The 72,089-nt window shown below is 37.8% G+C and overlaps 1 long non-coding RNA gene across 1 annotated transcript; it reads left to right on the top strand.

Annotated features, from left to right (window-relative positions):
- Positions 1-36,613: 36,613 nt before the first annotated feature.
- LOC138848694 (uncharacterized) lies at positions 36,614-54,854 on the top strand. Its single transcript, XR_011386791.1, has 4 exons — positions 36,614-36,807; positions 52,811-52,946; positions 53,506-53,623; positions 54,462-54,854. It is a non-coding gene; the product is annotated as an uncharacterized lncRNA (long non-coding RNA).
- The last annotated feature ends 17,235 nt before the right edge of the window (positions 54,855-72,089 follow it).

The raw sequence follows: 72,089 nt of genomic DNA, 5'->3' as shown, positions 1-72,089 counted from the left end.
GACTAGCGCTGTGGCGTAGTATGCTAAGCCTGAGCCTGTGATGCCGGCATCTCATTATAAGTGCTGGTCAGTGTTCTGGCTGCTCTTCTTCTGATCCAGCTTTCTGCTTGTGGCTTGGGAAAGCAGTAGATGATGGCCCAAGTACTTGGGGCCCTGCACCTGTTAGAAGCTCCTGGCTCCTGACTTCGAATTGGCTCAGCTCTGGCCATTGCAGCCATTTGGGGAGTGAACAAGGAGATAGAAGACCTTTCTCTGTCTCTCCCTCTCTGTAACTCTACCTCTCAAATAAACATTTAAAAATATATGAAATTAAATCATATAAGGGAACATTTGTATCAGTTTTATTGTCAAACTTTGTTTTAAATTGTTGTCAAATTGTTAAGAATTTTATACTACTATAATTTTAATGATGTCTATTTTTAAAATCACTTCATATGTGTGAAGCTGAACATCTTTTCATTTGATTGCTGTTTTTAGCCCTTGAATATATTCCTGTTGAACTTTAGTCTTTTTGCTTTTTGTTTGTTGAACTCTTTATTTAGTGGAGCACTAAGCCTTTGTCTGTAATGTAAATTAAAAATATGTTATCTTGGGGCCGGCACAGTGGTGCAGCAAGTTAACGCCTTGGCCTGAAGCATCAGCATCCCATATGGGCGCCGGTTCGAGTCCTGGCTGCTCCTCTTCCGATCCAGTTCTCTGCTATAGCCTGGGAGAGCAGTAGAAGATGGCCCAAGTCCTTGGGCCCCTGCACCCACATGGGAGACCCGGAAGAAGCTCCTGGCTCCTGGCTTCAGATCACTCCATCTGGGGAGTGAACCAGTGCATGGAAGACCTCTCTCTCTGTCTCTACCTTTCTCTGTAACTCTGACTTTCAAATACATAAATAAATCTAAAAAATGTTATCTCAAAAATTTAAAGAAAGAGAATAAAATCATTTAGTGATATCAGAGAAGACCTATATTAAAGATGTATCCTAGGGAGAATAGAAAATCTTCCTTCTGCCAGACATACCTATTAATTGCTATTCTAGCTTATTTTATTTTTTGAAAACACATCTTGCTAAATAAATAAAACATCAGAATGCAAAAAATAATGAAAGCTGATAAAAGCATACATCAGGCATAAATATGATCTAAATATTTTTTTATAATTTGCAACTGTGCCTTGCAGATGTTCCTGTACTCACACACCTCTACACCCTTACAGGGATAGCTAGGGAATCACTGTGTCACGTTTTCTCATCATCTCAACTTACAGCTTTTCTTGGATGTCATGAAATATTCGAGTTTCAAATATACTTGAATTTAACCTGTTTTCAGGTTATGTTCTATTATGTTAAAAGAATACCTCAATGGCAGCCCTGCCAACTTTACATGTGTTCCTCAGGTTAGGAGTAACTATAGTACTTTATGAGAATAAGACAATACCCATGATGGTGTGGGAAAGCTCAGATAGACAATTTTAAGTTCATGAGCTGGAAGCTGCACCTCTTTTGCACTGTGTTGCCATATTCACCTACCTGTCAGTCAGATGACCCCCCTACCACCACCAAATGAAGTACTTCCTGTTACCTTAGACATGGGGGTGGTATCAGATAAACACTTCCATTTTTCTAAGCTATTAAAAAAGCTAGGAAGAACGCAAGTGCTTGCTCTCCCCCTCGTGGACTTAGGACAAGAAGAGCAGGGTATGATAATTCCTTTCCTTTGGCTCACTCAATCTTAATAAAGCCCTAATGGGCCTGTGCATTTTTCTCATTTTGTAAATAAAGTTTATCATACATCATATCGTGTTGGTATGTACTTCGAATTCTTCTCTAAGTAAAAGACAAGAGTCTGGAAAATTAATTTAGGCTTTATCTAGCCTATAACAATGTCTTATAAGACACCATTCCATTAATGGAGATAGCATCCAGAAGATTCTAAGGTTCAGTTTCACAAGGTACTGTTCTTATTACTCAAGGAACAGGGTTTACTGCTCAGCAGGTTGGTGAAGGAAAAATGTGTGTCATTAAACACATGAAAATGTAAGCATTCATTCCTCAAGTAAAGGGCACTTGTGGAGGGTTAGTAACACATCGCACGCGGTACAAAGTTTTACTATAGTGAGTCCTAAAGACAGGTGAGAGAGACAGTTGGAATGCCAATAGGAAATAGTATTTTAAAATAAATATAGGGCGCAAATAGGACACAGACCTAGAAAAATTAACCTGTCTCATTTCTCCTCCAGGAACAGTTTATTGTAAAGCTGGAAGTTCCTATGATGGAAAGCAGAGGTGTTGTTTAGCAGAAAAATCCTGCAGAATCTTTCTCCTTGTTAACAGAATTGGAAACGTAGTGTCACTTTAGACCAAACTGGAAACTTTTAGGCAACGATAGGTGTTCAGTCTATTAGTAATAACTGCTTCAAAGCTGTCGCTCCCCATTTTCGTGGAGGAGCGACACAGGACCCTGCGCTGTTCTTTCTGTCTGCTCGGCCCTCCCCGGGTTTGCTGCTGGTTCTTCCCGGGTTGGCTACTATCCCTTCCACCTCCGTGGAAGGGCAGTTCCCCCTGGCCACATTCCCCACTTCCGCAGGGGAGCGGCACACCGCCGGCCGGCTTTCTCGGGGGCTGCACGGGTGTTCCTTCAGCTAGATGTTCCCCTTAGATGTTCCCCATAGATGTTCCTGGTGCATGCCGTCTCTCTCCTCCTTTATAGTCCTCCTCCGCCAATCCTAACTCGGCTGCCCACACGCCGAGTACGCTGCTCTCCTCCAATCAGGAGCAAGTCCTACAGTTTATTGGTTGAACTGGAGGCAGCTGTGCGGAAGCTGTTTACTTCTCTCCCAGCGCCATATTGTGGGAGAGCAGATGCATAGAATAAGTCTTAATTCCAGTAACTCAGTCCAGTCCGGTTTGCTCCCCACAGATCCCCCTTTCTTTTTATTTTTGGCGTTGATACGCGCCTGTCTTCGGTGTCCCGCGGCACACACTTTGCTCTACTTGCTAGAGTTGCCACAGGTTCTTACAAGTCCTATCAATCAGGCAAACCGAATCCGGGTCCTCTCTTCGCCATGTTGTGAGGAGGTTTTTAGGCGCTGATGCGTGCCTGTGTTCGGTGCCCTGCAGCGCATGCTCTGCTCTGCCTGCAGGGGCTTACAAGCCCTATCAGGCAAACCGAATCCAAGCCTTCTCATTGCCTTTTTGTGGGGAGGCCTTACTGATGTTAATTCGTGCCTGTCTTCGGTGACCTGCGGCGCATAAGCTGCTAGCCGCCGCAGGTGCTCATCGTGCTCATCGCCTCACTTAATCAGGCAGACCGAATCCAAGCTCTCACATTGCAGTGTTGTAGGGAGGCCTTTCTATTTCTCTATTTCTCTATCTCCGGGCATTCCTATTTCTCCCATTTTACTTCTATCTTCCAGCATTCCTATTTCTCTCACTTTACTTCTAAACTTCTGTTTCTCTTATCCCCGCGGCTTTCCGGCGCCCACCCCGAGGCTGCTTCTCGGCGGCTTTCCGGCTCTGAGCCGCTTCAGCCCGCTTCTCTCATCTGTGCGGCTTCGCGGTTTTGCGCGCACACTCCGCGGTCTCCGCGCCCTTCGCGTCTGCACCACGGCCTCGCACCAGCCCCGTTCCCTATCTATTCACGCCCCGTGCTCTCTCTGCACGCAGCGGCTTCCGCGAGTAACACAGCGTAGCTTACGTGTCCGCCACTAGCATTCAATCTAAGTTCCCCGGGCTAGCCTGGCGAATTCAACCCAGCATACGTTTCCGCCCCACGGTTTGGCTTCCCGTCCTTTGCTCCCCGGGCTAATCAGACGGATCCCAATCTGGCTTACGTTTCAGCTTCTGGTTTCAACTTTTCGCCCCCTATTCCCGGGCTAACTTGAGAATCCCAAAGTGGCTTTCGTATCCGCCTTGGCCTGCCCCCCGCGGCTTCAATTTCCCTAACATTTTTCTCTACCCGGTATGTTTCCCCAAGCTTTCCTCCAACAATACTCCTCCCTCATTTCTCCTGGCCTCTCCCCACAGTCCGCATCCGAGTCTGTTTGTTCTAGCTTTCACTTTCGCCTTCGACCTTAGAGATTTCTCCCAGCTTCCCCCCGTAGTCCGTATCTGAGTCTATGCCTAGGCTTTCAATAGCTTCTTCCGGCACCTTTTTTGTCCGGCTTTTCCCTAGGCTGTTTGCTAGTCTCTCTCTGGTATTTTCCCAGCTCTTCCCGTTTCTTCCCTCCTAAGTTTCATATCCGTCCTAAGTTTCCTATCCGAGCTAGGTTTCCTATCCGTCCTAGGTTTTCTATCCGAGTCACGGCACCATTATGTCGCTCCCCCTCTTCATGGAGGAACGACACTAAGCCCTGCCTAGGCTTCATATCCGAATCATGGCACCATTATGTCGCTCCCCCTCTTCGTGGAGGAACGACACCAACCCTGCCTAGGCTTCATATCCGAGTCACGGCACCATTATGTCGCTCCCCGTTTTCGTGGAGGAGCGACAAAGGACCCTGCGCTGTTCTTTCTGTCTGCTCGGCCCTCCCCGGGTTTGCTGCTGGTTCTTCCCGGGTTGGCTACTATCCCTTCCACCTCCGTGGAAGGGCAGTTCCCCCTGGCCACATTCCCCACTTCCGCAGGGGAGCGGCACACCGCCGGCCGGCTTTCTCGGGGGCTGCACGGGTGTTCCTTCAGCTAGATGTTCCCCTTAGATGTTCCCCATAGATGTTCCCCATAGATGTTCCTGGTGCATGCCGTCTCTCTCCTCCTTTATAGTCCTCCTCCGCCAATCCTAACTCGGCTGCCCACACGCCGAGTACGCTGCTCTCCTCCAATCAGGAGCAAGTCCTACAGTTTATTGGTTGAACTGGAGGCAGCTGTGCGGAAGCTGTTTACTTCTCTCCCAGCGCCATATTGTGGGAGAGCAGATGCATAGAATAAGTCTTAATTCCAGTAACTCAGTCCAGTCCGGTTTGCTCCCCACAAAAGCTAATGAAGTATGCAAAGCGTCAACTGTTACCATTCTAACATGTTTGTACTACCAAAATTAAATCCTTTTCACATTTATTTAAAAAAATTTCACTCTTTTATTATTATCCTGAAGCATCCTATATCATTTGTGTAGGGAACTCTCCAAATATTCTTTGATGCATTGATATATTTACTATATTTACACCACCACTTTTTATATTATCTATACTATCTGGAGTGTCTCAATAACTTATCAAGCTTATATTATTTTGTACATTGGTGTAAATATATACTTGAATACAACTTTAATTCTCTTTCTGTTATCTTTCTCAGACTCTGATTATTTTTCATTTGCATGCTGTAATACTAATGACTTTCTTTGGAAATTTTGTTTTCCTATTTTTTTCTCTTCAAACTTCCAGCATTTATTAAATTATTTGAAGACATTCTTTCACATTTCATTGAACAGATAAATTCATCAGATGAAAATAATTTCTTATCTCAATAATCAAATATTTATAATTGTAACTGTATCCATACACAATCTATTTCCTCTACGTTGGTGAGTGAATTCTTTCCCTCATCTACCTAAGGACAACCGACAACCTCTCAATTTGTTTATCAAACCACATGTCCTATCCTTTAAACCCACAATATTCTCCGGATCATTCATGTCATGATATTACCCTATACCGTGTATACTGTGTCATCTTTATCAACATATGAACATCTTTTATTAATTTATTTTATGACCTACTCACAGAAAAGTGTGTTTGGCCTGGTGGTTAAGACATGCACATGCCATATCAGAGTACAGTTCAACTCCTGGATCCATTTTCAATTCCAGATGGATTTAGATGGACCCCTGCCATTGATATCAGAGACCTGGATCTGAGATTTGGCCTGGTCTGGCTTTAGCTGATGCAGGCATCTGAAGAGTGACAAATAGAGGGGGAGCTCTGTATGTCTGTTTGACTCTCTCGGTGTCTCTGTCTTTCAGATAAATAAAATACACTAAAACACACTGACAAGAAACAAAATTCTTCCTTGACTAAAATATGGACATAAAGGACATCTTGTTGATTTTAAGTTTTGGTATTACATGGTTTTGCCAGCACCATTTATTGATGAGATTATCCTGTTCCAGTTTATGGTCTGAGCATGTCTGTCAAAAATCAGTCTGCTGTAGGTACATGGATTATTTTCAGTGCTCAACCTTCTATTCCACTGGTCTTTCTTTGTGTCAGTTTTTATAGCTGTACCCTGCTGTTTCAATTACAATGGCTTTGTAGTATGCTTTGAAGTCAGATATTGTGATGGCTCCTACTTGATTTCCACCACCACTCCCTTATTATTATTCATTAAATAATATTTTGAATAAAGCTGCTATAAACATAGGTGTACATATTTTCAATGGACATGGTTTTCAATTCATTTGCATAACTTCCAAGGGGGCACAAATGCTGGATGATATGGCAAGATGTTTAGTTCTGTAATAGATGGCCAAACTGTCTTCCAAAGTGCATTCTCACCAGCAGTAAATGAGAATTCTTGCTTTTCCACATCCTTATCAGCATTTATTGTTCTCTGTGTTTTGAATTTTAGTTGTTCCAGAGTGTGTGATGGCATGTCACTGTTGTTCTCATTTTCACTTCCCTCATGACATATGATGTTGTACATATTTTCTTGTGTAGCTTTTCTGGTGAAGTGTCTGTTAAGACCTTAGGCCCATTTCAGAGTGCTGATTTTCTTATTATTGAATTTTTAAGTTTTCTCTGTATATTTTGGATAACAGCCCTTTATCAAATGTGTTTTTGCAAATATTTCTAACCTGTGCTTTGTCTTCTTTTTCTGTTATATTTATCTTTTTCAGATAAGATGTTTTAAAGATAGTCTTGATTTTCAATTAATTTGTTCATGGATTATATCTTTGGTGTTATAATGAAAATTCCATTACCATGCCCAACATAACCTAGATTTTTCTCCTATAATATCTTCTGAGATCTTTACTGTGTAGCTCCCCCATTCGCGGAGGAACGACACAGGACCCTGTGCTGTTCTTTTGTCTGCTCGGCCCTCCCTGGGTTTTCTGCTGGTCCTTCCCGGGTTGGCTGCCGATCCTTCCACCTCCGTGGAAGGGCGGTTCCCCCTGCCACTTTCCCCACTTCCACGGGGGAGTGGCACACCGCTGGCCGGCTCTCTTGGGGGCTGCTCAGATGTTATCCGGATGTTCCCCTTAGATGTTCCCGGTGCATGTTGTCTCTCTCCTCCTTTATAGTCCTCTTCCACCAATCCCAACTCTGCTACCCACACGCCGAGTACGCTGCTCTCCTCCAATCAGGAGCAGGATCAGCTCCTGCAGGTTATTGGTTAAACTGGAGGCAGCTGTGTAGAAGTTGTTTACTCCTCTCCCAGCACCATATTGTGGGAGAGCAGATGCATAGAATAAGTCTTAATTCCAGTAACTTAGTCTAGTCCGAGTTGCTCCCCACATACTGTTTTGTACAATACCTTTGGATCTTGAATTCAACTTGAGATAGGTTCTTATGAAGGGTATAAGTTCTGTGTCTGCATTCTTTTTTTATTATAAAGATTTATTTACTCATTTGAAAGAGTTACAGAGAGAGAGAGAGAGAGAGAAAGAGAAACAGAGAGAGAGAGAAGGAGAGACAGAGATACCATCCATCCACTGGTTCACTCCCCAAATGGCCTTAACAATTAGGGCTGGACCAGGCCAAAGCCAGGAGTCAGGAACTCCTTCTGGGTCTCTGACATGGGTTCAGGGGCCCAAGGACTTGGGCCATCTTCTGCTGCTTTCCTAGGTATATTAGCAGGGAGCTGGATTGGAAGTGGAGCAGCTGGGTCATGAACCAGGGCCTGTATGGGATGCTGGCACTGTAGTCAACAGCTTAACCATCTGTGCCACAGAGCTACCCTCTCCCATTTTTTTGCATTTGTATCTATAATGGTTTCAGAATCATTTATGGAAAAGACTAATTTTGTTCTACAACATTGCCTGGGAGTCTTTGTCAAAGATCAAATGAGTAAACTCATGTGCATCCATTTCTGGACTTTCTGTTTTGCTTCATTGAACCATTTGTCTATTATTTCATCAATTCTATAGCAACTTATTATCAGATTTATAGTATGTATTGAAGTCTGGTAATGTCATCCCTAGAATCATTTTAGGTTTCTTCAGTGATGAATTGGCTAATCTGAGTTTTTGTATCTCTATAAACTTTAAAATCAAATTTTCAATATCCAAAACATAACTTTCTGGTTTTTGGTGGAAATTGATTGATTCTATTGATCAAAGGGAAGAAAATATCTTGGCAATACTGAATTTTTCTATCCATTTCATTTTGTTGCTCTTGGACATTTTTCATTCAAGCTTTGCCGTCTTCCACATATACATTCTTTATACTTAAGTATTTCATTTTGGAGATGACTATTACTAAACTTAATAGATAATATTGAGCCACTTTAATTATCTGATTAAAAGAACTTCTAATGGCCTCTCTAATGTTTGACCAAATCAAATCTACATGTCTTATTTCTTAGGGAAACATTACCTGACTGACTACATTAGCATAAACACAAACATTCCAATTTGAAATTTCAAAAACAATATTTTCTTCTTCAAAGGTTTTCCCATAATTGCAGTTGTATATGTGTGGATAGTGGCTAGGGAATTAGATCCAAGATACAGAGAAAAAATATAACATCTAAATCTGCATAGTAAATAGGAACAGAGAGAAAAAATGGTCTCTCTCCCTCCCTCCCTCCCTCTCTCTGCCTTTGCCTCTTGATAACTCTGTTTTTCAAATAATAAACAAATAAATAAATCTTAAAAAAATAAATGGAGAAGTGTTACAATCAAAATTATGGTCCTACATATTAATAAAGACTGTTTTGTTGATGAAAATCTGAGTATGAGAGACTAATTAACAAAAAAAAAGTTGCTTTTAATTGTATAATAAGGGCCCAGAAACCACATTGTTTGGTTTGGTTTGGCTTTTCACCATACTTTTGAACACTCATCTGGCATATTATAATGTTCATGTAAATATTAAGACTGTAGAGTTTGAAAGATGATAAATCTGTGTTGACTCTCAACTTTCTAACCAAAATAAGGTTGCAGGGTATAAGAAAGGAAAAAGTAAACAGGCTATATTACTAAAAAGTGAAATAATGCTAATTAAATTAAATATTGCTTCCTTCCAGTGAAACCAAACCACAGTAAAATTTACTTACTTCTTTAAGTGGTTTTTAGAGTGCATTGGAATTTTTTTGTATTATTTTATAAGATACAAACATAGAATGCAAGATGAGTTTGTACATGTCACTGTTTTCTTATATGTAACATTTTACCCACGAGAAACATTTTAATTGCAGTCAGAATTGGAATTTTCATGATTTAAATTCTCAATTAGAGCTTGGAAGGTTAAATAAAGACAGGGAAACCTTCTTACTACAGTGGAATAACAAACAATACAGTTTCCTCCCCTTGACATAGATTCTTTCATGCCCTCATAGGATGATGTCTCTACAGTATTTGTTAATCATCTATCTCTTCAAAGCATTGTACTTTATACTATTTTTCTTCATTTCTGAAAAGTATTTCTAATTTTATTAACATCTTGTGAAGAGACTCATTTGCATGTAATTAGTTTCTTCATAAAATGATTTCTCTTTGTAAAATTATGTGCTAGCACATTACAGAACAATCAAATTATCAGCCTCTCTTCCAAGGATCAATTCCGCACTCAGAAATTATGAGTAGTGGGGTTCTCCATCATTAAAACTGCATACAAATTCTTTGAGGCTGTCAAAGCAACATCGATGGTTGTTATTTAATATGTTTATGACTACCAGGAGTTAATGGCATTTTGTCACAAGATAGAATTTTTCTAAGAAATTAATCTTTCCGTGAGCAGAATATGTGGTTGATGGCCTAAAAAATTCAAATGAACAATCAACTATTTGCTTTGCTTCCTAACATAGGAAATCTACCACTTTTCAAATTTTAATAAAAACACTCTATGAGTTATAATTGAAAGCTTATCAATTTAAAAAAATGGATTTTTATCTTATGAAACATTGAGTTGTACCAAAAAATCATAATATGAAGGGAGCAGTAATTTAGTTATTTTTCTCTTTTGTCTTACACATTTTTATAGAATGTTCTGTTATTGAAAAACATATTCTTTTTTGAATATAAAGGTAGATGAACTAAATATTTTTATCCACTCAGATTGATAACCTTAAAGTTTCAGAAATAAAACATGTTGCCTTTAAATAAATACAAACACAAATCACATACTAAGACAACATATTTTCTAGATCAGAAGCAGACTATATAGATGTAGTTGTTCTGTTGTTTCAACCTGCTCAGTGTTTCTGACTCTAATGGATTATCTAGCGAGTGTAGTGAAATGCAATTTGGACTCAGTAAGATATATGCGGGACTTGAGATTGTGCATTTTCAACATGCTTTCTGCGGAACAGATGCTACTGGTTTTTTGACCCAGCGTTACTTTTAGCAGCAAAACTTCATACTAAACATTTCTTGCAAGAAAATGGTTCCAAATGTTTGTAGTGGCTCCTATTCCTGGGTTATTTTTGGAATCCATCAGACTTGTTTTCTATACCTTATATACTATGACATAACCCGTATACAAGAGATAAAGACAGACAGACACATGTAGATTTCCTATCTGTTTGTAAACTCCCCAAATATTTGTAACAGCTGAAATGCCTATAACACTGGAGTTGGGCCAGGCTGAAGCCATTAGTTGAGAACTTTATCTGTGTTTCCCATGTGAGTCACAGAAATTGAATTACTTGAGCCATCACATGTAGGTATGATGATATACATGTCAGCCCACACTCTAGCATTTCTACACTAACGTGGAGTATTTTCTCATCTTCTTAAACTTTTCATTGAATTAAATCAGCTTAGTAACTGGATATATGGTCCTACACTAAGATCTTACCTGGTCAGAGTGACTGCTAGTGCAGGTGGTTCTTACACTCTCAGCCTGTGTCAGTTGTATTAAAATACATTATTTGGAATATATTTCCCAGTTAATTTATAATAAGTGATGTTATTCACTATGAGAAAATAAAGATACAATTATAATTCCTAATCTTATTTCAAGTACATATTTATAAAATAAGTTCCCAGGAGTTAAGATGTCTGGTTCCCGTACCAGAAACCAAGAGTTCAACCCCTATCTCTGCTCCAAATTCCAGCTTCCTGCTAATGTCTATTCTGGGAGACAACAGGTGTGGACTCCAGTAGTCAGATTCCTGCCACCCACGTGAGAGGTCTGTATTGAGTTCCAGCTTCTCAGCTCCTCCCTTTGTCTTGGTCCCATGTGAGCTGTTATGGGCATTTGGGAAGAGAACAAGTGAGCGGAGGATCTATCTCTTTAAATCTCTCTCACAGGTAAAATAAGTGAACAAAAATGTTTAAAATATTTTTCAAAAAGAAAGTAAATTTCTAGTAAGGTATATCTTTTCAAATTAAGCCTCGTCATCATAATACAGCATTTCTTGAATGTTTGCTATGTGCCAGACCTCAATTGTACAGCATTTCATAGATTATATCATTTTTACAACTTTTTTAAAAAGATTTATTTATTTATTTGAAAGTCAGAGTTACACAGAGAGAAGGAGAGGCAGAAAGAGAGAGAGAGGTCTTCTATTTGCTGATTCACTCCTCAATTGGCTGCAACGGCTGGAGCTGAGCCAATCTGAAGCCAGGAGCCAGGAACTTCTTCCAGGTCTCCCACGTGAATGCAGGGGCCGAAGGACTTGGGTCATCTTCCACTACTTTCCTAGGCCGTAGCAGAGAGCTGCTTGGGAAGTGGAGCAGCTAGGACTAGAACCGGCACCCATGTAGGATTCTGGCACTGCAGGCGGTGCTGGCCCTTACAACAGCTTAGAAAAGCACATTATTGTCATTACCATTTAATAGATGAAGATATTTAGCTACAAACTAGTTAGATAATTTACCTGATGCTATCATCTGAGTAATTTGTTGCCCTCAAAATTCATATGCTGAAAACCTGTTTATCAATGTGGTATATTAGGTAGAGCCTTTGGGAGATGATGAGGTCATGAACAACCTTCATGAATGGGATCAGTGACCTTGTAAAACAGGCTCCAAATCTTTGTCCCGCTCACAGTGTGAACACTGAGAGAAGGTGCCAGGAAACAAGAACTTACCAGACACCAAATGGACACCAATAGGCTTCCCAGCCTCCAGAACTATGAGAAATGTATGTTTGTTCCATGAAAGTCATCCAGATCATGATTCTTTGTTATGGTTGCCTGAATGGGCTAACAAAAAAAAAAAAATGGTACCAAGAAAAGAGGTAACTGTTGTCACAAATACCTAACAATGTGCAAACAACTTCAGAACAGGATAATGGATCGAAGCTGGAAGAAGTTTGAAGTGTATGCTCTTAAAAGCTTGCATTGCCCTGAATGGACTACTGGAGAATTTTGGTGAGAGCCCAAGGTGAAAAGAGGAGAGATGAGGAGAAAGCGTCAATCTTCTTGGAGAATATCTATGTAGTCCTAAAGAGAATGTTGATGGGGGAGTAAGCATTTAAGCTTATGGTTAATACACTCTCTTTCTCACATCAGAGTAGTTGAGTTCAACTCCTAGCTCTGGCTCCTAACTCCAACTTGCTTTTTTTAAATAAAGATTTATTTATTTTATTTGAAAGTCAGAGTTACACTGAGAGAGGAGAGGCAGAGGGAGAGAGACAGAGGTCCTCCATCTGATGGTTCACTCTCCAATTGGCTGCAAAGGCCGGAGCTGTGCTGATCTGAAGCCAGGAGCCAGGAGCTTCCTCTGGGTCTCCCCCGAGGATGCAGAGGTCCAAGGACTTGGGCAGTGGAGGATGGCCACAAAATTGAGAGGATCATGTCTTGTGGCTTGGTGTGCCTACCTATTCTGCCAATGGAGACTCAGAGCTCCCAGCATGCTGGGGCGTGATCTCATGGAAGCGTCAGGGGGCACTGTGGAGTGAGTTGGTACTCTGTGTGGTGTGCAGTGTGCAGGCACCATGAGCTTACTCTAGGCTGTGAATCAGCTGGTTCACCATGGCACACAGAAGAGCAGAGATTGTGAAATATATCAGCTGTCTCCTACATCTCCCACATCCCCTAACTTTTCTGACTATAGCCAGAGGTACTCCACCACCTCCAACTTGGGTGTCTCCCACATGGGTAGCATAGACCCAACAATTTGTTCCATCACATGCTGCCTCCCAGGGTGCACATTAGTAGGAATGCTGGAATCAGGAGAGAAGCCAGGACTTAAATCCAGGCACTCTCATATGAGATGCGACAATCTGGCATCTTAACTACTAGGCTGAACACTCACCACATAATTTCACATTTTCCTTTAAAGGTTTATTCATTTGTTTGAAAGTAAGAGTTACAGAGGAAGGGAGAGACAGAGAGATGTTTCGTCCACTGGTTTACTCCTCATATACCCACAACTGATGGGGCTGGGCCAGGACTGACAAGGAGCCAAGAGCTTCCTCCAGGTCTCCCACACAGGTACAAGGGCCCAAGCACTTGGGCCATCTTCAGTCGCTTTTCCTAGGCCGTTAGCAGAGAGCTGGGGCATGATCTGGCCCCCCCAATGTGTGATACCAGCATCACAGGCTGCAGCTTTACCTGCTACCCAACAATGCCATCCCCTAATTTCACATTCTTGATGGGGAAGATTCTTAGATGTTAAAAAGACTAAAAACAGGGGCCAACACTGTGGCTTAGTGGGTAAAGCCACCTCCTGCCGTGCTGGCATCTCATATGGGCACTGGTTCAAGTCCCGGCTATGCCAATCCCGATCCAGCTCTCTGCTATGGCCTAGGAAAACAGTAGAAGGTGGCCCAAGTCCTTGGGCCCTTGTACCTTTGTAGGAGACCCAGAAGAAGCTCCAGGGGGCTTTGGATGGGCCCAGCTCCAGACATTGTGGCTATTTGGAGAGGGAAACAGGAGATGGAAGGCATCTCTCTCTCTCTCTCTCTCTCTCTCTCTCTCTGCCTCTCTGTATCTCTGACTTTCAAGTAAAATAAATAAAAATAAAACAATACTAAAAATGACAAGAAAATTTAAAAATGTCAACTGAGAGATGGAATATAATCACAAAAATTGCTGTTCTTTTAATACAATATCTATTAAATCAAGTAGCATGTTTATTTTCCGAATAAACTATTTTTAAAAAGCAGTCCTTAAGCTTGTATGTAAACATGCATTACTTAGTGAGAATTACAAAATTAGAGTTAAGAAGTTTCTATGTTGTGAACTTATTTGAGAAGCCAAGATTATTGCAGAGTGATTCTTTTAATATTGGTTTCTTTTTTTCTCAATGTTACGATAAAATTAATTTTAAAGTTTCAGTATCAAGTAATATAATTTTTACATGTATGCTTTCATTGAGAAAGTTATATACTAAGAAAAAAATAATTGTTAATCAGTTTTGCTTTTGGTTTTAGCTTTAAACTTCTCAATTTTTGATTAGTTCAGACATTTCACTAAGTTAAAAACAATTCATAGATGATTGCATTTTGGAAGTTACTGTATTTGAACAAACCACATATTTGATCAAGGAATACATTCATAATGAGTCAAAGCTGAAGTTTTGTGATTTCAATATGTAGCATATATTAGAATCTCTAAAAAGTCATTTTGCCAATTATAAGATAATTTCTTCTTTAATAAAGAAAAATGCAATGTCACTTAGGACTGTAAGTTTTTGTTAAAACAATGCTCAGTGATTAGTTTTTTCATTTAAAACTGTTACATTATGAGATATTTCATCACTAATATTATAATTTCTTAAACTGAATTGTGAACCAACTGCTAATTTGGAAAAATGAGCAAGAAAGAAGTTTCTGTCTTATAAAGAACATCTCATTTAATGCAAGCTCTCCCAGTGAGAAGCCAAAAACACTGCTTCTTCTCCTAATTGCAACTCTCTCGGACATTGGGCTTTCCATAAGTGAAGGGGCTACTCTAATCATGACAGTGAGTACCTCATCCACTGGAGCGTCCGAGGGAAGAGTCTCTTTTCCTCTACTCATTATCACTGTCACCTCTCATTTAACTCACAGGCTTTCCAATTCTCTAAATATCAGTTACAAAACAGAATTTATTTCCTTCAAAGTCACCTTCCTCCTCCCTGAGACAAACTATTTCAGATGACTTTAGATGAGCTTATTAAATTTTTAATTAGTCTTGAAAGTATGTTTCAAATTATTTCAGATTCTTCATGCTATACACTTAAATATAGTAAATGCATATAGGGAATTAATAAAGAAATTGCAGAAACTAAGATCAGCTTACTCCAATTTTCTACTTCATGGATTTGAGACATTTTAAGATTGTCGCATCCTTCCACATAGACTCAATATGTTTTCCAGAAAAGTGCACAAATTCACCCTTTAAAGCTAAAGATTAGGGGTGGGCATTGGGTCTAGTGGTTAAGATCCTGATTTAGATGCCTAAATATCATGCCAAAGTTACTATCTGGCTCTGGCTCCTGACTTTAGCTTCCTGCTATCGTAGACCCTGGAAGGCAGCAGATAATGACTCAATGGTTCTTTTCACTCATGTCACTCAAGCAGGAGAGACCTAGTTTGAATTTTTGGGTGCCAACTTCAGCTTGGCTCAGTCCCAGTCATTGCAGGCATTTGAATAGTAAACTGTTGAAGGAAACACACACACACACACTCTCTCTCTCCATATATATATATATATATATATATATATTATAACATATATTATATACTTATTACATATAATATATATTCCTGATTATTAAATAAATAAATAAATTTTAAAACTCTATTATAGTTATCGTTTAACTATGGTAAACCTAGCCATGGAGAGTTGAACTTACTTTGTAACAATAGCTACAACGATTTACAAAGACTGAGTTCCTACTAGTACTTTCCCTCAGTGCTGGAAATTATCATTTTTTCTCAAATGTGTTATGGCAAAAGTAAAGAACAAAATTCACTCTCAGACCTTTTTAGTAAAGAATTATTATAGTTAAATTATGATGCCTTCAATTTTCATTTCAATTAGAGCAAAAATTATTATAACTATAGGAAAAAAAACTGTCTCCAGTAGTTTTCAATGATACAAAGATTTCATTGATTCATTAGAAGCTACTTTAATATAAGACAACAAATTTCTTGTAGTCTTAGAACCTAAAAAGAATTTGGAACATATTGATATGTAAAATAAAATTATATTGATTCATAAACCCTAACATAATTAATGTAATTTTCTCTTCTAACTTAATCACTCTCATTCTTTTACTCTGAATGAAAGATAAATATAATAACGATTAAATCTCTCAACTTCAGTGGATATGTTTTTCACCCATTTGGAATATAATTCAAGATATATTTCATGCCTGGCTTAAGTATTTTAGATAAATATACAGTAATCTTTATCAAAACATTAAGAAAACTCGAACAAAGGACAAAACTTCCTTCTTTATTTTAAATGTATATTCAGATTAAATTCAGAGGGAGGGATCATTTTTTACACATGAAATTGACAAAATAAAACATCATAGTTCCTGTGTCAGCTTCAACTTGAACACAAGCTTATAAATCGTCACTCTTATCATTACAAGAAAGGAACTGCAAAAACTGAAAATCAGCACTACATTTTGGACATGCCTGAGAACTGAGCTTCCAGAACAAATGTAAAACTCCTTTCTGAAATTTGGAAAGACATGTGAATGCAGAGACACAATGAAGACCTGCTTGCATGAATCCAAAGCCCCTGGAGCCATGCTTACAGAAAAAAACTAAATGGTCATTTTACAAATGCTATAAATTAAGTATGGATTTCCTCATGGTAAGAGTTTCTGGCCTTCAGTCTGAGAGATGACTTCAGACTTTTGTCTATTTTTTTTTTCTATTTTTCTTAAATTTCTTTTTCCTGAGAATGGTCCCTCTTTTTTCTGGTGATTCGGGAATAATGAGCATTCTTGTGAAATATGTTTAGGGTGTTCTCTTTAGCAGCGACCTACTATGCAGGCAGAAAGATTTTACCAAAACCTTTCCTTAGAGCCTGGAGGCTTATGAGAAGAAACCATATTTTAGCTTCCTTTACACTTCTAGGACCATGTAATTCTGAGGAGAGAGAATCCACACAAAAGGACATATGGATGACATTCCTAGGCTAGAAACATAGGCCCTGAATGCAGAAATGTGATTATGAGATCACAGAATTCACTATCTCCTCCATGCCTTATCACCGCAGTGGTGGGTCCCCAGAATAATAATGAGTTCCAGCTAGAAGATACAGACTCTGTCTGTGAGGACTATTTAAGGGAGCCCAACATTAAGAGCAGAGCCACATGTGAGTCTTTAAAAAAGCAATTTGAATGTTTGAATCTATAGATAGAGCAAAGAATAAATATAGCCTAAACTTTTAGTCAGATTAAATGCTGACACTAGAGGCCCATTTAGCTAATCCTAATACCTAGTAATACATATCTAGTTTTCAACAAAAAATATAAAATCTGCCAAAAGGCAAGAAAAAAAATTGCAGTTAGAAAACATCAAAACTAGACTCATCAAAGCTATGCATTTTAGAATTACAAGACTTTAAAATGATTATTATCAGCATGTTCAAGCCTTTAATGGAAAAAAAAAACACTTGTAGACAAAATGCAAAAATAGGTGGTAAATGGGGAGAGTTCTGTGGCTCAGTGTGTTAAGCCATTGGAGGGAGGAATAGGAAATATTCCAAAGACTCCATAATATTTCTAATAATAAAACATGACAAACTGTTGAAATCTTTACTTAATGTATGCTAAACTGATCTTCTGTATATAAAGAGAATTGAAAATGAATCCTCATGTGAATGGAAGGGGAGAGGGAGTGGGAAAGGGGAGGGTTGCAGGTGGGAGGGACGTTATGGGGGGGAAGCCATTGTAATCCATAAGCTGTACTTTGGAAATTTATATTCATTAAATAAAAGTTAAAAAAAAAAAACATGCCAGAAGAACTATTTTACTGATTTTGAGTCTAGTCCTCACAACACCTTCTATACCTATTATCTCTCTTTCTCTCTCTCTCTCTCTCTCTCTCTCTCTCTCTCTCAGATCCAGGCTAACGTTCCCTGTAAACAGCCTGACTAGCTGCTACAGAGGCAGGGCTCCAGCCTGATCTGTAAACTCCTGTTACCAAATTCAGCCAGCTCATCTGCCTGAAACAGTATAGATATTTTATCCTGCAGCTGACCATAGACACATGATGAAGCCCAGTGATATCAGACAAGCACGACACAGATTCACATAACCAATCAATAGAACCCAGACGGGGCCGGCACTGTGGCATAGCAGGTAGGCCACTACCTTTGGTGCTGGCATCTCATATGGGGGCCGGTTTGAGACCCGACTGCTCCAGTTCTGATCCAGCTCTCTGCTATGGCCTGGGAAAGCAGTAGAAGATGGCCCAAGTCCTTTGGCCCCTGTACCCACATGGGAGACCTGGAGGAAGCTCTTGGCTTCTGGCTTTGTATAGGCGCAGCTCTGGCCGTTGCAGCACTCTGGAGTGTGAACCATTGGATGGAAGACCTCTCTCTCTCTGTCTCTCTCTCTCTCACTCTCTCTTTGCCTCTCCTCTCTCTGTGTGACTGTGACTTTCAAGTAAAGTAAATAAATCTTATTAAAAAAAAAAAACAAAAAAACAAAAACAGAACTCAGCCCCAGTTTTCCACCATTAAGATGTATCACTATGGGGCAGCCATTGTGGCATAGCAGGTAAGCTAGTGCCTGCAGTGCTGGCATGCCACTTGGGTGCCCATTTGTGCCTTTCCTGCTCCACTTCTGATCCAGCTCTTTGCTAATGGCCTGGGAAAAGCAGTAGAACATGGCTCAACATGCTGTCCAGTTATCTGTACTCCATGTTTGAAGCAGCTAATAGCTAAGCTATTATCACCATAGCTAAGATATGAAATCAACCCAGATGTCTATCACCTGGCAACTAGATAAAGAAAATTATATATATATATATATATATATAATGTATATATGTATGTATACACACACATATAAATACATGATGGAATACCACTCAGCCATAAATAAAATAAAATCCTGTGTTTTACAACAAAATGGATGCAATTGGAGACATTTATGCTTAAAAAAATAAGCCAGTCCCAAAACGACAAATATATGTTTTCTCTCATTTGTGGTAACAAATATATAAAGCATAAAATTGTAATGTATATGAATGAAATTGAGATTTTGATATTTGATTATTATTTATAGCTCATGTCTATACTTCTGAGGAAAAATGCTCTCTCTACTCACCACTTGTTGAATTCTTTATTTAGGAAGATTAAGCATGTGATTACAAAGTAAGTTGAAAGAATGTCATTATAAAAACTAAAATAAAATAAGAAAAGAAGAAGGAGTGAAGATGGGATGTATCATTATGTTCTTAAAATTGTATATATGAAACACATGAAATCTGTTCCCTTTATATGAATAAATTTAAAAAGCTGTAACATTACTCAGTGACTGATTTTTTAACCCTTTTATGTTTGTGGTTTTTTTTTAATATCATTAGAAAATTGATAAAGAAGCCTTTTAACTAGTTATCTATTAGTAGTGTTTGGACATATGATCTCTAGAAGGCACATCATATTTCATGGTTATTTACTAGTTCATAAGCAGCATTTAAGAACTGACTAAGTGTATTCCATATGACTAATATCATCATATTTTTGTCCTTAATCTACTTTATGTTTCCTCACAATTCTCAGTTTTCTCGTTACAAGAGATTGAGAGAAATTTAAATGAAGGATCATAAAGTCCAGGGACCATCACATTATGCAGACTAATACAAGAGTTCCTGGAGCACAGTCAGCCTTAAGAAAGATGTCTTCTCAATTGCGAAACCTACTACCAGTTCAATTTTATGTTTCTAGTTGATATTCTTTTTTATTTAATTATCTTGTTAATTCAAGCGATAGTCATTTGAGAAAACGGAAATACATTGGATATTTGCTTGGATTCTGATGCCCTACAAAATGTAATAAAACTAAAGCAGATTTTTCTTCTGATTAAACACTGTATGAATTAGCAAAGCTACTGCTTTCTCAGCTGATTCATTAATTGACTTCAGTTAGAAGTTTTGCCAGAAGGAGTAATGATGGCACAATTGACCTTGAAGTGATTAATCCATAAAAATATTGGAAAGCAGAGGCAAAGAAGATGATAAGGGAAAAAATTAAAGCTTTTACTTCTTTTTTCTATTTAATGTCTGCCATTGGGTGAATCAGGCAATGAGGATAGTTCCCTTTTCATCCATTAAACTAGATTCTAATTCAGAAACAAAGTTTAAGGAAATAAGTGATGTGTATGAGAGATGAGTAAAATACAATTGGTGCGTGTGTGTGTGTGTGTGTGTGTGTGTATTTTTGAGAGTTTGTTATGGGATAAATTACACACAGACACAACATAAGGCAAAAGCTGATAACACTACAAACTACATTTGATCAAATAAAGTATCCCTTCAAAATATTTCTGTATTTAGGTTTTCTTACTAATTATTTTGTTACTTGATTACTTATCTGAAGAAAGGTAGATTATATCACAAAACATGTTTTAAAGAAAAGTCAACATTGTTGAATCAATTTATCTTCTAGTTATTAATAATTTATCCTGAGACAAAATATGTACCAGAGTTGTTAATAGCATATAGAAAAATAAATAAAATAATGTCTTTTCTGCTTTCAGGAATCTAGTCAAGGAGTGGAGACAAACAAATGAAGCATCAATTATAGCAGTTTAGGGCTACATTAGAGCTACATAAAATATATATGAAGCAAAAGAAATGCTGAAGTTCTTTTTCTAAAATTTTAGCAGTAGTGTCACAGGTCAGAAATACTCAATAAGGATTTCACATTTGGAGAGATATTTACCAGTCAGAAAGTGGGGAAGAACATTCAGAAGAATATTCTTTTTATATGCAAAATATGGAGTTAATGCATAATGGTCTAATCTTAAAATTGCATCCATTAGCTTGAATTACAGTGTGAAGAATAGAAAAGTGCTTATGATTTAAGTAGACGCTTAGTGATGGAACACTTCCTCCCAACCTACCCCTGAGGAATAAGATAGTGACACTATCCTATGAGTAAGAGAAGTTAGTACAGGTTTGTGAAAAACTTTTGTAAACATATTTGCATGCTAGAAAATTTATTCTAGTGTGTAAAGATGATATGTGACATTATAAAATATCATTATGATTCTTTAATCATATAACTTGGTTTGAATATTTCATGTTAAGATATACTGTTTTTCCGGGGCCGGCGCCCGTGGCTCACTAGGCTAATCTTCCGCCTGTGGTGCCGACATCCCATATGGGCGCCGGGTTCTAGTCCGGGTTGCTCCTCTTCCAGTCCAGCTCTCTGCTGTGGCCCAGGAAGGCAGTAGAGGATGGCCCAGGTGCTTGGGCCCTGCACCCGCATGGGAGACCAGGAGAAAGCACCTGGCTCCTAGCTTCAGATCAGCGCAGTGCCTGCCATGGCAGCCATTTGGGGGGTGAACCAATGGAAGGAAGACCTTTCTCTCTGTCTCTCTCTCTCTCTCTGGCTAACTCTATCTGTCAAATAAATAAAAAATAAAAAATAAAAGATATACTGTTTTTCCAGTGTCATGACACATAAAACTTTCATCCAGAGAGATAAGAATAACATAAATCATATTAAAAGAAATACAATATTATGAGATAATAGTAAATGTGATATAAATATTGTATGAAAAAGAGAAAACTCTACAGTGGGGGGTGGGCATTTGGTACAGTAGTTAAGCCGCTACTTGGAACACATTCCATATCAGAGTGACTGGTTGAACCCCAATTCAGCTTCCAGTTTTAGCTTCTTACTAATTCACATCCTGAGTGGCAAGAGTTCACGGTTCCAGTCGTTGGGTCCCTACCACCCAATTGGAGTTCAGATTAAATTTCTGACTCCTGGCTTCAGTATTGCCCAGCTCTGGCTATTGTGGGCAAAAGGGCAGTGAATCAGTGAACAGATGGTCTCTCTTTACCTGTCAAATAAGAGAAACAACTAAATTTCTAAAAAAAAAAAAAAAAAAAAAAGAAAGAAAAGAAAAAAAAAAATAACAACAAGGTCAATTTTGAAGCCATGTCTTCATTTTGGAGTATGTGATGATGTATCTCCATACTGCTGCTCACAATAGTCACAATTTGGAATCAACCAAGGTGTGTGTCCTCAGATGGATAAAGAACATGTGGTGTATATGTACAGAAAGGAATATTATTCAGCTATAAAAGTGAAATTCCACCATTGGCAGCAAAATGGGCACAACTGGAGGACATCATGCTAAGTGAAATAAGCCAGACACAGAAAGAGAAATATCCTATGTTCTCCCTTATATGAGTGAGATAAAATTTAACAGAAAGAAGAAGGAACAAAAGAAAGAAAGAAAGAAAGAAAGAAAGAAAGAAAGAAAGAAAGAAAGAAAGGAAGGAAGGAAGGAAGGAAGGAAGGAAGGAAGGAAGGAAGGAAGGAAGGAAGGAAGGAAGGAAGGAAAGAAAGAAAGAAAGAAAGAAAGAAAGAAAGAAAGAAAGAAAGAAAGAAAGAAAGGTGGATCAGTATTACTGCAAATAACAGTTTTGTGAAACTTTGTTTTATACCTCTGTCAAATCAATGGTTAAGAATTTTTACTACTATAGTTTTAATGATCTGTGATTACTTTAAAATGTACTGTATGAGGTTAAAATAGTCATTTGTTCCTTCAAATATTATTTATGGTTGTTGTCTATATTCCCACTAAACTAGGGTCTTTTTGCTTTTTATTTGTTAAACTTCTCATTTATTAAAGTATTAAACTTTTTTTACTATAATGTAAATTAAAATACATTGTCTCAAAAACTACGCAAAGACAAAGGAGAAGAAAGAAGGGTGGCAAGAAAGAGGAAGTGAATATCATTGTTCTTCGGATTGTATCTATGAACCATAATGAATCTGTTAAAAGCTAATACAGAACTTATTTAAAATTTATTTAAAAAAAAAAAAAAGAAAAAAGGGGCTGGCGCCATGGCTCACTTGGTTAATCCTCCGTCTGCAGAGCCAGCATCCCATATGGACACCGGGTTCCAGCCCTAGTTGGGGCTCCGGGTTTAGTCCCAATTGCTCCTCTTGCAGTCCAGCTCTCTGTTGTGGCCCAGGAAGGCAGTGGAGGATGGCCCAAGTTCTTGGGCCCTATACCCGTATGGGAGACGAGGAGGAGGCACCTGGCTCCTGGCTTAGGATCGGCACAGCACCGGCTGTAGCGGACATTTGGGGAGTACACCAACAGAAGGAAGACCTTTCTCTCTGTCTCTTTCTCTCACTGTCTAACTCAATCTGTCAAATAAATAAATAAAAATAAAATAGCTTTAAAAAATATAGATCTTTTACATGTGTTTTACAGAACTGAGTACTTGCTGCCTCCCAGGTTTTGCATTGATGGAAGCTGGACTCTGGAGCCTAGATTTGAACTCAGGTCCTCAGATATATGACTTTTTTTTTTTCTTTTTCTAAACTGGTATCAACTGTTAGGCCAAATGTTCTCCTGGTTAAACCTTTGGAGTAACTTCCTACATTATAGCCATTTTTTTTTTCACTCAATGCCAATTGGAATAGCTCTGCTGCTTTCCCATAAACATACTTGGTGTATAGTTTCTTCATGGCAGGGATAACAGACAGTATCTAGAAATCTTTTTACCCTCACCAAGAGACTGAGATATCTAAGGTAGTGCTCAGAGAAACTCTCATTGCTTTTCACTTTGAAAAATATTGTGGGGCCAGCACTGTGGCGCAGTGGGTTAAAGCCCTGGCCTGAAGCGCCAGCATCCCATATGGGCGCTGGTTCTAGTCCTGGCTGCTCCACTTCTGATCTAGCTCTCTGCTGTGTCCTTGGAAAGCAGCAGAAGATGGCCCAAGTCCTTGAGCCCCTGTACCCACGTGGGAGACCTGGAAGAAGCTCCTGGCTCCTGGCTTCGGATCGGCAAGGCTCCAGCAGTTGGGGCCATCTGGGGAGTGAACCAGGGATGGAAGACCTCTCTCTGTGTGTCTCTACCTCACTCTGTAACTCTGTCTTTCAAATAAATAAAATAAATCTTTAAAAATAATAAAAATATTGTAACAGCTTTCACTGCTATCAACATTCATATAATGTGGACAGGAACTCTGGTGTTTTGTTTTCCACTCCTCCTCTCAGTCTTTTCCCTTAAACAATGCCTTCCATTTGACTGAAAAAAATGCATTACTGAATTATTTTACAGACATGATATATGATAATATACCAGATAATACTTGCCTGCTTCATTCAGAAAATCTGCCATAACTCATCCTATAACCAAACAAAAATAGAGTTACTTTTGACCTGGAATACCATCTTAAAGCCATAATGTAAAGTTCCTTAGAAGATATGTGTGAAAATGGTAAAATTTTAGATTCTAATAATCTTTGAGCTGTGCTCTATTTCTACAAGCAAGAAAATAACTATTATGAATGGCTATAAGGTATTACAATACCATATAATTCATTCTAATACCAGGTTATGGGAAACTTCTAGAAAAATATTGACAATCTATTTATTCTTCATATTTTAATTCCAATTTTGCTTTACATATTATTTTATGATTCATATAAAAGTTGATAAAATGTATTGTAGGAAATTTTGTGTATTTTTTTTCAAAATAGGATTTTCTGAAATGGTGATGTGTTTAAATAATGATGTGACATGGACATTTTGTCATAAGAATACTCATACCCTGAGATCATGATTAGAAGCTCAACTTCATCTCATCATTAAGAAGTACAGTACATCTCTTTGTCTCATTACAATCTTCTCGTTTGACTAATAACGATGCATTGTCATATAAAATTTCTTCTCTCTTCTATTATAATAGAATATGAATATACCTGAATTCTCACCTGTGCTTTATTAAACTTAAAGAAAATTAGTACCACAAATAATGTCTTTGGGATTCTTTTTTTATGTTTTTGAAAGCTGAAGCAATGTTTAAGGAAATGTAATAAGAAAAATTAAGAATAATGAAAATTTATAAATATATAAATATATATAAATATTGTATCATTGTGTCATTTCTAGGCAATCTCACCAATATTTCATTGTCATATTATTTTTGTCTTTTTAAGTTAGAATAATTCCTAACTAATAACAAAATAATTGTGGTGATATTTATATGTCAAGGTTTTCAATTTAGAGGGAAGTTATATGACTAAAGTTTAACAATTTATGTTTTATAAAATTGTCTAATAACTCATAAGGTAATCATAATATAGAAAGTTTTATATTTTATTTAAACATGTATTCTTTAAATTTTTTTATTTAGTTCTTTTCTTTTTATTTGAAAGGCAGAGGGCTAGAGAAAGACAGGGAGAGAACTTCCATCTGCTGGTTCACTTTCCAAATGTGCTCAGTGTCCAGGGCTACACCACGCTGAAGTCGGGAGCCTGAAACTCCATCCAGATTTCCCACCTGGGTAGCTGCTGACATCGAATGATGCATTTGAGCCATCCTCTGCTGTCACCAGGGATGTGACAAGACAGTCCAATATGGGATGCAAGCATTCCAAGAGGAGACAACCACTGTGCCAAATGCCCAACTGCTTGTTTATTAAGAAGAGACAGAGAAACTCTGATAAAGAATAAAAACCAATAATATCAATATTTCTAAATATCTAAGCATACTCAAAAGAGAATCGGCAACTAATAATGGAATCACTAAACTTTGATATTTTATCCACAATACTTTCCTCTTTAGGAATAATTTAAAATGAATTAATCACCTGCAGGCTTATTCTTGCTCTTAATATATTGGAGAAATGGAGGCTTCTGAATGTATATTTAGCATGCAAATGGATGCTGCAGAGAATTGCCAGAGCTTATGTAGAACACATTGTCTTCTGGTGGCACTGACATTGTAACCATAAAATGATTGGGTAAATACTCATTTACATTTGGAACAAATGTACTTTTCAAAGATTACCGAAAAAGCTATTCATTCCTGAGATCATAAAAACAACCTTCAGATAGTTATTTGCAGGAACATTTACATTATATTCAGATTATTTTCAGAGTATTTGTATTTCACTTATATGTATTTATATGTTTAGATACATATATAAACATGTATGTGATATTTGCTATTTTACACACATTTTCCAATGGTTTTATCTCAATTTCCAGACCCTTGTTTAAATGAAATATGGTTTGAAAACAGACAAGAATTAATAGGCTCAGGTAAATTAGCGTGTTGCAACAATGCCTCAGGTTTGATTAGTCTTAATGGATTCCTGTTCTAAACATTTATCTACAAAATAAGACACAGGTATCCCTAAGCTTCTAGGGCAGGCACTAACCTGGAGGTAAACACTTTGAAAAACATTGCATTAATTATTTAGGTAAAGCCACTCTTTGAGAACTATTCAATTTAATCAGTCTTAAGACTTAACAGAAATAGAGGATAAGGCTGCTTTCACACCTGGGAGGCTTGAATAATTGTCAAATTAGTTTTCTTTTCATCATTATGAATTTGTATATATGGTCAGCTGCTTTGGGAATTTCCAGGGAGCAAATAAGTCATTAAAATTAGGGAGGAAAAGATTGTTAATGTTCTTATATTATAAAACCAGATTAATATATGAATTATTCTATGGACAGACTATAATTGTTACATAGTTGTTGGGAAAAACATGAATACTTCAGTCTGAGAAAGTGACTATGTACTAACTATGTAAACTGACTATGGAGATTGCATTTTAATTAATTTGGTCTCTTCAATATCAAGCTCAGTTACAACAGATGAGAGCACAAGTGGGCTGGAAGTAGTGCTCTACTTCTCCCTCCTTCACCTGCCTCAGCAGACTAATTGATTACTTGCAATATCAAAATCATTATGAAAGCTCTTTTCCAAAGCTCCCCAAGCAGTCATGGGAAATAGCCAGCATATTTCCCAAATCTCTGTCCCCCTGCAGACCTTCCTGTAAGTAACTGAAAAAGATAAACAGTTTGGGAAGTAAAAATACATAACTTAATAAAAGCAACTAAGAATATGAACATTAGATATTGCATTCCAAGAGACTCCAAAAATAGAACCCTTTATTTGTCCATAGCTCGTACACATGGCTAGGAAGATAGCACCACTTCTTGGATTTTCTTCCTGAGGCCTCAGTGTTGAGCAGTGGCATATACACTTTTTTCCATAATCCATGAATGCCTCATTCAAAATATCTCCTCCAAAATACAGTTTGGTGAATAAAGGGTTATAGCTTATTCTTTTAGACCTAGAGTAGACACATGAACAAAGTCAGAATCAGTTATGTCAGATTAAAATTTGGATATCATGGAGATGTGGTACAAACAAATCCACAGGAGCAGATATGGGATTAATGTTAAAATTTTAGAGTCAGACATTTTAAAAGTTGTTAGTAAACATAGAAGATGCTGAACAGATTGGAATGAAGGTAAGTCTGGATATATTTCAGAAATTGTCTCAACCCTGGTAGACTTTTATGATTAAGCTTCTATGGTTGATTATTATATCTATTTGTGAGCTTGGCAAAAGAAAATGGGATGCAACACAAGATTTAGGGGACTAGGGGGAAGTCTGCATCAAGGAGATGAAAAGGATTTGTATTTTCAAAGCATTTGACCATAGGAGCCAGTGGATTTGATTGACTTGATAATTTTTAACCAGCCCTAGCAAGCAATTTTTCCATTTTCATCAGAAGCAGGTGGTATGAATGTGTCAGATGGAAAGCCAGTTGGCATTTAGAAACCACATTTTATCTCTAAGAATTCAATTTCTAACAGCATACAATAAGTAACTCTCTTGACATGTTGTCAGGTGCCCTATTGTGCTTTTCATGTGTCATACTCTCACTCAATATCTTCCGGATACTGATTGAACATTGATGTTTTGTGGCAATCTTCTTGCTGGAAAGTGGCAGGGTGGAAAGTATTTTTATGATGCAGTGGAATTTTATGGGTAAAGTATATGCAGTGAGTTGCTATAGGCAAACATTGTGATGACCAGACAACATGTGGAGTTGGTAGTTTTCAATTTAATTCTCATCGAGTTATAATAATGGAGACAGTTTCCCGAGGTCCATATGATATTTTTAAACAGCAATTGGACAGTGAGTGATGGTTAGTGGACTGGCAGCTACAAAGATTGAGCTTTCCTGACAATATTTTTCAATAAATGGGATATATTTGCAGAAGTGAACCAAAGAATGGTGAGTATATTACCAAAGAAGTCATATCCTGACAGAAATCATGACTGGGGGTCAGATTCATTATAAACTTCATTACGATGTAATAAGACACTCAGTATGTGAGTGTAACAGCTTTTGACTTCTCTATATCTAGGACATATGTACGGCAGGACTTAGACACACTAGTTCATATGAAGAGCTTTCAAAAGACCAAATGGAGGTTGACATTGTAGCGCAGTGAATTAAGTGACTAAAAGGTCACACCACATCTGTGGGGACTGGGCCAGGCCAAAGCCAGGATCCAGGATTCCATCCAGATCTCCCACATGAGCAGCCGTGGCCCAAGCGCTTTCCTGAGTACACTGGCAGGAAGCTTGGTTGGAAGCACAGCAGCTGGTACTTGAATATGCCTGCGTCCCAAGCAGTGGCTTAACCCACTGCCACAGGCCTACTCAAACTGTATTTTATTTTTGTCTATATTCCCAAATCCTGTAGATAAAGAGTTATCTTTTTTTTTTTGATTTTGCATTTGTCTGGTTGGACAATATAATGGATTTGCAGCAAGTTATCCAAGTCTATCCCTTTCCAGGAGGATTGAAGCTGACCCAAAAAGGACATTAATTAAATATGAGGGAGAAAGATTTGAGTCCTGTAAAACTCAGGTAAAGTCAAAATTCCTTTATAAAGGAAAATATGTCATGCATTTGTTTAACATAAAAAGAACATATTAAGAGAGAGTGGGGTTTAAAAATGGGGAGCACTAATATGAAAAGGAATCGCAAATGACAAAAAGCTGTTAGTCAATGATAGTTGAGTCTCTTACAGAATAGGCAAGCGATACTGATACACCATTAGGCAGTTAGCTAGCTAGTATGCTGAACTGGAATTACCTGCAAGTCGCAAAGCCTGCACGTTGTAATTGCACGTTGTAATCTACCCTCCTACTTGTCCATCAAGCTATCCCTTCCCAGGACACACTCCTTCACCTGGGACCAGTGGACGGGGAGAAGTGCCATGTGAATAGCCATTCCCCTTCCCACCTCACAAAACAGGCCAGACTGTGAAAAGCTGTCTCCCCTGAGACTGGAGGGCGTGCTGAGATGCCATCTCTCTACTTCTTTGCTCCTTCTGGTAAACTCCCCACTTACGCTCACCTGTGTGTGTGTGTGTGTGTGTGTGTGTATTCGATTTCTCACCTTTAAATAAATGTTAGTGTTTGTGCTCTGTATCTGTACCCACACTGGAATGCTTCTCTAGGCAGAAGGCAATGACCTGGAATAAAAATCAAACCCTCTTTCTCTTACTTTAATACTAAACTAAGGAGGTCCTGTGTATAATGTTATATTAATTTAAAGTTGATTTAAAGTTGTCAGACTTAGGTAGGGATATAATTTTGTCTTAAAGAACAGATAAAATGTACATAATATCAACTACTTCTAACTAATGCTTTTAATAGAAAGTAAAGGAAAAAAAATTCCATTATTTTCTACGTTTTTAAAAATTTGCTATTTATTTGAGAGGGAGAGTTACAGAGAGAGAGAGAGGGAGAAACAGAGGGAGAAGTCTTCCATCAGCTGGCTCACTCCCAAATGGCTGCAAAGGCCAGATATGGGCCAATTGGAAGTCAGGAGCCAGGAGCTTCTGCTGGGTTCTCCTACCTGGGTGCAGGGGCCTGAGCACTTGGCCCATTTTCCACTGTTTTCCCAGGCCATTAGCAAAGAGCTAGACAAGCAGAGCAGCCAGGACTTGCACCGTGCCCATATGGGATGTCAGTGCCGCAGGTAGAAACTTAATCTACTATGCCACAAAATTCTGGAGTCTGCTTTATGATGCTGCTTTTAAAATTGCTTTGTCTTGTCATGATCAAAATGTCAGATAGCTTATTATAGAGTGGGATGCTTTATTTAGACATTGAAATGATTATTTATTTCCTTGTATAAATAGGAAATTGCAAATAAAGTATTTGTAAATGTTAAATGGATAAGTGGAGCAGATTGAGAAAGTACAATTAAAATCTAGGAAAAAGTGTATTATTTTTAGCCATAGAGAATAGATAAGAGAAGAGGTCTTTGTGACATGGGAAATGAAGCCTCTGTGGGTGTGAAAAGTAAGGCTTAAGGCAAGGTATGAAGAATATATAAATTATTTATAGAACACATATGAGACTTGTGGCAGTAATAAATCCTAACACATGGCCTGACACTTCACTTGGAAGCAAGCTTAACCATATCAGGGTACTTCAAAAAAATTCATGGAAAATGAAATTCAAAGTTAAGTTTGTATTAGTGCGAACAGTTTTTGAAATCCATACATAGATTTTTTTTCATAATGTACATTTTCTAAAGACTTTCTAAAGATCTCTCATATAGCTATGAACAGGTTATTCTTCCTGTAAAATCTCCATTCATGCTTCACACATGGTATAAATCAACTGGATACAATAGAATAAAGCAGCTTCTTTGTGTAAGACATTCTGACCCCATTAGATTGTGTTGTAAAAAAATAGCTAAAGAGATACTTGCAGGCTTCTCATTTAACTCTTTGAGGTGATATTACAATTTTCAGAGTAAGGAATAATACAATGAATATCTTAACCAATGCCTTTATAGATTTTACATTTGCAATTCACACTTGGTAAATGCAGAGTCTTGTTGAGCACATCACAGAACAATACCTATCAGAATTTTTATCAGCATATTTTTGAGTCAGTGTTCCCCTAAACAAAGAGAATCCACACTGGTTGAATTAAGACTTGGATATCCAACAACCCTGACTGCTCAGCATTCCTCTCATTCCCTACTGCAACTCATTAACCACTTCTGTGGAGCCTGGAGTTGAGTGGGACTTGGTTTGGAAACGACTCATCTAGAGGATCTCAAGATGATAGAATCTAATGGATTATGATGGTAATGGTTCTGTGGAAATTGACAGCTTGAAGAACAGTATTATCAGCTACTCATTTAAATTACAAAGAGAACACAGCATAGTGCAACATGTTTTTTAGCTTATAATCAGCCTGCACATTGTCAGAAATATGTGCTAACTTATAAATGATGTTGTGTGCTTTAAAAAATCTACCATTTGATTTAAAAGGGAAAATCTGCAGTTCTGGCCTTAGAATACAGTAATGCAACAGTGAGCTGAATGTAAATACTCTCTATTTATGTATTGCCTATACAGTCTTGAATTAACAATTACTTCATTTTCTATTTCTATACAGACCTTATGCCTCACTGAATTACTGTTATGTGACTATCTGTATTAGTTTGTAACCTGTGTAAAAGAAACAGAAAGTATATTCAAGTCAAAAATATTTGTTTCCTAATTCCTTTTCATTTAGTATCTTAGACAAGTTACCCATCTTGGAGCCCTGATCTATATGATTATGACAGAAAAATATGTTTCACTTTTATATTTAGAAGGTAAAAATGGAAATACCCATTTTATAACAAACCAGAAATTACTTGCTAAACATGCATATTTACTATAATTACTGTAAATTTAGCACTGAAACGCAAATTAAACTTTTTATGATACACACTAATTTACCGTCTCTCCATCCCTTACCCCCAGTGATAACACCTTTAAAAGTGTTACAAGTTTAACAGAATTCACAAGGAAAAATATACATTGTTTGTCCCAGTTTGAGTGCATGCAGGTGGATCCTCATGTACTCCCATTAATATTGGTAGTCTCATTGTGTTACTGACTATGGGAAATTTGCTTTGTGCCCAGAAACATGTTCTTGATTTGAGGTTGTGCTAATCTTGTAACCTTGACCAAAGAACTTTAAAATTGAAAATCAGATAACTTATGAGATGGAATTAAGTACTTTAAGTACTCAACAGCCAATTAACTCGGTGACCTTCTATGCGTGACATGGGAAAATTCTGTAAAAAATGCAAGGAGAAGAGAATATTGGGCTAGCGCCCTTTAGGATTAAAGAAAATTCTAATGATGAGCATAATGAAGAGAATTTCATTAGCTGATAACTCACTCATTTGATATATACCAACTAATTGACTGGAATAATTGCTCAGGTCTGATTTTCCTCTTTTAACTTCACTTTCTTCCTTTACATGACTTTTAAAAGCACAGCCATTGTTAAGATCCCCTAAACTCTAGTTTACATTTTCATATGATTTAAAGTAGTATATAGAAAGCAGTATACAAAAAGTGCATCCTGTAGACCATTTATAATATGTTTAGCTGCTTTAGTTTTAAAATGAACAACTATCACATGTTTATACATATGCTTAACACATTCATAAATAGCAAATAAGCATATATTATGTGGCAGGTATGGTTATATACATTAGCACACAGAAATCAAAACACAGGAAATATTGCAATCATGAAGAATATATTCAGGTAGGGAAGGGAGCAGATAAGTAAGCAAGTAAAACAAGTAGTCTTTTAGATCATATGTACCATGGTGAGCAAGTAAGTTGAGGGGAAGGGAGAATGGGGTTATCAGTGAATTAGAGAGAGAGGATTAAATTCAAATAGAGTATTAGTCATTGTGAATAAGGAGACAAAAAGCAATGAATTGAATGTGAAATCTGAGCATGGAATAATTTGTATATCTATTAGGGAAAATAATAAAGACAGAAAAATTCTATGATAATAAAATTACAAAAACAACAGAAAAGATTGGATGGTTGAAGAATGATGGAAAGGGGAGTTAATAAGAGAAGAATATCGGCCGGTGCTGTGGCTCACTTGGATAATCCTCTGCCTGCGGCACCGGCATCCCATATGGGTGCCACATTCTAGTCCCAGTTGCTCCTCTTCCAGTCTAGCTCTTTTCTGTGGCCTGGGAGGGCAGTGGAGGATGGCCCAAGTGCTTGGGTCCCTGCAGCCACGTGGGTGACCAGGAGGAAGCACCTGGCTCCTGGCTTCAGATCAGCGCAGCACTGGCTGTAGCGCCCAATGGGGGATGAACCAACGGAAGAAAGACCTTTCTCTCTGTCTCTCCTTCTTTCACTGTCTATAGCTCTACTTGTCAAAAAAAAAAAAAAAAAAAAAAAAGAAAAGAAAGAAAAAAAAAAAGAGAATATCAAGACATAAAAAGGATGGACATCACATAGGACATTTTAGACACTATAGGGACTTTGGCTTTGATTGTGAGCCAGAAAGGAAACCATTAGTAGTGAAAAGAAAAAAACACAAAACTTATGATCTTACTTACATTTTAAAAGGCTTACTCCAACTGTCATGTTGTATATATGCATGAATTGCAAGTCTGGAAACAGAGATACTATTTCACAGTTTACATAATGTTGAATGGTGGTAGGATGGCCATAGTACATGTGGAGAAAAACCATTAAATTCTAGGGAAGTTTGTAATAGCGCCAATTGGAATGACTATTGAAAATGTGTATTGGAAAAACAGAGCAGCCTAGTGAGGCTATACGTTTTTCCCTTGCACAACTATATTAGGAAATGGAAATTACAATTGCCGATCAAAGAATCTGATTCTTTTAAATTATTTCCAAAGTTTCTTTTTTTTTTAAACTTTTATTTAATGAAGATAAATTTCCAAAGTACGACTTATGGATTACAATGGCTTCCCCCCCATACCGTCCCTCCCACCCACAACCCTCCCCTTTCCCACTCCCTCTCCCCTTCCATTCACATCAAGATTCATTTTCGATTCTCTTAATATACAGAAGATCAGCTTAGTATACATTAAGTATGGATTTCAACAGTTTGCTCCCACACAGAAACATAAAGTGAAAAATAATAGATGATTTTTTTTTAAATGATGATGAAATCAGATCAGACCTATTGTCATGTTTAATCCCAGTGAGAGTCAAGTTGATAATTTCTTTTTTTTTTTTTTACAGAGGATCAGTTTAGTATGCATTAAGTAAGGATTTCAACAGTTTGCACCCCCATAGAAACACAAAGTGAAATACATTGTTTGAGTACTCATTATAGCATTAAATCTCAATGTACAGCACATTAAGGATAGAGATCCTACATGAGGAGTAAGTGCACAGTGACTCCTGTTGTTGACTTTACCAATTGACACTCCTGTCTATGGCATCAGTAATCTCCCTATGCTCCAGTCATGAGTTTCCAAGGCTATGGAAGCCCTCTGAGTTCTCCGACTCTTATCTTGTTTAGACAAGGTCATAGTCAAAGTGGAGGTTCTCTCCTCCCTTCAGAGAAAGGTACCTCCTTCTTTGAGGACCTGTTCTTTCCACTGGGATCTCACTCACAGAGATCTTTTGCCAGAGTGTCTTGGCTTTCCATGCCTGAAATACTCTCATGGGCTTTTCAGCCAGCTCCGAATGCCTTTAGGGCTGATTCTGAGGCCAGAGTGCTATTTAGGACATCTGCCATTCTATGAGTCTGCTGAGTATCTCACTTCCCATGTTGGATCTCTCTCCCCTTTATTTACTCCATCGGTTAGCGTTAGCAGGTACTAGACTTGTCTATGTGCTCCCTTTGAAGCTACATCTGATTTATGACATTTATACTGCCAATCAAGTTCAACTAAGAAATCTGCTGAGTAAAAAAAGAATACACTATATTGCTTGTTAGCTTTAATGGATTTATGATTCATTTATCTTTTTAAATTTTGTTCAAGGCAGAGAGAGAGATTGAGAAAGAGAATCTCAATCTTGTTTCACTTTCCAAATGTCTGAAACCTCTAGGACTGTACTGGGGTAAAAGCCTGTATCCAAGAATGAAATATCAATTTCCCACACCGTGTCAGGGACACAATTTCTTGAGACTTCACCTTATACTTCTCAGAGTCTGAATCATGAGGAAGCTGGAGTCAGGAGCTGGAGACAGGAATAATTCAAATGCTTTGATGTGGGATGTAGGCCTGCTCCCCCTGATTCATCCATTCTGATAAACTTATCTCTGGGTTCTCCTTTGTGTTACAACAGGTTCACCCACCACTTGCAATACTGGTATCCCATATCAGAGTGCTGGCTCTAGTCCCAGCTGCTCTGCTTCTGATCTTGTACCTTGTAATGGTCCTGGGAAAGCAGTGGAAGATAATTCAAGTGCTTGGACTGCCATCAATGTGATGTGGGATGGAGTTCTGGACTTCTGACTTCAGCCTGGGCCGGTTCTGGCCATTTCATGCATTTAGGGGTTAAAACAGCAGATGGAAACTCTCTCTCTCTCTTTCTCTCAATAATAATAGTCAAAGCAGAGACAGTGCTGTGGTGCTGATTAAAGCCCTGGCTGTTCCAGTTCCTATCCGGCTCTTTTCTGTGACCTGGGAAAGCAGTAGAAGATGGCCCAAGTACTTGGACCTCTGTACCCATGTGGAAGACCCAGAAGAAGCTCTTAGCTTTTGGCTTCAGATCAGCCCAGCTCTGTCTGTTGCAGCCATTTGGGGAGTGAACCAGAGAATGGAAGATCTCTCTCTCTCTTTCTCTCTGTGTCCCTCTTTTTATTTCTGCCACTGCCTCTGCCTCTCTATAATTCTGCCTTTAAAATAAATAAATCTTTAAAAAATAATACCCAAACATCTTACCTCAAGATATCTATATCTGCATGTCTAATGGTGTGCTAACTACAGCTTCTGTTTTCCATGCTTTACTAATGAAAGTTTATCTCTTGCTCACAGAACAACCTAATGGAGGAGTTTCTGACTGGGTGACCAGGAGGAAGCACCTGGCTCCTGGCTTCAGATGGGCACAGCACTGGCTGTAGCGGCCAATGGGGGATGAACCAACTAACTAGAATGGATGGCTTTAGCATATATAATTAGAAGTTGATTTACATATGGAGCTGAGATTATGAAATATCAAAAATGATAACCCAACTATATGAGTACTTGGTACCTGGTAATGCCTTTTATAGATGAGTAAGCATAATGGTTGCATCAGTTTTTTAAGGAGTAAACATGAGTTAGGCATGTTCATGTTGTCTATGAATTGTGAACAAGATGTTTCAGATGAGTTATATGATGGCAATTGTATGCATAACCAAAAATAAAAATCTGGGTTTGAATGTGTAATATCATGTAGCCATGTTCACATGATCTAGCACTATGCTTCTAGGCAAAGAAGGAAAAGATTTGGGTTTACCCAAGGTTATTCTTTTCTGAGGAGCAATGGGAAAGACAGAAGATCCACAGGATCCATGACATCTGTTGTAGGCATAAATGCAAGATCACCTTCAGCATTTTTACATGTGTGGTTGCTGAGATGAGCTGAGTTATATGATAAAGATTAAGGCATTTCTCATATGTGTTTAAGGTTTTAATCATTCAGACATTGAGTTAAAAGCAGATTAACCAAAGTAGTTCTTGTCTAATCTACAGATTCCTATAAAAGGGCTTAGATATTCCCTGAACACAGACAAGGTTTCCGGCTTTGGAAAAACAAGTACTATGAGATCTACAGGTACAAAGAGATGAATTCTGCCAATAACCAAACATTCTAGCAAGAGCACCTGATCTTCAGACAAGAGCACAGAACTGGCTAACACTGATTGTAGCCTCTGACTGACTTTCTGAGCAGAGGATCCAGTTAAACTACAATAGATCTTCCTACCTGTGAACATGATGAGGTAGGAAACATGTTTTTTTTTTCCTCACATTGAAGTATCTAGTAATTTGTTATACAACAATGCAAGATGAAAGGCATAGGGGCTTTAAATTGTTTGATTGGCCATCTGAATAAAGGGGAGGCAGAAACAAGTTGACCATATGAAATTGAAATGGTTAACGTCAAATGGTTCGGGTCAAAAATGGTGATATTTTTATATGATAAATTTCTATAGTTAACATTACAAGTACATGAGTAGTCAGAGAATATTAAAAGTAAAATTCCTTAAATATGAAGAACTAAGAAAAGGAAAGTCCCATGTTGTTGGGAAAGTCATGCTTATGTATGTTCAAAGAATCTAAGTAGTGGCAAGGAATTCTGGGAAAGAAAAATTAGATGGAACTGTAAAAGCTTTTCAAAGCACTATGCATAAGCAAGGAGGAGGGAGTTTGACAATAGTCATGAGAAAGAGGAGACTCAAAGGAGCAAGAGTTTTTCTATGAAAGTAATCAAACACTGCTCTGGAAACTTTCTTGGGAAAAAAGAAAATGACTCATCTCATATCCTGAGGCTGAGTTCTTTGCGATATAAGAAAGTAACATTTCTCCCATGGATGTATTCTTTGCCTCCAAAAGACAGTCAGATTTCAAAACAGGCAAGAGGGCAGATGGGTGGAACGCATGGGGATTTTCCAGATTGTGAAGTAGAGTATGAAAGAACCTAGTGATTTGTTTAGAAGGAAAGACAGAAGACAGGGGGATGTTACTCTCAAAGTTGATAAATAATGGGAGAAGCTTCCTTGTGGGCAGTCAAAAAAGAAATCAGGATGGTAAGTAATGATGAATGTACATCTCAAACTGTGGCTGAAGTATAAGCAATGGATCCTTTTGGGCTCACCTGTGTGAAAAAACTCAGTAATGAAATAGCAATGAAGAAATCTGCTGTGGTATTTCATATTCTATAAAATTAAAATGATTTTTAAAAAGATTTATTTATTTATCTGAATCCAGGAGCTTCATCCTGGTTTGCCACTTGGATGCAGCAGCCCAAGCATTTGAACCATCCTTCAGTGTTTTACCAGGTGCATTAGCAGGGAGCTGGATCTGAAGAGGAGTAACCAGGACTTGAACTGACACCCATATGGGATGACTTTGCCCCAGACGGCGGCTTAACCTACTGTGCCACAGTACAGAAACCAGAGTGCAAACATTTTATCCCATTCTATATATTGTCTCTACATACTGTTGATTATTTATTTTGTTTTACAGAAGCTGTTCGGTTTGAGAAATCCAATTTGCCCATTTCTGCTTTGTTTTCTATGTTTTGGGATCTGAACCTAGAAACCTCTACCAATTCCAAAGTTGTGAAGTGTCTCTCCTTATTCCATTAGTTTCAAAGTTTGAGGTCTTACATTTAGGTCTTTAAGCTATTTTGAATTGATTTTTGTACATAATAAGAGATAGAGGGCTAATTTCAAGATTCTGAATGTTTATATTCAAAACTATGTACTGAAAATACTGTTCTTTTTAAATATGGATACTCTTAAGTATACAAAAATTCATTTGCAATTTTAAGAATCATTAGTTTGTCCTTGCCATGAGAAGTCAGTTCACCCTAAATTGATGTCCTAATCAATTTCATTTCAATATGAAAAAGTAGCAAGCAGTTCTGTACAGTTTTTGGCTATGGTGTTTCTGAAATAATATTAGCATAGATTATTAAAGAATATTTCAAATTCATTTTGACTGTTGTTATTAGGTATATTTTTCGTTTGTGTTGACCAGATGGATTATAATCCTCATTAAAGTATTGAACAGAAAAATTGGAATATGACTTGATAATGTTTTTTATGATGCCCAACATCCGCATTTCTAATTTGTCTTAATTATGTACATATACGATTTGGTCAGTGTTTTGCATTTCAAAAATCTATTTTAAATTCAAATGTATCTGATAGTTCATAAGAGCAATTATATATTTAAATGAGACAATCACTGCCTAATTGGCATATTTCAATTTCCGCTGAGATGTAACAATTAACTGGGATCCACAGTAGACCATAATATCTCCAACAGGGAATTTATGGACTATCGACTTAAACACAGTGGTTTTAAAGCAATGTGTTCTAAAGTTCATTTCCTAAAATGACTTTCACCAAGGGGGGTTGTGTTCAAATGCATATATTGTGCTTAAACTAAAATATATATCATCTCTAGAGGTATTTTATTTGCCTCTAGACTTGACGTCCTTTTGTTTTATTCAAGCAAATGCAATGATGTTAGGGTGATGGGGGGCTACTCAATCATCACAGTGTTTGTGTATTAAGAGAACTGTACTAACTTCTGAAGGTGCCTGAGGAACAATGCACATGTTGTCAGATTATTTAAAACATACAAACAATTGATGATTCAGTCTATCTGTCATCTGTCTTTCTTGCTATAATTTGCTACCTACATAACTGTTTATGATGAACTATTACATACTGGTATCTAATATGTAACATGTTAATGGGTACCATATTAGTGATACTAGATTTCATATATGGTTGTCCTGTTCTTTTTTCTTTTTATCATTTATTGAGCTGCCCATTTAAGCCTGTATATAATATCAAATTTATAAGAAAAAGTTACAGACACTTAGAATTCCATATAAAAATAAAGTATTACTGAATTGTCTTTTGCTTGGGCATTATAACCTGTATTTCATTGGGGACAATGGATCCACAAGACATACTACATGTTGGTTTTCACTGTAATTTTCTGGAACATCTTAATCTTTATTTTGTTTTCCTTATTTCAAGTTTTTTCTTCTTAGTTTATACTATTACCTTTTATTTCACTTCATAAAATAACTTTAGCAACATCTTTTCATTCAAATAGATATTTGCTTTAGAAAACCTTGATAAATTGGTTAAATTTTGAATTAATAAAAAAAGTATTATTTGGCAGGGAAACACACATAAATATTTGAAGCAATTGTCACTGTTCATTTTTTAATTTTAACATACTATAATTTTTACTAAAATGTGATGGCAACTGGTAATTTTTATTAATAATAAGTCTTCATGTATAGAAACTGTCAAATGTCAATATTTAATCTTATCTTTCTAACCTTAAATTTTATACTATAACAATGCTACATTGTTAAATTCTGTTTGATGTAACACATTTTGTCTAGCACCATGAACTCATTTTAACGGATTGTAATGTGGATTTCTGAGTTCCAATCCCAGAAAGGTTTAAGCTGTACTCTTGGAGTGGGTCCAAACAGTTTGAATAAGAACAATATTTTGACATCAATTATCTATAAATCCTGTCTTGTGAAACTGATCTATTCATAGGTAACCATAAAACAATTCTGAAGACCAGGACAGTCACCTAGTAGGTTAAGCCTCCTCTTGGGGAGCCAGCATCCCATAAGGGTGCAAATTTTTCACCGGTTGCTCTGCTTCTGATAAAGCTCTCTGGTTTGGCCTGGGAAAGCAGCAAAGGAAAGCCCAGCTGCTTAGGTCACTGTACCCATGTGGGAGACCCGTAAGAAGCTCCTGGCTTTGGATCTGCCCAGTGCTGGCCATTACATTCATTTGAGGAGTGAAGCAGCAGATTGAAGACCTCTGTCTGTCTGTCTGTCTCTCTCTCTGTAACTCTGCCTCTCAAATAAGTAAGTCTTATAGAAACCAAATAATTCTGAAAGTATAATCACTAATCACATGTTTATGAATACAGTGTAACATACAATTCAATTAGGCGTTAGACTAAAACCCATCATTCTGTGGAAACTGGATCTTCTTGACTTTCAGAATAGGAAAATACCAGTTTCCTTAAATACGTACCTCATCAGTAGTTTTCACCTTAACCTCTCTGTCTAGACTGCCTCTGCATATTCATAGGAAGCTACAGAAACAGACACAAGATGTCTCTAAGAATATTTCTAAGCACAGGTTATGTGGCCTGAAAAACTGTCAGCACAAGTAAACTCAGGAAACGAAATCATTTACAAATCTGTACCTAAAATTATAACTTGAGACTATAATTACAAACATCTAATTTAGAATTATAAAATATCAACATAAGATTTGAACAAAATGGGTATTCTAGCAAATTTTATGAATAGACATGCTAATACTTTAGCTTGTGTCCAAGTCTGAACTTACCCACCCCACTTCTAGAAAATTCTCAAAACTTCTATTTCAATATTTCAGTTATATCAATGTATTTTAAATGTTTTATGATTTTGTTTACATTCTATATGCCTGGATCTACATATTTAATTTTTTTATTTTATTTTTTTTTGACAGGCAGAGTGGACAGTGAGAGAGAGAGACAGAGAGAAAGGTCTTCCTTTTGCCATTGGTTCACCCTCCAATGGCCACGGTGGCCGGCGTGCTGCGGCCAGAGAACCATGCTGATCTGATGGCAGGAGCCAGGTACTTATGCTGGTCTCCCGTGGGGTGCAGGACCCAAGCACCTGGGGCATCCTCCACTGCACTCCCTAGCCACAGCAGAGAGCTGGCCTGGAAGAGGGGTAACCAGGACAGAATCCAGCGCCCTGACCGGAACTAGAATCCGGTGTGCCAGGGCCACAAGGTGGAGGATTAGCCTAGTGAGCCGTGGCGCCGGCTTACATATTTAATTTTTTTGATGTGTAAATACAAGTCCTAGGTAAAATTCTCCTTATTCCAGGGTACTCTTTTAACAGGTTTTTCCTCCTAATTTATGCTTCCCCAGGAGACAAGTCTTGCAATTTTTCTATTAGTAAGTGGAAGTATTAATAATTTCTCTCTCCTTTTCCTCCTCTCTTTGCATCATTTTTAAAATTTTTTTTAAACTTTTAATTAATGAACATAAATTTCCAAAGTACAGCTTATAGATTACAGTGGCTTCCCCCCCATAACGTCCCTCCCACCCGCAACCCTCCCCTTATCCACTCCCTCTCCCCTTCCATTCACATCAAGATTCATTTTCGTTTCTCTTTATATACAGAAGATCAGGTTAGCATAAAGTAAAGATTTCAACAGTTTGCTCCCACACAGAAACATAAAGTGAAAAATACTGTTTGAGTATTAGTTATAGCATTAAATCTCAATGTACAGCACACTAAGGACAAAGATCCTACATGAGGAGTAAGGGAACAGTGACTCCTGTTGTTGACTTAACCAATTGACACTCTTGTTTATGGCCTCAGTAATCACCCTAGGCTCTTGTCATGAGCTGCCAAGGCTATGGAAGCCCCCTGAGTTCACTGACTCTGATCATTTTTAGACAAGGCCATGGTCAAAGCGGAAATTCTCTCCTCCCTTCAGAGAAAGGTACCTCCTTCTTTGATGACCCGTTCTTTCCACTGGGATCTCACTCGTGGAGACCTTTCATTTAGGTTCCCCCCCGCCCCAGAGTGTCTTGGCTTTCCATGCCTGAAATACTCTCATGGGCTTTTCAGCCGGATCTGTATGCCAACCCAATCTCTATATCTCTATCTTTACTTCTGCCTCTTCCATATGCATATCCACATCCATATCCATATTTTTATGACTCTACTTATACTAGAAAAAGAATTAAGAGACCTGAACTCTGGTACCAGATCTCATATTCTGACTCATTTATTCTCTCTTCCTTTATCTGCTCATGATTGAGTGCATTGAATGCATATAACCTATGGACTTGATTTCATTCTTATTTCTGTCTGTTTCTCAGGCTGTCTTAGTCTCCCCTAATGCCTTTTATTGCTTGGAAATACATAATTATTTACCTTGATAATGCCTTTTCCAATATTTATTATAAATTTATCAAATTGCAAACATATTTATGTATATAAATGTTATAAATAACAAATGTATATGTATATAAATGTTATATATACACATAGCATATATATATAAATGATATATACATAAAAATATAAATTGTTTATGTATATGTATATGTACGTGCACTAAATTTTTCGCATAACTAGATAGTTATTAGATTCAGTAATAGCATGTATGCTCAAGGCTGTATAATAAATATATAATTAAATCTTGATATTTATATGTACAACTCATATATAGTATATTCAGATAAATATATATATGTGTGTATATATGCATATACACACTTTAAGTCTGCAAATGATATCTTTGCAGACTACCATCTTTTCTTATATATATACATCTCCTAGAGTAAGCTCTGATAATTTTCCTAAAATTGGAATAAACTTCCTGAAATTTCTAGATCATAGTTATTGGCAATTCGACTTTCCTTTTCACTTTTCAGTCCCATTGGCCTTATCTGACTCAAACAATTGCTCTAATGCTATTAAGTTAGAGGAAATTATACAAAATGTGATATAACTCTGTGTGTGTATGTATGTGTATGCCAAGACCCCTCATCCTGTTTTTGGTAGCAGATGCAATACACATAATATGTTGGTGAGCTTGTGAGCCAATCATAGTGTTATATTTTTATCACTGTGATGACACAAGAAAATTTTTGAAGATTACATTAATTGGACAAATTTCTTTCTTCATTAAAAACAGTTATTGAGTTCCTATTATGTAGCAGATTCTGTGCTAAACATTGATTAAGATAGTAAAATGAATATAATGGTTTCTTTCTTGGGACTTAGAGTCTAAAGTGGGGAAGGTATAAGTAAATGAAGACTGAAATACATAGTAAGGAGGTTTCTTCAAATAATGGAGGTATGCCAAGGTTTTCATACCAAAAACTTATGTTATAAGATAAAGAGAATAATGCCCCTCCAAAGGTATCTATTTCCTCCATCCTATTACCTGTAAAGATGGCACCTTCCATGAAAAAGGGACATTATTGTTTTCATGGTCCTGAGTCATTCCAGCATGCTCAGCATAAGGATAAGATGCCAGGAAAGAGGATGTAGAAGGATCAGATTCACAGAAGGCAATGTGATGATGGAAGCAGAGACCCAGAAGTAGAGAGAATTTAAGATGCTGCACTGCAGGATCTGAGGGTGGAGAAGGTGCCCACAAGCTCAGACATCCGGGTGGCTTCAAAGCTGGAAAAGGAACAAAGCAGATTTCCCCTAGAATCCCTAGAAGGAACCAGACTTGGCAACATATTGCCATTAATCCAGTGTGACTGACTTGAAATTCTGCCTGATAGAACTCTAAGATAATAATTTGTGTTCTTTTATAACAGTAAGTTTGTTACAAATTGGGAGTATTGTAGCAATGTAGAACTAGCATTTTTAGCTAAGACCTAAGCAACAAATCATAATTAATTTTGCAAAGAGAAAAGTAGATTGTATGCAAATGCAGAAGATCCTTTGGTAAGAGATGGTGCAAATTTAAGAGGATAAGAAAAGTCACTTGATTTGTAGCAGAAAGAGAAAGTAAATATTGTCAAAGAAGTTGGAAAAGGAGAGGGTGGCTATAAGGCAGAGGGGTCTGCAACCACATTTAGGGTTTTGAAAGGTCATGGGTGTAAATTAATAGGAGACTATGTGAGTGGGACATGACTGGAATTACAATCTCAAAATATTTTTCTAACTTTATTTGTTTAAAGATGTGTTTATTTTTCTGAAAGTCATAATTACAGAGAAAGATGGAGATTCAGGGAGAGAGAGCCTCCATCCTCTGGTTCAATCCTAACTGTCTGCAAAGGCAAAGACTGCACCAGCCCAAAGCTGGGAGCCAGCGGCTTCATCTGAGTCTCTCACATGAGTGGAAGGGGCCCAGGCACTTGTGCCCTCTTTTGCTGTTTTACCAGGACATTAGCAAGGAGCTGGATCAGAAGAGGTACAACCAGGGCAAGAACCAGCATCCATGCTGGTATCACAGGCAATCGCTTTAAATGTTGACACAATGTCATCCCCTATAACTATTGTAAACATGATTTGTCTGCATATTGGGAGTTGAAGGAGTTGGATTTAGGGGGAATTATTTCAAATGTGGAGAATCATTTAGATGTGTTGGAGAGAGAGAAGGAAATGCTTCAAGTCAACCATTTAAGAATTACTGTAGAGATTCAGGGAAGAGATGAAAAGAACTGGCTTCAGTGGGAATGTTGTAACTACACAGATTTTAACATGTCTAGGAAATGTTTGGAAGACAGAATTCACGAGGCATATAAGGGCTGTGGATGTGTACGCTATATTGTCTAGGGAGACTTTGTATGATACATGTCAAAAGTAGGAAAAGCTCTTGAAAAGACACAATGGGTGTGGTAAAGTGTAGCTGGCAGTTGGTGAGAATTCAATATCACCAGAGAAACAAGTAGATACTTGTCTGTGTGTGTGTGTGTGTGTGTGAGAGAGAGAGAGAGAGATAGAGAGAGAGAGACAGAAGGGTAGAGAGAGAGAGAGAGAAAGAGAGAGAAAGAAAGAGATAAATGAACTAAATGGACACAACAATAGACAAAGGACATTTTAGATTCTGATTGAATCAATTTTCATTTTGGCGCTTCCTATATTTTGCTTATAGGAACTGCATTTTTTCTCCTTACTTTTATTTATTTACTATTCTATAAGTAGCTCTTGATAAATGCTAATAAAATATAGATGAAATAAAATTTCCAAATATAAACAAATTTGTGGTTAACAAAATTAATAGAAATCTCTTCTATTTCTATTGGAACCTGTGCTTAAATAACTTGTTAACTCCAATATTATAATTTTAATAATATTATGAACAGAAGGCTTTGAATCATTTTAAAGCATAATTTTTTAAAAAAACTTTTTGGGGCCGGCGCTGTGGCACAGTAGTAAAGCTGCCACCTGCAGTGCCAGCGTACCATATGTGCACCAGTTCGATTTCTGGCTGCTCCGCTTCCGATCCAGATCTGTGCTATGGCCTGGGAAAACAGTAGAAGATGGCCCAAGTCCTTGGGCCCCTGAACCCATGTAGGAAGACCCAGAGGAAACTCCTGGCTCTTGCCTTAGGTCGGATCAGCCCAGATCTGGCCGTTGCAGCCATCTGGGGAGTAAACCACCAGATGGAAGATTTCTCTATTTCTCTCTCTCTGCCTCTGCCTCTGTGTTAACTTTGCCTTTCAAATAAATAAAATAAAACTTTAAAAAAAACAAACTTTAATATTTTTAATTAAGATAGTATAGCATAAATGTATATTTATACCAGCAGAGATTCACTAAGCAGCTGCATTTTTTATCTAATAGTTCATCTTAAGGCATATTGCAATTTTTACCACCCATTATATATTATTTATGTTGCCAGAGATATTTTGATGTTACAAACATTACTATGAAGAGCACCTTACTAACTGCACTTGTGTTTAACTTTGTGTAAGTACAAATTCTGTATCAAGATTCATGAAAATTTATGTTTTGGTTTGATCTTGAATTTTACACTGAAAAACAGTAATCACCTCTTCTCACCTTCTATTCCTTTTTAAGTGATTTGTTTAAAAGCTTTTATGGAGTTTTAGTTAATTGCCCTTTTTCTGATTATAATACCCAAATGACTCTTAAATTTATATCTTCACCTGAAGCTCATGTCAACACTGAAGAAACATTGAAACAGTGTTAGACTCTAGAGTGCCATTTAAATGCCGCTATTTTTTAAGCATACTTTAAGAGGATCAATAGTGTTTTCCTGTAACTTCTTAGTTTTGCTTTTGTCCTAGGTGTACGTCTAAAATGAACTTCTAATGCAATAATTTCAATGACAGATCAATGCTAATTCTCTACCTTGGGATAGAAAAATATACCAATAAATTCATGTATAATTTTCTCTATATCCTAAAATACTATGGTATCTTATTACTTGATAATATTTAATGTGTACAGTATAATATTTTGGAGCAATTAAAATTATGTTTAGAAAATTTTAATATTAGAAATAGTTTTTATTCCTAGTCCTGGCAAAATATAATTCTAACATTCATATAAAATCTTTAATAATATATAATATTTATCAGTAGTATTATATGTAGTGACCTATATTAATATTATATATGAATATATGGATCCAAGCTGTATACTAAATGCAATCCCCTATTTCATAATTCCAGCATAGTTACCTGTACACATGGCCACTCAGCATAAAGATTGCATTCAGCAGTTTTTTCCAGAATGTGATCATCAATTTCTGTTCTGACCAAAAGCGTGCCAGTGGAAATTGTGAGTGCAAACTCAAGAAAGACCATTTAAATCAGAAGCCATGCCTTTCTTCTTTGGTCTCCCTGTCAACATCTACAGGAATTTTAGTAACTAAAACTGGAGGATACATTATTTTATTTTATTCATTCATTTATTTATTTTTTAAGGAATACAAACTTCATAGGTACAACTTTTAGAAATATAGTTATTCTTCCCACCATACCTGCCCTCCCACCTACATTCCCACCTCACCTCCTCCTTCCTCTCCTCCTCAAAGTCCCATTCTCCATTAAAATTTATTTTCAATTAACTTGGAACACAGAAGACCGACTCAGTAAGTAAAGACTTCAACAATTTGCACACACATGCACCCACAAAAAAACTGTTTGAGAAATAGTTTTAGAGTTAACTCTCAGAATGCAACTCATTGAAGACAGAGGTCCTTTTAATCCACTTGAGGATAGAGGTACACACATGGAGAAGTAATATAGAAATCACTTGTGTGTCTAACAGTATAGAGCAACATACCAGCTCTGGACTATGTACAAGACTTTTACATGGAAGAGAACAAACATCTATTTTTGTATTTTTGTTTCTGACAATTTAGGAAAAGAAATCTATCTATAAAACAAGGGGATATTATATGCTTAAACATATATCCCCTGTTTATGTCGTAAGAGTATATGAATGCATTATATTTTTAGTAATGAAACTAAAAAAAAAAATTATAGGGAGAAACAACAGCAAAACTCCTCAGTGATTTGTATTTTAAATATAATGCAGGGCTGGCACTGTGGTGCAGCAGGTTAACGCCCTGGCCTGAAGTGCTGGCATCCCATATGGGTGCTGGTTCTAGTCCTGGCTGCTCTTCTTCCAGTCCAGCTCTCTGCTATGGCCTGGGAAAGCAGTAGAAGATGACCTAAGTCCTTGGGCCCCTGCACCCACATAGGAGACCTGGAAGGAGCTCCTGTCTCCTGGCCTCGGATCGGCATAGCTCCAGCCGTTGCGGCCATCTTGGGAGTGAGCCATCAGACAGAAGACCTCTCTTTCTCTTCCTCTCCTCTCTGTGTAACTCTGACTTTCAAATAAATATATATTAAAACAAAAACTAAAAAAAATAACACACAAGTATGTGTTATAGATTTAAGTAGAACAAGACTCTCGGATACTATGCTAACTGTAATCAGAACATTTTTGAATCCATATGATTATAATTTTAGTATTTTGTTATAGATAAATGTGGAAACTCACCATGAATGACATCATTTTATTTAGACATTTGGTTTAACTTACTTTCCCATGAAAATGCCCTGGTGGCATCATTTGCTTTGTGAAGAGGTAATATTCAAAAGACTAAAATAAAAAAAAATATAGATGTAAATATTCCAAACTTTAAAATTCTCCTTGAGTTTCTGAAGGGCCTTTTAAGAACTGACTTGGGAGATCCAGTAGAAGCCTTTTGAAACATAAGCATTCAGTTTTGCTCTGTGTTCTGAAGCACGAGTCTTGCTATAAAAGAATTTCTAATTTACCCCAGTGGACATGTTAGTGAATGTGGAATAAAACCTTTTCTTACCTGCTACTGTTTACTTTGTTATTGCCTATTAAAAATCATTCATTGCTGTAATTCCCATGAATGAGACACAGTTTCTAGGTTATTAGAAAACTTCTTTCAAGGACAACACATCATAGTTAAAATGGAGATTTGCTAAGTTTGGCTTTCTGGAGACTTCAATCTTTAAAGTTGCTCATTCCATTGAAGGAGAGTAGTAATGCACATGGCTAGACAGAATTCTCTATATTTGCAGGAGAAATGGAATTCCACCCTGGAGGATGAAACAATTGCTTGCTTTTCCTTATTCTGATTAGCTGTCGAGAATGCATGTTGTCAAAGTTTACAGGACTCTTCCTAGGACCATCAACTGTAATAAGATAAATAAAGTTTATTTCAAAATCTATAATCTATATCTTCATACTTAAGAGATGAACTGACTTAGTGGCAGTTAGTTCAGGATCAATTTTTTTTTTTTTTTTTTTTTTTTTTTTTTTTTTTTTTGTGGACAGGCAGAGTGGACAGTGAAAGAGAGAGACCGAGACAAAGGTCTTCCTTTTCCATTGGTTCACTCCCCCAATGGCCACTGTGGCTGGCGCACAGCCCTGATCCGAAGCCAGAAGCCAGGTGCTTCTCCTGGTCTCCCATGGGGTGCAGGGCCCAAGCACTTGGGCCATCCTCCACTGTACTCCCAGGCCACAGCAGAGAGCTGGACTGGAAGAGGGGCAACTGGGACAGAATCCAGCTCCCCGACAGGGACTAGAACCCCGGGGGTGCCGTCGCCGCAGGTGGAGGATTAGCCTAGTGAGCCGTGGCACCGGCTGCGGCGCCGGCTGGCAGAGGAACTTTTAAAAATAGCCGATGAAGCATTCAAACCTGAATGTAAACTTCATACTTCCATAAAATTCAAGATAATCTTCATGGAAATTTTCACATCTTTCAGCATTTGGCAAGGAAAAGTCCAGGCAGTACACTTTGGGGATGTTTGTTGACCTTAAAGATAGTGTTTGTGATTAGAAACTAAATGAAAGAAACTGGATCAAACTGAGAACCTTATAACTTAGCTCTCTCCACACAAAACAGGTGGAAAGCACAGCAACACAGATCAGAAGTCAATGCAACAAAAGAAGGCTGTTAATAAGACATAGGCTAACACAGGCAAATTATTAGCAGGAAGAATAAACACGGTGACAAGATTTCACATTTCTCCTCTTTGCTTGTTTCTGGCTTTTCTCTCTCATTGCCTGTTGTTCTCATTATTAATACTCCAAAGTCAGGGCCAGTGCTGTGGTGCATAGGCTAAGCTTCCACCTGTGGTGCCAGCATCGCACATGGATGCCAGTTTGTGTCCTGGATGCTCTTCTGGCCCCTCTCTCTGCTGATGGCCTGGGAAAGCAGTGGAAGATGGCCCAAGTGTTTGGGCCCCTGAACTCATGTGGAGACCTGGAAGAAGCTCCTGGCCCATGGCTTCAGATCAGCTCAGCTTCAGATGTTGGGGCCATTTGGGGAGTGAACCAGCAGATAGAAGACCTTTCTGTCTGTCTGTAAGTCAACGTCTCAAATAAATAAATAAAATCTTCAAGAAAAAAATATACTCCATACTCTGCTGTTTTAGCATAACATTGGCATACTTTCAGTTCAACATTTTTAACTCCGCTCAGATTATTGTAGAATTATTGTTATTGTTATTATTATTTCATCTGGTGTTCCCAGTTGTTAGATAGTATTTTCTGAATTTGATCTCTGTTGCTACATGTGCAAAGTTCATTCCAGCCCAGGTATAAGAAAAAGGAAGCAGCAAACTATACATTGTGATGAGTAAAGTCAAAACACTAACATTGTGGGAGGTTTGAGAGAGCCTACAAGGTTGATTGGAAGCCTGAGCTCTGTTCTCAGGTGATTATGACAGCTGGAGATATTTCAGTGAACCAAGGGGCAACAATCAGACAGAAGATTGACAGATGTCCAAGAAAAGCAAGCCAGTGTTGACCAACAGATATCCATTAGAGCTGAAAGGACAGATATTGCCTTCTCAAGAATGAGGCAGTGCCATGCAATCTGACTATCTGACTTGTTCAAATAAACTCTAGTTTTCTATTTATGAATGAAAAAACTCTTTAGGATTGGTTCATTTTGTCCCTATTCTCTGGGCACTTCTTTTTAACCAAGTATCATTTTAAAAATGAGTCTTATTTTGAGCTTATGAATAAGTTATTTAAAGATGACTGAAAGATAGGAATTATTTCAAACATGTACACAAAGGTATAATTTTCTAAACTACTCAGCTTTAAAGTAACAAACAAATCAATGACAAAAACCTGCTGGATATTTATAATGGAAATGATATTACAGGACATATGGGGAAATCTATATCCCAACTGAAGCAGGCGTAAGTTTCACCTCTTCATTGATTTGACAAAATCTACTTGCTGCTGCTTTCTCCTTAAATATTCAGTCCCTCTAGATGCCTCTAAATGTTTTTATTTTATTTTATTGGTTATTTATTGTCTATATCATTTAAATTTCTTCATTGACTTCCTCTTTTATTTTAACCCATAAATTTTATATCTTTTCCTTTAAAAGCCATCAGACAAAATGATATCCTTTAACTGATAGCATCCATACTTACAGTCATATTTCTTTTACAATTATGAAGTCCAAATTCTTGACAGGAAAGTCTGCCCCAAGAATCAGCATACTTATTCAGTGAAAGTTCAGTTTTTAATTAGTTTTGGCTTTTGGGAGTGGAGATTTAGTCTGGTAGTTAGATACCCATGTTCTACCACTGAGTGTCTAGGTTTGATTTCCAGCTGTAGCTCATGACCACAGCTTCCCATCCTTGCAGACTCTGGAGGTAGCAGTGATGACTGAAATATTTGGGTCCCGGCCATCCATATGGGAGAGCTGGCTTGAGCTTTTGGCTCTTGACTCTTGGTTTCAGCCCTGGCCAACACTGTGCACTTGGAAGCATTTAGATAGTGAATCTGAGGTTGGGAGATTCTCTCTCTCTCTCTCTCTCTCTCTCTCTCTCTCTCTCCATCTCTCCATCTCTCCATCTCCATCTCCATCTATCTCCATCATTTCCCTGTCTCTTTCCTTTCTCTAACAATATATAGGTTTTGGAGTCCATACATTTTCAATTATAATTACCCAAGCTCTCTGCTATAATATGAAAGCAAAAATTATAGAGGATTTATAAATGAACAGTCGTGGCATTGTTTGAACAATACTTTACAAAAGGAGGTGATGGGATGGTTGTAGTGCATAGTCTGCAGTTTGGTGATTTTTGTTCTATATGCTCACTGACATCACTTTTTCTTTTTTTAATATTTATTTATTTTTATTTGAAAGTCAGAGTTACACACACACAGAGAGGAGAGAGAGAGAGAGAGAGAGAGAGAGAGAGAGAGGTCTTCCATCCGATGGTTCACTCCCCAATTGGCCGCAATGACCAGAGTTGTGCCGATCTGAAGTCAGGAGCCAGGAGCTTCCTTCAGGTCTCCTATGCGTGTGCAGGGGTCCAAGAACTTGAGCCATCTTCTACTGCTTTCCCAGGCCAAAGAAGAGAGTTGGACAGGAAGTGGAGCAGCCGGGTCTTGAACTGGCGCCCATACGGGATGCCGGTGCTTACAGGCCAGGGTGTTAACCTGCTGTGCCACTGCACCGGCCCCTGGCATCACTTTTTCTTATCAGCATATACATCTTCACACTTTGCTCAACTGTCCCATCATTTTAACTATTTCCACTATGAAATTATATGATCCATTTAAAGCTAGATGATCCAATTTACCACTTAGTTCCTTCCTTTGACTTTACCAATGTAAGAATTCAACTGAATTCTTAATATAATATGAATTTTTTAGCCTGCAGCAGTCTAAATTCCTCATGTTTCCTTGAAAACTTTCTCCCTAGGATCACTTTTAGTCTGCCATTTTTCAGAATCTAATATAGTATTGTTTTCTGAGACAGGGCTTATAAAATATTTATTTATTCATTGCAGTTAGAGAGAGAGAGGAGTGCAAGAGATAGAAGCAAACACACTGACTTCCCATTCACAGGTTCACTACCCCAAATACCATAGAGCCAGGAACCCAATCCTGGACTCCCACATGGGTGGGAATCATCATCTGCTACATCCCAGAGGGAATAACAGCAAGAAAGTGGAATTGGTGGAATTGGGAGCTGAGCTTGGACTGGAACTAAGGAACTCTGATATGGGATGCAGACTGCCCTCCCCAAATAGTGTCTTCACCACTGAGTCAAATTCCCATCTCAGACAGACTTTCTTAACATTCACATGAAAATTAGAAAACTTAGGCTATTCTCTGTTCCTTTTATTCTTTCGCTATTTGACACACAGCATAATTTAGGATAAGAAAATTTCTTTTATGATTTTGTATCCCACCAGAATAGAATCCACCTGATGAAAAAGAGCACATCTGCTTCATTCTTTGCTGCACTGGCTGTGGAAAGCACATAGAAAGACATATAATGAGGACTGTATATTTATCAAAGGAATGAATGTCAAATTGCAAGTATATTTTGTAGGTCTTAATTTTCTGCTTCATTTGACCTCTGAATATGTTCCCTCTTGAGACTACCTATATTTCCTATATATCTTTTAGTTAACACATAGTCAATCTTTTTTTTCTAACTAACCCTTCTGTGTCTGCTGCATGTAAGCCTTGCTTCACCATTGGTATTTTTATTTTATAGAATTCCATCCCAAACAATTAATTTTCTTATTCTACCATCTCACTAGATGATTACATCTAAATCCTTCTGCAATCTTAATGCTTTGTGCTAATAATTCTGTAATCTCTATGACTTTTAGCATCCATGGCCATGTTTATCACATATATCCAAATATCTGTCCCTAGATCCCCAAATGTAAACTGCGAAAACCTGAGTGTGTATCTTCCCTATACATTACCCCTTTTTTTTCATTCTATAATTTCTCAGCACTACTATCCTTTTAATGTCATATCTAACAAATCTTTTACATTGTCTATCTCTTAACTTTCATATGTGTTCAACAAGGTTTTGTCCTTTGAAGTATTAAATTTTGCAACTTTTCTTCATCTCTCATGATGAATGTCCAAGATCAGAAAATTATCCTTTTTCAACTATTTCAACGCCTCCTGCTTGGTCTTCTCAATTGTGATGCTTACTGGAATGCAGCTGATCCAAGAGATCCTGGTTTAGCAGTCAGAGGAAAAAGGTGAATAATCTACTCTGTAACTTTTAACTCCTGGTAATTTATATTTTGGTCAACATTTCTGATTCTCCATGCTGTCATTAACATACTGGGTAAAATGTTACCTGCCTGATGGATTTGTATTGAAAGAAATGATTCATGAAATGAGTGTTGCAATACAAAGAACAGAAATCAAGACATATCTATGGAATGATCAAGGCCAATTTGTTTTTTAAACCTACTGTTGATACAGGTAAATATTTGCTGATTTTTTTTACATGGCCTCTCCATTTTGCATCATTTTGTGGGTACTATCCTCACCATCCACAGACACTTTTTTTTTTATTTGACATGTAGTTATAGACAGTGAGAGAGAGACAGACAGACAGAGAGAAAGGTCTTCCTTCCATTGGTTCACTCACCAAATAGCCCTCATGACTGACGCTGCGCCGATGCAAAGCCCGGAGCCAGGTGCTTCTTCCTGGTCCCCCTTGCAGGTGCAGGGCCCAAGCACTTGGGCCATCCTCCACTGCCCTCCTGGGCCACAGCAGAGAGCTGGACTAGAAGAGGAGCAACCGGAACTAGAACACGGCACCCATATGGGATGCCGGTGCCACAGGCGGAGGATTAACTAAGTGAGCCATGGCGCTCGCCCCCATTCACACACACTTTTATCCTTTGCTTCTAAGAGGACAAAGTATTTCTGACATTTATATGAGAGATAGGCAGGAAGATCAGATATGAATGGGTGAGCTAGAAGATATTCCTAATAATTTCTGCCTCTAGTCCTGCATTGTAATGCTACCCTTTACCTATCAATCTGGTGTGTTTGCTTGCCTTGATACATCTATGTCTCATCCAGGACCAAGAAGGAGGAAATGCCGTTTTGGCCACATGGAATTTAAGCTTCACATGGAGGCAACGTGAAAGTCACAGGAAGCCTCGTGCACACGAAACACCACCCAGGGGCCGGCGCTGTGGGGTAGCGAGTAAAGCCGCCGCCTGCAGTGCCGGCATTCCATGTCGGGACTTCGAGTCCCAGCTGCTCCTCTTCCGATCCAGCTCTCTGCTATGGCCTGGGAAAGCAGTAGAAGATGGCCCAAGTCCTTGGGACCCTGCACTCACCTGGGAAACCCAGGAGAAGCTCCTGGCTCCTGGCTTTGGATTGGCACAGCTCTGACCAAAGCTGACAACTGGGGATTGTACCAGCGGATGGAAGACCTCTCTGTCTCTGCCTCTCCTCTCTCTGTGTAACTCTGAATTTCAAATAAATAAATGAATAAATCTTGTTTTTAAAAAAAGAATATTTTCGCTTTCACTGTTAATAATCTTTTTCTTTTTAATCTAGTTGAAAAGTAACCTTTCCTTCCAGGCCATCCCATTGCTCCATAAGAGGTTATGTACTCTGAAAGTTCCTCATGCTCGCTTTCTCCTGTACTTGACACTGTTAATTCCTCCATATTATTTAAAGTCCATATGGCAGAGCAGAGAGAGCCTATGAAGTGGAATTAGATAAGTCTAGATTCAACTACAGGCTCTGCCATTCATTTTCAGTATCAACTTTGGCAAATAAAAGAACGGGTTTGTAAAATGGTTGTAGTAAATCTACCATGCAGAATTGGGGAGGAGGTTAACGAAGATAAAGATGAAGGATTTTGCACAAGGCAATTGATTCTTAATAAACAATGATCTCTGTCTTTTTCTTACCTGTAATGACCTGCAACAGCTTTATAGAACTTCTCAGGAGTTGCTTGGTGCATGGAGTCTGGAGTGAAAGTCATGAATATTGTTAAAATGTAAGATAGGCTGTAATGTTTTCACTGGTCTCCATGAAAACTATTAGTTAATTCTTCATTTTCTTCTAAAAGAGTACTTTGATGGAATTATTCACATAAATTTGGAGAAATATCCCAAACACTTTTCTCTGTAATAACTATCATAATTATTCCTTCAATCCACTTTTTTTAAAATATTTATTTATTTGAAAGGCAGAGTTACACGTAGAGAAGAGAGGCAGAGAGAGAGAGACAGAGAGACAGAGAGAGACCTTCCATCTGATGGCAGCAATGACCCGAGCTACACCAATCTGAAGCCAGGAGCCAGGAGTTTCTTCCGGGTCTCCCACATGGGTGCAGGGGTCCAAGCACTTGGGCCACCTTCTACTGCTTTTCCAGGCCATAGCAGAGAGCTGAATTGGAAGTGAAGGAGCTGAGACTTGAACAGGTGCCCAAATGGGATGCCGGCACTGCAGGTGTCAGCTTTACCAGCTGTGCTACAGCACCGGCCCCTCAATCTATGTTCTTTAAAAATATAGAATCTAAGCAGTCACTTTATTTTATTTTCCAGAGACCAAATCAAGTATATACTACTGCTGCTTCTGAGAATTAACAAAAATAATTCTACTTAGAATATGAAATAAAAAGGTAGTATCCACTGTGACTACATAGTTATGAAGTGTCTTAAATTTACAAATTATCTATTGAGCCTCCTCCTAGCCTTACCCTTTCCATTTAGGATTCCTGCTGTGTTTAGTTTCTGTTGTTTAGATTGAGTCTAAGGATTCAAAGTACATGGCCATGAAAGATATGGAATGGTAACAGATGTCATCTATTAGGCAGTTAAATCATGAAATGTACTGTGACATTCATTCATCCTCCACACACTGTCTTTCAGACTGTATTAGACTTTTGGAAAAATTACAAACATAATCCAAAATAGTTGTTCCAACATAAACTACCACCAGAAATGTGAAAATTCCAGTAAGTTCAGATTCATGGAGACTGGACATTGTTGATCTCTTCATGGAAGCCATGCTGAAGAGTGGACTGTAATACCATTGTAGGTTTTTAATGTGTCATATGACTTTAATAGCAACAGTGGAAAGATTTAGCCCTCCTCAATACACTTAATGACTACTCAGATATCTTTCTTATGTATAAAGTTCATTCGTATCGCTTCTATATTTTCTATGTATTCGCCGCTCTTATTTGAATAAGAAAATAATAGTCTTTCTTGTATCAAATTATGGATATGAGAGGTTTTTAGTTACTTATGGTAGGCTTTTCTCCCTTCTGTAACTCACTTTTTCACTTTTGTGAAGAGAAAATTATTTTAATATAGTCCAATTTATCAGCCTATTCCTTTATGTGTGTCAGTCTATTTCTAAACTCTTTGTTACTGACCTATTTTTTCTATACTAGTACACAGAGCAAGTAACAATTACTTTTTGCTTTGTAATAAACATAATTTCAAAAGTATAGAAAGAGGCCAGCACCGCGGCTCACTAGGCTAATCCTCCGCCTAGCGGCGCCGGCACACCGGGTTCTAGTCCCGGTCGGGGCGCCGGATTCTGTCCCGGTTGCCCCTCTTCCAGGCCAGCTCTCTGCTGTGGCCAGGGAGTGCAGTGGAGGATGGCCCAGGTGCTTGGGCCCTGCACCCCATGGGAGACCAGGAAAAGCACCTGGCTCCTGGCTCCTGCCACCGGATCAGCGCAGTGCGCCGGCCGCAGCGCGCCTCCGCGGCAGCCATTGGAGGGTGAACCAACGGCAAAGGAAGACCTTTCTCTCTGTCTCTCTCTCTCACTGTCCACTCTGCCTGTCAAAAAAAAAAAAAAAAAGTATAAAAAGAGTTTCATATTCTCTACTATTTTCAAGATTGTCTTGTTTGTTCTTTGAATCTCCAAATAAATTCAGAATTAGCTTGCTAATATCTAAATAGAAACACTCAGTCAGAGATTTATTTATACACACAAACTGGGATTTTGTTTGGAATGTCACTGAATCTTTTATTTGGGAAAGATAGTACATAATATTTAGCCTACCAATTCATAAATATAGTTCATCCTCACATTTATTTAGGTCTTCAGTATCATACAGTAGTTTTATGTTTTTCTATACGTTTATTCTTATCTAACTGATTCTTTTGATGTTATTTTAAGACTTTATTTTCATATTTTGCTTTCTGTTTATTTAGTGTGCATAAAATGAAAATTGTATATATTGTCCTTATTCCTAGCAATCCTGCTAAATTCACTTACTAAAATTCTAATAGTTAATTTGTAGTTCCTTCCAGATATTCTGTTTTCTAAATCATGTCATTCTAACATTGATTCCTAGTATATTTTTTGTACCTATGTTATGCAGTTTTAGAAAGTGGCTTGTCAGATACTATGGAGTACTTATTTATAAATTGCATTAAATTTGTTTTATCAAGATCTTTCTGAAAAGTTCTCAGATGCTTCTGATGAGTAGTCTGGTAGAGAAACCAGATATATGCTTGATAAGTTTTCTTTGTGTGATAGAAAACTATTGTTATAGAGAATTAAAGTAGTGCAAGTAAAGATGATGAAAATGTAATTATGATAGACTAAGAAATTATAAATGATGATATTCAATAAAATAATATATTTGCTTATTATATTAATGAGGATTTAATTAGTGAAGCATGAGTCACAATGGGTATTGTGGAATAAGAAATTATGCTTTATCCAATTATGAGGGAGTGCAAAAGGAAAGATCTGAAAAGGGATTAGTAAGAGCAAAGAAAGGTCAATAACTTCATCTGAGGTTGTTCAAATAACAGGGATTTTTTGAGAAACTTAGCAGTTAGATTCTTCAGCTGATAAGGAAGGGTAATAACAGGGCAAAATAAAAAAAGCAGATGACAGGATACTCATTCTTTGTGGCTATTGCATTCCTGAGTTTGAAAAAAAAATATGCAGTTCTGAGACAATGTTGACTGTTATATTGACAAGGCCAGCAGAGCACTTCAAAATGCAGGAAAAAGAAGAAATAAAATAGACTCCACTAGTAAATCACTTTGTCTTTTATATATCTAACCAACAACAAACAAGCTTCAGGAAAAAATGACTGCTGTTTTATGCCTACCTCTTAAAACTTGCATATTTTACTTTTGGTGAACTGTCTTCTACAACACATACTCCAATAAGCTAGATGATATTAGAATAGTCTAACGCACATGATTGGAAAAACTCAGAGTTGGGTAATGACATGTAGGATAAAAGGGGAAAATGTTATTGACTAAGAACACTGAATACATTTAACATGCTAGAGTTGAGGTAGGGGTAGATCATTAATTTAATGCATTTGCTTTCTAATTCTCTATTTTCAATCGTACATTCTGGTTAATATTTCCTTAGAGTATTTAACAAGAATTGAAATAACCACAGAGCTAGAAAACACTGAAATATTTTAAAACTTTTTGCTATCTAAATTTTCTTTTATAGTACTGGAATGAAAAAATTGTCTTCATGACTTGTTGATGCTATAAAATTTGTTATCTTCTGTCTTTTATAAGCTTTTCCTTCTCTCCTATTGTGCTATTGAGCTGCTCTCTGACTTTTATCATGAGACATGAGTTAATTTCTCATTTTTGTGATAATTTCATTTGTTTTCTTCCCTCTATTGCTCTGAATTCAGTAATTAGTATATTTCTCCAGTACATCCATGCTTTTCATTCACTTTTAAAGGTATCCATTTTAACATCAAGTATTTTTTAATTCACTAACCATTATACTATTAATTTCTAAAATTATGCATTATGCATGTCTTTTACATTCCTCCTAATTGAACTAAGATTTTGCATACCTGTTGTGTTCACATGACCTTTAATTATAGTGTTAACTGTAATTTTCAGGAACTGGCTGGTTTTACATAATAATATTCCCAATAAGTCTACAGTCATTCTTACTTATTCAATTATTTGTTCTGACTTGCCTGAAGCATATGATCTATGTGTGTGTGTGTGTGTGTGTGTGTGTTTTAACAATTTATAGGACAATTATGTAATCTAAAAAGAAGCAGAGAGTTTGCAGGCTGGAACACCTACAGAAATCAGTCAATACCAATTGGGACTGATAACAGACAAAAATTCAGAAAGAGACATTTCAAGGCAGGGGAGGTGATTTATATGTATGTTAAGATGCTGCTTGGGCTGTGCACATTTCATATGAGAGTGCCTGGTTTTCCCTCACAGCTCCACTTTTACTTACAGCTTCCTGCTAATGCACACCCTTAGAGGGACCAGTGATGGCTCAAGTAATTGGGCCCCTGTGACACGTGGAAACCTGGATTGAGTTCTCAGCTCTCAGCTTTGGCTTTGCCCCACCATGGCAGTAGAGGCATGTGGGTAACAAAACAATCGATAGCAGATGTCTCTCTCCACTCTCTCTCCTTATCTCTCTCTCTCCTTCTTCAATAAATAAATGACATTTTATTATAATTTTACTTTTAAATGTTAAAAATTAACAATTTTTAGCATTTTACCAGATTCATTCCATGCATACACACACACACACACACACACAATCTTTTTTTTTCTTGAAAAAGAGATATTAATGTCACAAAGTGAGGAATTCATGATATGATCATAAGGTGGGGAAAGATATTGTCATGTACATGACATGATTCAATGAAGCAATATTTATAACCATATACTCAATTATAACACATTATAAAATTTTTATGCTCTCTATATACTACCGCAAATAGAGAGGAAACACATGATATTTATCATTTTCGGTTTTGAACTCAAACCAGAAGTAGAGGAGAAAATTAACCTGTAAGTCTTGATTAGCTCTAAAACATAGAGTCCATAGCAATTGGAATAAAACTGTTCAGAAAGATGCCATTTAATTCAATTAACTCCCTATTAATATAAAATTGTAAGTAACAATTAGAATTCATAATAAGATCAGACTTGAAAGCTAATATGTCACTTTCTGAAAAATCACAAGTTGTGTTATCTCATCACATATGTCTAATTTCCTCATTATTATGGAGCCTCTTGGGCATGGAGAGTTTATGTCATTTATTTTGTTGAATTCTGCCAATTTCTGCCAAGAATTTCCAACAAAGATATTAAACGGTTTAATAACTCACTGCTAAGTAAATGACTAGATATATAAAATAATAGATATGATATATTAAATACTATATAAAGAAAAAAGTCAAGTTTAGAATTGTATCCATAGGTAAAAGAAAATAAGCTAAAAAATGTCTATTTCATAGTCAAAGGAGTTACTAATACTTTCCAGTTTCTAGCTAAACTTTAGTTTTTCAATATGTTCCCATGCACTTACTTAATTTTATGGCTATATATCTATTTTCTCTCATGCTTTATGCTTCTGAATGAAGATGAAAAATCAATTACTTTTGAATTGAAAATATTGGATAAATTGGGATGCTCACATTAAGTTTGCAATCCAAACTATAGTTCTAGGAGACTGTCAAATCTAAAGTATATGAATTTCGGGGGATATTGATGGGTCCTGCTAATGTCAAGTTATGGATATGATGATCCGTCATTGGTACATCATTGAAAATTCACTACTATGAATCTGTATTAACGAAATCTGTTTCTATTCTTTAAAATGAGAATACCTAAATGTAGCTAGAGAATAATGTAGGTGACAGAGGCTAAAATTGTTATAAGAGTTTAAAGAAGAAGAAAATAGTCATTTGGGCAATTCTTTTATTTTAAGATTTATTTTTATTTTAAAGTCAGAGTTACAGAGAGGCAGATTAAGAGAGAGGGAGAGAGAGAGAGATTGTACAATTATATACAATTGTATTTGATAAGTTTTAAGACTAGTGGTACAATATGTTTATTTAACCAATATCTCCACAAACATATAACGCATTGCTCTAAGACGCTATGAAGACTAAAATGTTATGAGGAGACAGCAATTTTTCATCTCCATTGTAAACTAATGGGACCAACTTTGTACAATCAGTGCATCATTAACTGAAATATTGTTTCATTGTCCTGAATTGCATTATCAAATATGCAAATTGCTACCAACCATCTAAAAACCACAAATACATAGTATATTAGAAGACAATAGGTGGCTCGTATCACAATCAAATCCTTCAGATGATTTTTCATGATATGATGATTTGGGATCACAGGTTCTTTTATTTTTTCAATGAATAATAAAATCCTTACTCATATCTTCTTTTTCACCACAAGGCAGACTACTGTGATTCTTACTATAATACATTGATAAATCTCCCATTACTATGTGATTTAAATGATTCATCATTATAAGCTATGTTTTTTTTTTTTTTTTTTTTTTTTTTTTTTTTTTTTTTTTTTACAGGCAGAGTGGACAGTGAGAGAGAGAGAGAGAGAGAGAGAAAGGTCTTCCTTTGCCGTTGGTTCACCCTCCAATGGCCGCCGCTGCAGCCGGCGCACCGCGCTGATCCTGGCAGGAGCCAGGAGCCAGGTGCTTTTCCTGGTCTCCCATGGGGTGCAGGGCCCAAGCACCTGGGCCATCCTCCACTGCACTCCCTGGCCATAGCAGAGAGCTGGCCTGGAAGAGGGGCAACCGGGACAGAATCCGGCGCCCCGACCGGGACTAGAACCCGGTGTGCCGGCGCCGCAAGGTGGAGGATTAGCCTATTGAGCCACGGCGCCGGCTCTATAAGCTATGTTTTTACTACATCTAACAGTTTTTATTGAGCAGATGATTTCCAAACAGTAAGTTGTTTGAAGCAGAATTACGGAAGCAAAATGCATGCCAAATATCAACATTCTGACAAAAGACGTCAAAAAGCTTTAAAGGCTACATCATCTTTTTGCTCTTGCTTAAATGTAATATTATTCTTGTTACGTGGACATTTGTACTATGTTGCCACTTACATATACACCACTACCTATGTGTATGTATAATACAAATATGAAATATTTCTTTTATCCTTTATAAATAGACCATATATCCATATAGAAAAGGTATTAATTTTTCACCTCAACATAACTAAAGAAAAACACAACTACTGGACTTATATAAAAGTTACAATGGATTTTTCTGAATCTAAAAGAATTTGTACATTTGAGATAAGCCACTTAAGTCATTTAATTCAAGATTTCTGAAGTGTGTTTTGTTCCACATTTTACTTTCATTATATATATGTGTATATATATATATATACATTTTGAATATGTTATTTAAATGATTAGTTGCAAGCAATGAAAAGAAATCATAAGAGTTTTTTTTGGCACTAATGGAAGAAAATGAAATAACTTTAATTTAGGCAATCTTTTTCAGTTCAGAATGGGATTTTTGCTGAACCAAAATTCTAGTGGAAAATAGTATAATTAGAGAGGTCAACTCTATGCAATATTGTCATTTGATGCAATTCATGAAGTTCAGGATGATTTTTTCATTGCAAACTATTTAAAATAATTCAGAATTACCTTGGAAATAGATTTACTTTTTAAAAATGTGATAAACTGGGGTGTGGTGCTGTGGTATAGCAGGTAAAGCTGCCTCCTGCAATGCTGGAATCCCATGAGGACTGTTCCACTTCCAATACAGCTTTCTGCTGTAGCCTGGGAAAGCAGTATAGGATGGCCCAAGTCCTTGGATCCTTGCACCTGTATGGGAGACCCAGAGGAAGCTCCTGGGTCCTGGCTTTGGATCAACCCAGCTCTAGCCATTGTGGCTATTTGGGGAGTGAACCAGTAGATGGAAGCCGTCTCTCTCTGTCTCTGCCTCTCTTTAACTCTGCCTTTCAAATAAATAAATAAATAAACCTTAAGTAAATTTGATAAAGTGTTAAAATCTATTCTGTTTTGAAAAGAGAATGTATTCAAACCTGGGAGTGGGGTGTTGTTGTCTTGATTTAGTGAATTAAGCCACTGCCTGTGACACTGGAATCCCAAATGGGCACTAGTTTGAGTCCCTGTTGTTCCACTTCTGATCTGGCTTCCTGCTAATGCACCACGGAAAGCAGCAGAGGATGGCCCAAGTGCTTGGACCCCTGCCACCTATGTGAGAGACCAGGATAGAATTCCTGGCTTCTCACTTAGGCCTGGCACAGCTCAGAACATCACAGAAATTCGGTGACTGAACCACAGGATGGAAGATCTCTCTCTCTCTGTCTCTCTGCCTCTCTGTCTCTCTCTCTCTGTGTCACGTGCCTTTCAAATAAATAAATAAATCTTTAAAAAAAGAAGCACAGATGAGACAATAAGTATTTAAAATCTGACATAATGGAAAAAATCAGCGACAAATCATGAAATGCAGGAGAGGAGGCAAGATGGCGGAATAGGAAGGGAGCACACTGATAGTCCGGGGAGAGACAGTTTAATAAAAGTGGAGATACTGCAGGTTCAAGGAAGAGTAGCAGAAGAAACAGCAGAAGAAACTCTTCCGGAACGAGTGATTCACAGTGGACCTGCATGGAGAGCGTGGGAGCCCACAGTTCGGGACACCAGCAGCAGACTCAACACACCAGCGCTGGAACGTGAGGTGAGCCGAACCTCAATAGTCTGAGACACCGGCAGGCAAGCGGAAAGAGGAGACTAGAGGGAACGACCCTGGGGGAAAAGTTCACCAGGCTAACTAGAAGAGAGAGAGAGAGAGAAAAAAAAAGTGACTGATACTGATATGGGTTTCTCTCTCTCCGCTCACCTCTCAAAGGCGAGCAAGACAAAGAGCAGGCGCCATCTTGGACATACGTCATAAGCAGAGCGACCTCAGGTCTGCACCGGCCCTGAGCCTAGCAGAAAAACCTGACTCTGGGTGGGGGGGGGGGTGGTGAATTAACAGGAGATTAGGACCTAGTAAATTTGTGGTGCTACTGAACTGAGACTGTGAAAAAAGAGACGGTGGGGGAGAGAACTCACGGAATTCACGTGAGTACTCTCCAGAGACGCTACAATTCCATAACTTTGGCAACCCAGTGGGAGACTGAAGGAGAATTTGAGCCCACTCTGAGGGCAGAACACATTCCCTGTGTGGTCCTTGGGAAAGAGCTTCCGATCTCTGGCTCCTGTGGGTATATCATTTGCCTGATAACTACCTCCAACTTCGTTCAGCTGTGTGGAATTACTTCCCTTTTGAATCAAAGAAAGAAAGAGAGAGAGAGATCTACCACACCTAACCTGGAGTGTCACCTTTGGCACACAAACAGAATTCTCAGGCCACACCCATCTCAAGCCTCTAAGGCTTCATCAAAAACAGACAGTCCACTTAATCTAGAGTCATAGTATAACAAGAAAAAGCACCACAGTGAAGAAACCAAATATCTCCAATATGCCAAATAACAAATGCAAAAACCAAGGTAATAAGACCAAGGAAGTCACTATGACGCCCCCAAATGAAAAAGACACCCCAATTCCAGATTATGAAGATGATGAGATAGAAGAAATGCAAGAAGCAGATCTCAAAAAATTGATAAGAACATTAAGAAGTTCTCAAAAGCAAATTCTTGAACTACAGAAATCATTAATGGACAAGATAGAAAATCTCTCTCATGAAAATGAAATATTAAGGAGGAATCAAAATGAAATGAAACAACTAGTACAACAGGAAACTGTGATAGTGACGAGAATTCATAATGAAGTGAAGAATTCAATAGATCAAATGAAAAACACATTAGAGAGCCTTACAAACAGAAGGGGTGAAGCATAAGAGAGAATATCGGACTTAGAAGACAGAGAATAGGAAAGGATACAGTCAGACCAAAGAAAAGAAGAGGAAATTAGAAAACTAAAACATATTGTCGGGAATCTTCAGGATACTATTACAAAAACCAATATTCGGGTTCTAGGAGTTCCTGAAGGCATGGAGAGGGAGAAAGGATTAGAAGGCCTTTTTAGTGAGATATTAGCAGAAAATTTCCCAGGTTTGGAGAAGGACAGAGAAATCCTAGTACAGGAAGCTCATAGAACCTCTAATAAACACGACCAAAAGAGATCCTCACCACGACACGTTGTAATTAAATTATCCACAGTGAAACATAAAGAAGATCCTAAAATGTGCAAGAGAGAAACATCAGATTACTCTCAGAGGATCTCCAATCAGACTCACAGCTGACTTCTCATCAGAAACCCTACAAGCTAGGAGGGAATGGCGAGATATAGCCCAGGTACTAAGAGAGAAAAAGTGCCAGTCCAGAATATTATATCCTGCAAAGCTATCATTTGTGAATGAAGGTGAAATAAAGACTTTTCATAGCAAACAGAAATTGAAAGAATTTGTTGCCATTCGTCCAGCCGTGCAAAAGATGCTTAAAGATGTGTTGCACACAGAAACACAGAAACATGGTCATCAATATGAAAGAAGGTAAAGGAAGGAAACCACACAGCAAAAGATCACAGGGAATTCAAAGCATATATTAGAACTTATCTTTGGCAAATGTCAGGGCAAAGTTACCACTTATCAAAAGTCACATTGGACGTGAATGGCCTGAACTGTCCAGTTAAAAGACACCAATTCGCTGATTGGGTTAAGGAACAAAACCCATCTATTTGCTGCTTACAAAAAACACATCTTTCCAACAAAGATCCATACAGACTGAAAGAGAAAGGCTGGAAAAAGATATACCATGCCAATAGAAATGAAAAAAGAGTGGGCATAGCCATCTTAATATTGGACAACATAAACTTTACCACAAAAACTGTTAAGAGAGACAAAGAGGGACACTATATAATGATTAAGGGATCAATTCAACAGGAAGATATAACAATAATCAATGTATATGCACCTAACTACAGGGCACCGGTTTATCTAAAAGATTTGTTAAGGGACTTAAAGGGAGACTTAGACCCCAATACAATAGTACTGGGGGACTTCAATACCCCACTCTCAGAAATAGACAGATCAACAGGACAGAAGATCAACAAGGATACAGTAGATTTAAACGACATTATAGCCCAAATGGATCTAACAGATATCACAGAACTTTCAATCCTACAGCTAAAGATTTTAATTTTTTCTCAGCAGTACATGGAACCTTCTCTAGGATTGACCACATACTAGGCCATAAAGGAAGTCTCAGCAAATTCAAAAGAATTAGAATCATACCATGCAGCTTCTCAGACCATAAAGGAATGAAGTTGGAAATTAGCAACTCAGGAAACCCTAGAGCATAAGCAAACACATGGAGATTGAACAACATGCTCCTGAATGAACAATGGGTCATAGAAGAAATTAAAAGAGAAATCAAAAATTTTCTGGAAGTAAATAAGGATAACAGCACAACATACCAAAACTTATGGGACAAAGCAAAAGCAGTGTTAAGAGGAAAGTTTATATCAATAGGTGCCTACATCAAGAAATTGGAAAGGCACCAAATAGATGAGCTTTCAATTCACCTCAAGGATTTAGAAAACCTACAGCAAACCAGACCCAAATCTAGTAGGAGAAGAGAAATAATTAAAATCAGAGAAGAAATCAACAGGATTGAATAAAAAAAAATAAAAAAAATCAGCCAAACGAGGAGCTGGTTTTTTGAAAAAATAAACAAAATTGACACCCCATTGGCCCAACTAACTAAAAAAAGAAGAGAAAAGACCCAAATCAATAAAATCAGAGATGAAAAAGGAAACGTAACAACAGACACCACAGAAATAAAAAGAATCATCAGAAATTACTACAAGGACTTGTATGCCAGCAAACAGGGAAACCTATCAGAAATGGATAGATTCCTGGACACATGCAACCTACCTAAATTGAACCAGGAAGACATCAAAAACCAAAACAGACCCATAACTGAGGCAGAAATTGAAACAGTAATAAAGGCCCTCCCAACAAACAAAAGCCCAGGACCAGATGGATTCACTGCTGAATTCTACCAGACATTTAAAGAAGAACTGACTCCAATTCTTCTCAAACTATTCAGAACAATCGAAAAAGAGGGAGTCCTCCCAAATTCTTTCTATGAAGCCAGCATCACCTTAATTCCTAAGCCGGAAAAAGATGCAACATTGAAAGAATTACAGAACAATATTCCTGATGAACATAGATGCAAAAATCCTCAATAAAATTCTTGCCAATAGAATGCAACAACACATCAGAAAGATCATCCACCCAGACCAAGTGGGATTTATCCCTGGTATGCAGGGATGGTTTAACGTGCGCAAAATAATCAATGTGATTCACAGCACTCTGGCCTCAGAATCAGCCCTTAAGGCATGTGGATCCAGTTGAAAAGCCCATGAGAGTATTTCAGGCATGGAAAGCCAAGACACTCTCGGGGGGGGGGGGGGGACCTAAATGAAAGATCTCCACGAGTGAGATCCCAGTGGAAAGAACGGGTCATCAAAGAAGGAGGTACCTTTCTCTGAAGGGAGGAGAGAACTTCCACTTTAAGCATGGCCTTGTCTAAAAATGATCAGAGTCAGTGAACTCAGGGGACTTCCATAGCTTTGGCAGCTCATGACAAGAGCCTAGGGTGATTACTGATGCCATAAACAAGAGTGTCAATTTGTTAAGTCAACAACAGGAGTCACTGTGCACTTACTCCTCATGTAGGATCTTTGTCCTTAGTGTGCTGTACATTGAGATTTAATGCTATAACTAGTACTCAATCAGTATTTTTCACTTTATGTTTCTGTGTGGGAGCAAACTGTTGAAGTCTTTACTTAATGTATGCTAACCTGATCTTCTGTATATAAAGAGAAACGAAAATGAATCTTGATGTGAATGGAAGGGGAGAGGGAGTGGGAAAGGGGATGGTTGCGGGTGGGAGGGACGTTATGGGGGGGGGAGCCATTGTAATCCATAAGTCGTACTTTGGAAATTTATATTCATTAAATAAAAGTTTAAAAAAATCATGAAATGCAAAATCATAGAGGTTGACATTTGTAGACATTTTATATTACCTACTGACTTCAGGTTAAAGAGTGATACTCTGGAAGAATTAAGAGTAGGCTTTAAGGTTCTATCTCAGGCTGTAACCACACCTAACCCAAATAGCTCAGGACACTGAAAACGCTAACTGCCCTGTCTTTGTACTCCTAAGAGTGGTAGTGACTTTCTGCTGTTGCCAAAACCCTGACTGCCTCATCACCTGTATTTTCACTTTTAATTTTGCTACCTTTACAAATAGTTGCATATTAAATCCCTTTCCTTTATCTCTGTAGAGTGGGATACATCGCCATAGTAAAAGAATGGATAACATGGTAATTAAAGATAGTGTGGGATCACCGTATGTTTAGATAAATTAGCAGAAAAAAATCAGATAGTATGTGAAAATTTGGGAGATTTGGCACTGTAAGTCAGTCATGAATATCTTGACTATATAAGAAATTTTTGTGGAAAAACTAATGTATCAAATGCCCAAGGAAAAACGTGAAATTATTCCTTACTTTGCACTATCTACTGGTATTTCTCTAACCAATTAAAGAAAAAAAAGACACCTACAATGTTAATATTTTAAAAGAAAAATATATAAATATATCTGTATATTTTATAGGTAGAAAATAATTTCCTTGATAAGATGCTCATTTGAGAGAAGAAAAGAGCCTATATACAGATCTAAAATGTATTTTAGAAAGATAATATTAATCATGTGGAAGTTTATGTGCAGTCAACTCATAAAAAAACATGATTCAAAGGGGTAGGCATTGTTGTGTAGTAAGTTAAGCTACTGCTTGGGATGCCCCATCCCATGTCAAAGTGCTGGTTTGAGTTCAGACTGCCCTGCTTCTAATTCAGCTTACTCCTGATGTCATCCTTGGAAGTGCCAAATGATGACCCATGTGCTTGGGTCCCTGTCAATCATGTGGGAGACCTGAATATAGTTCCTGGCTCCTTGGGTTCATGCTGGCCCAGCTCCAGCTGTTGGGTCATTTGAGGAGTGAACCAGCAGATGGAAGATCCTTCTCTCTCTGACTCCCTGGAATGCCAGCTTTGCAAAGTGGCAGAGTAAATCACTGTGCCTCATTAGCAGGCCAGAAACAATTTTAAAATGGGTATAATTCTGCCGGCGCCGCGGCTCACTAGGCTAATCCTCCACCTTGCGGCCCCAGCACATCGGGTTCTAGTCCCGGTCAGGGCGCCGGATTCTGTCCTGGTTGCCCCTCTTCCAGGCCAGCTCTCTGCTGTGGCCAGGGAGTGCAGTGGAGGATGGCCCAAGTGCTTGGGCCCTGCACCCCATGGGAGACCAGGAGAAGCACCTGGATCCTGCCTTCGGATCAGCGCGGTGCGCTGGCCGCAGCACGCCAGCCATGGCGGCCATTGGAGGGTGAACCAACGGCAAAGGAAGACCTTTCTCTCTCTCTCTCTCTCTCTCTCTCTCACTGTCCACTCTGCCTGTCAAAAAATAAAATAAATAAATAAATAAATAGGTATAATTCTAACAGCAGAAATTCTATCACATTTATTGAAAAATTAGTTAAAATAAAATTAGCTATTAATTGTAGTTGATATTCACAGACTGTTCACATTTTCTAGAATTTTTTACTTTTTTTTTTTTTTTAAAGAATCATTTATTTGAGAGACAGTGTTTCAGAGAGGCAGAGTCAGAGAGAAGAGGTCTTTCCATCCACTGCTTCACTCCCCAGATGGCCACAACAGCCAGGGCTGCACCAGACCAAAGCCAACAGTCAAGAGCTCTTGGCTTTGCAAGGGCCCAAGAACTGGGGCCATCTTCTTCTGCTTTCCCAGGCAAACTAGCAGGGAGCTGGATCAGAGGTAGAGCAGCCTGGACTCGAATAAGGGGCCATATGAGATGCTGGCACTGCAGGCGGCTGCTTTACCCACTATGCCAAAGGTTTGGCCTCACGTTTTTCTTTTCATTGTGGGACTAAGAATATGAAAAACTAAAACCGAGTGATATATATTTATTTGCAATGTCTTACTATTCAACACAAAAGGTACTATTGAAATTTTATAATTTCTGTTTTTCTTCAGTGTTTAATTTAACTATAAACTAAGCTTCATTCTCTTCACGTTATGTCAGGATAATTTACATCAAGGATAAGAACGCATTTTACAGGCATAAAATATATAATTTTTGTTGCTATTAGGATTGCCTAGAAAACATAGTATGGAGCCTTCTGGGTTTCTTGTATTGCCCTTCTATAATGTAATATTAGCTTTGAGAAGGTTGAATATTTGAATTATTGACTCGGGCATATTTATACAATGGTTTTCAAGTACCAGTTTTCTTTCCTATTCAAATTTCCTTTCTTCAGGATTAATTTTTTACAAATTATATTGCTTTTTCTGTGATTACCATGACATTTTGTTTTGTCATAAATTTCTTAGATGGATAGGGTAAGCTATGTAAGCTAATTAATCCTAGTAAAATTCTCTTAAATGTTTTATTATATTCTTGTTGCATTAAAGAAAACACTCCATCTAGGATGTTCTTGGAAATCCGTTTCTCCCCCTGTTATCAACTCTACCCCCTATATTAATATATTGGGGTTTCTGTATTGAGTTGCTAATTCATTCAGTAGGAAGAAGAAGATAAATTATGGTGAGTAAGGTTATACTGCTCCTTCTTGGGAAAACGTCAAGGTTCAGGAGAGAATCTCTTCCTTTCTCCTACTCATCTTTTCTTTGCTCCCTTTTCCTTTTCGTCATTGCTTCTTCATCCTTTCTATTTTTCTGCCACATTTTTCCTTCAGTCAGTCAATAATCACATTTCTAAAACACACATGAAAAGGTACATCAACAAAATATTTTCAAGGCTGTCATTGAGGTGTAACAGGTAAAATCGCTGTCTGCAGTGCCAGCATCCCATATGGTCGCTGGTTCGAGTCCTGGCTGCTCCACTTCTGATCCAGCTCTCTGCTATGGCCTGGGAAAGCACTGGAAATTGGCACAAGTCCTTGGGCCCCAGTACCCGTGTGGGAGACCTGTGAGAAACTCTTGGCTCCTGGCTTTGGATTGGTGCAGCTCTAGCCGTTGTGACCATCTGGGGATTAAATCAGCAGATGAAAGACTTCTGTCTGTCTCCAATCTCTCTCTCTCTCTGTCTCTCTCCCTCCTTCCCTCCCTCGCTATAACTCTGCCTTTCAAATAAAATAAATAATTCTAAAGTAATAATAATAATCTGCATCCAAGTAGCAAGCTACCAAAATTTAGCTTTTAAAAGAGCAGCTACATATTTCCCCCAGTGTTGTTCCCTAGGTTGGCACTGGTATGGACTCAGCTGAGTGACTCTTCTAATCTGGCTCAGGTTCATAGTGGATTGTTCATGTTTTTGCTGTTGACAGGTTGGTTGGAGGCATTTTAGCCCTGGATGACCTGAATGAGCTCACACAACTTGTCTGACTACTGGATGCCTGTCAGCCTGGAGAGTGGAATATTGGGCCAATTTCTTCTTACCACTCAGTGTACAAGCCTAGGTTGGTTCATAAGGCAACTTTAAGGTATACCACACAGCAAAATATGTCAGTTTCAATATATAAATGCTTTAAAAGTCTCTTTTTGTGCCATGTTTGCTATTGCTCATTGGTCAAAGCAAATGAATAACTAAAGCTATTGGTGAAAAATCCCCCACAGGAGCCCATTTGCTAGGTATTTCTGCTTATACAAGGAAAATAAATAACCCAACGAAGAGCAGCACGAGGTACACTGAGAATCTTTAAAGAATAATGAAATCACCAGTTCCGAAATGCTTGCTGTAGGTACAGACTCATTCATACATATTCCTCTCAGAAAAAAAAAAAAAAGAGAAATGCAGTAAGTATTAAAAATATTCATTTATTTATGGATTGTTGAAATTGA

Source organism: Oryctolagus cuniculus, chromosome 2 (assembly GCF_964237555.1).
Source record: "Oryctolagus cuniculus chromosome 2, mOryCun1.1, whole genome shotgun sequence".
NCBI lineage: Eukaryota > Metazoa > Chordata > Mammalia > Lagomorpha > Leporidae > Oryctolagus > Oryctolagus cuniculus.
Note: the sequence above shows the minus strand (reverse complement) of the source record. Positions and strands in the feature narration are given on the sequence as shown.